This window comes from Synchiropus splendidus, chromosome 9, assembly GCF_027744825.2.
Source record: "Synchiropus splendidus isolate RoL2022-P1 chromosome 9, RoL_Sspl_1.0, whole genome shotgun sequence".
Taxonomy (NCBI): domain Eukaryota; kingdom Metazoa; phylum Chordata; class Actinopteri; order Syngnathiformes; family Callionymidae; genus Synchiropus; species Synchiropus splendidus.
In genome coordinates, this window is record NC_071342.1 from 24,451,072 (window position 1) to 24,523,160 (window position 72,089).

The following is a 72,089-nucleotide window of genomic DNA, read 5'->3' on the forward strand; positions in this document are numbered from 1 at the left end:
TGAACTCATATTTGGTCACAGCCCAGATTGGGTCACTTTAATTGGAGCTCAGTTCCCTCGTTAGCACTAATTAAGGAAGAGTGAAGGAGCTGCTGGGTCTGGCAATTAGCACCCAGTAGACGAGCCGGGGCTAATGACGGCAGGCTCATGTGCGGCACGGAAGACGGCGCCGGCACATGGCGCCACGCCCACCTCACCCGGGGAGGGCGGGGACGGCTGACAGCAGAGGTCAGAGTGGCACCTCCAGCGTGAGCTTCATCACACCACCACCAGCACAAGGCTGAAGCTCCGCCTCTCCTCGCAGGTCCACCTGCAGCCGCAAATGACACCGTCTTTGCTGCTCTTTAGGCAGAAACCTGACTCCCGAAGATCACGCTGCGCCAGCTAAATTAAATGGTGCCATCGGTTGGGTTCAAAACAAGAGTTTTCACGAGGAGGCAGAATAATGTGATGCATTTCTGTCCACTGTGGAGACTCCAGAGGACTTTCACCAAGTGAGACCTCGCTCTCACTCACACAAGCAGCAGGTTCATCGCCCTCTGACGGCCACGCGATCAACAGCTGACAAGGGAAAAATAACAAGGCAATTGAAAACCAGCGGGAATTTGCCGTTCCATTTGTTGTGTACTTCAGCTACAAAGAGACATAACTGGACATCTGAGTCACTAGAGTCAGCAAAACGTGCGTCTGCGCAAAACATTCAAGGATTCGAGTCGACAGGAAAATGAGGGAGAAACAAAGAGAAGACATGTCTATGTAGGAGAACAGCTTAACTTTGGAATCTGAGCGCGCCTCTCCAGCGTCGGAGACGGAAGGGCGACTCACCAGGAGGCATCAGCCGGCAGCAGAAAAAGCAAGGACGTTTCTAAAATGTCATCTGCCCCTCGCGCTTACAAACTAATGTGTTGTCTCCAATAATGCACTGGAACCATCTGAATCAGCCATCTCGATATGGTTCGCTTCATTACTCATTTCGTTTTCCTCACGTGCTGCTGACCGAACACGGAAAAGCTCCCGTCAGATGAGCGTCATCGCTGTCTGACGTGCCTCGGTCCGGAGCGTTTCTCTGCTCAGCAGAGGCAGATATGAGCTTCGTCCATGACCAACATCCCAGCATGCTGGCGCTCACGTGGTCAGCTGAAATGGACAAAGGCATTTTACAGCTGTGTGTGCAGTGGCTGTAAAGTCGTGAGGATCAAGAGATGAAAGACAACTGTTATTGTAATTGAATTGGGATTTAAAAAAGAGAAATCTGATTAGCGAAGTCCTAAAGGAAATTCTGCTGGCCAGAAGTCACAGTCCTCAACATCCTCCGCGGCATTTATCAGTGGTACTTTCCCAGAGAGAATATCCCCGTTTTTAAAAACCACATTTCCAACGAGCTGAAAGCCGAGGATGTGCCGAGGCGCGGGGGGAGGAGGGGGGCGGACTACACATCTACTAATGTCCTTGACCCCTGGTCCTTCCTGAGCCGGGCGAACAAGGAGCCCTCTGTTTGGGTTCGTGACACCACCGGGACGCCATGAGGACGACCGGAGCGCCGCGGCTCCATTACACCAACATTGCCGGATGAGTGGCGCTGAGTCATGAGCATGGCATGTCTCGAGTCAGTGTGTGTGTGTGTTGTGTCGTCGAGTTGTTGGGAGCTACTGGACGTGTTTGTTGGGCAGGAAGTGACTCACATGACGGCACGACAGACGAGGAGACCATCCTGTTGCTCGGTGATCGGCGGAATGCCCTCTGTGGTGTCACACGTCAGCCACACGTATCTTCAGCCACAATGTGCCTCGTGAAGAGAAAGTAGAAGTGAAGAAGAGGCTTCACTTCCAGTCATGAAAAAATGGTGCTTCAAGCATTCAAGCAGCCATATCCAGCCGCAGCCATTGGACAAAAGATCTGTGCTTCTTCACGATGCTTTGCCATCAACGCCTGATGTTCTTTGAGACATGATCGTTCCGATAATTCTGCCAGCATTTGAACACATCACCTGGGACCAGACTCCCACTAAACTTCACTCACTGTTCAGCGAACCACTGACGGCATCCATGTGATCACAGAGTGACTCTGTTCTGGGGTTTTATCCAGCCAGCGATGCAACAGACGTGGACCATCTACCATCTCCTTTTCCAGAATTCACTGCGTGTCCCAGTGTGGAGAGTTGAAGAGCGAAATTCCTCCAGCCACCATTTGTTTTCTTTCCCATTGATCAGCGAGCAGCCGCTGACTGATTCCCAACATGGCCGACACAGCCACAGTGTTTACTTAGCAGCGCAGACAGACGGGCTGAGAAAAGAGGTGAGACGCGAGCGCTGGAGTTCACCGAGGGTCCTGCTGCTGAGAACCCAGTCCCGCGGAAATGATTCCGATATGACTCTGCAGCAGCTCCACAGCCATCCACCATGACAGAAAGTCACCCTCAGCTGAGAAGCCTTTGAGCCGCCACTGATTCATAATTTAGAGAAACGCTTGCAGTATACGGCTTTGAAAAGGTCAAGGGCTGATGGTCTTGAACGCGGCGCTGGTGTGTTTAAGCGTCTCCAGGTGTGAATGCGCTTAGTCATCTGGACTTCGTCTCGCAGCATCCGTCCAAGGCCTTATCTTAAATTATGAGTCGTCTGCCCTGACACGGTCTGGTCGCCATCTTCCCGGAACCGAAGTCCTCACAGTCAGGCATTAGATACTTGTGACTGACAAAGCACAAACAACCCAGTCGGTGTCACGCGGGGACAACTCCGTGGTGCCTGTCTGGCGAGCGAGTCCTCTTCACGCCGTGCAATTCTTCACTCCACATCGAGTGAAATCTCACCAACTAGCCAGGAGACGAATTGAACAAAACATCCTCTGTGGATGTTGTCGTGCGATGGCGTCCCGCCGCAGCCATGTGAAGCAGAACCTATGACACCACAAGAGATGCTCCGTTTGGGTCCCAGCTTGGACAAGGCCGTCATCACTTGGCAAACGACTGAACAGCACGAGCTGCGGTGGGTTCCGGCTCCGCTGCTGCTCAGCACTTTGACACTGGTGGGTGGAATAAATGACCATGTCATGAAATAAGGTCCTAAAGAATTGGCCGGAGAAAAGCTCACTGAGATGAGATTAGTAGGTAAACAGGTCACAGCACTGAGACCTTTATGCTTGAACACAGAGGGTTTGCGGTTGTTACTCGGGCAGCAGACACGGGACACCCGCGGCACCCAGGGTGAAAGTCATGAAACAAAGAAGACTGTTCCAGTCAGAGGTTCCTAATGTGGTAAGGAAATATTCACTTCTCAGAAACCTTCATCCTGCGTTCCCTCAGACCCCCCCACCCTTTAACAGACGAGCGCTGCTGCTAATTGCCTGGTCTGGGACGACGTCATTACTCACTGAGATGTCCAATAAGCCGCAGCCGTCCCAACACACACACACACAAGCAGAGGCAGAATCCTGCACATGCAGATCTATATCATTGATCCTCTCCCTGCCTCCCTCCATTTTTCATATTCAGCGAGCGACCGGGAGATTTGGCCACTCGATAGCGATACGTCTCTATTAAGAGGCGGGCCAGGTTCTATATTGACATGTATGTGGGCTGACATCCCAGCTGAGCACCAATGAGGGCGGCAGTCAAAAACTCCTCGCTGACAGGCCGCAGCATGTTCCAGCTCCGTCCCCTCACCTCAACACCAGAGTGTGCTCCTCCGTCCACGACCGCCCCCCACACTGTTCCCAACACCGTTCCCTGTTGCTTCGTCACTGGCTGGTTAAAATCACGCCTGCAGGTTCCATTCACATGTCAGCTCCAGATCAAACGCCTGAGGATCTTCGGTGAGGAACTCACTGACCGTCAGTTCCTCACCTGCCGTTTTAAATACTGGAGGATTTAGAAAGAGATTACCTGTTCCATCAATAATCTACAGTCTTCTGAAGACGTCCCTAACCACTGAGGTGCACGTGCTAAAAACGTTTGGTCTTTAGATTTAGACTGAAGGTGTTCTTGGTTTGGGTGTCTGAATCCAAAGACCTCCACCTTCTGAAAGTGCCCAGGGTAAAAGCCTCACGTCTAACACGATGACAGGAACTTTATGTTGGTTCGGGCTTGAGGATGTCTTTCTGCTCAATTCCAGATTGAGAAAGAAATGAAAAAACCTCTGTAAATTACTTGTCCAGTCTGATGTTGTCTTGGGTGGAGAACTGGTCCCTCTCCCACCGCATAAAGGTCCACAACAAACACATCTAAGCAGCTCCAAAAACACCAACAGACTTTGCAGATCAGATCAGATCAGAGAGGCGGAATTGAAGCCCAACATTTACCGTCACGAGTCCGGAATGTTAGCAACCGCTTCCGTTCCATTTCTCTCTCTTCTCATCTACATCACTGTAAAATCTGAGCTGAAGATTGAAGATACAACCACCCAAAACATGCCACAACCCCTGCTCACATAGTCGCATGTATGGACTTTATCTCCAAGTTAGTTGCGTCTGGTGTGAACGTAACTCTAACCTGAGACTGGAGCCTAGGTCACGATGACACCAGACGCCTCACGGCTGGCGCAACCTCACTCGCACACGGCGGCGGACGTGAAGCCACAGCTTCTCGACGCGAATAGGTTTTCTAAACTGGAGTCTGAAGGGGCTTCAGCCAGGAGCGAGTCTCGCTGCGGTTTCCTCCCTCTCGGCTTCCCACAGCACCTGAGGGAAAACAGTGCAGCCTGGGAAAAGCCTCTGTGGGCCACGTCTGTGGGACTCCGAGTGCAGTGAGAAGCGGTCGTGAATGGAGCACTGTTCCGAGCGTGTAAGTGTTTGATTGAGATTTTCACCCTGTTAAAGGTCCTGCCGTGCGATAAGCGCCGCACTATAGCGTGAGAAGGCGTCTGCTCAGTGATATAACAAAGATAATACAAGCAAGAGTGGGGCTGTGGTAAGAGAGGAACTGGAGTCCAGACGAAAAGTCTAGAATTGGACCAGCGGACGTGTCTTTGTGCTCTGGACAAGTCTGGATTAATTCAAACCCAATAAAGGAAGGAGGCAAAACACCAACAACATTAAACACCTCAAAGAAGTGAGGTGTACTTCAGCATGAAAACACTCTCAGACTGCAGCTCTCTGCCAAGCAGCTCAGGTACATCATCATTGTCATCTCCACCGGATATTACAGCTCCACACTTATTGCATCTGTGCGGTACTGTACCACCTGAAAACAGCACCAAACTCAACAAAATATGAAAATGGATATTCGGCACATCACCATAATTCGATCTGTTCCCAGCCCCAAGGACTTGGCTGCACATTTCCTGAACTCTGTTGTCCAGTTATTTTGCTCATGTGCTCCTGGAATGTTAATCTTTTATCTGACGCCTTTGTGACACCACGACCACACTGTCATGGAAGACACAGGCTTATTTTAAAATATATATATATTCAAATTCATTATTACACTCACATAACAAAAAAACATTCTTTGAACAAATAGGTAAACAACCACGAACCATAGGTTTTTCGGGCCTTCAATTTCATTCATGCTGAGCACAAGATAAAGCAAATACAGACAACTGCCCCACACAAACAGAGCACCTTAAAATCTACACCTATGTCTGATTCAGCATCAGGGGTTACTACTGCGCAGAGGTTCTATGAGCAAACAGAGGAAAACCCTTCGATGAGGAAAGTAAGAATCCCATTGCTCCACACAAGCATGTGTGCGTGTTGTGTAACTGTGCTTCTCTGCGTCAGCCTCTGGTCTGATCCGACTAACCCCCCCGGATGAGTTATTCCTACCGGCAGACAGGGCTTTTTTTGTGCTGACACAAGGGGAATTCAGTGTCAGCCGAGTGCTAATATTAACAGCCCGTGACAGAGGAGTGTTGGAGTGCGCTGGACGGTGGTGCGGCGTGACGCTGTGCAGACACCTGCATGATATCAGCGCGCACACTCCGGGCCTCACCCCTGTCTTATATCTTTCAGCCGGATGACACAGACCATGTGCTGCGGTTCGGGAACATTTGCACCCGCCGGCCCAAAGTCCAGGTTCATGTCTCCTGGAGAGGCCAGGCAGTGTGTTCCCCCGCAGTGACAGCCACGATTAGCTTTCATGAGAACAGAGTTTTAACTGAAAAAGTGCCTTTGAGCAAAGAAGAGAGATTCTGCAGGCAAATGACGGAGTTCACAGCAGTTCGTCCCAAACCTTTCACTAGTGCTAGGTTGGGATTTCATTGCTCAGTTTGCAGATTTTCTTCAAGCCACCACTGCACACACCGACCTCGCACAGGGCTAGAATCAGGTCGCTCCAGACAGAAGCACTTCTCTAGAGTCAGGAGCAGCCAACAGTGCAGGTGCCTCATCAGTGTGTCGGCGACTGCGACCCCTGCTGGCCAGGACAAGTCAACAGTGAACATGACCTGCCGCAGAGCAAAGGTGAATGTGGACCGTCTGATCCTGGGGCCAGCACAATGAGTGGGTGCCAGTGGGGACGGGTGTCGTATACATGCCAGGCCAGTGGGTGGCGCTGTAACACTCTCGACAACAGCAAAGAAGAAGGACTTCCTTTTGCACTTCTGAAACATTGCTGACAGAAGCGAACACCCAATAGAGAAGTGCCCACCTGTGCTCCTGCGCCCCAGTACAACCCTCGCTGGAGCTTCAGTCAAAGCTAGCGGTAAGTGAGCAACCGGAACCCAGTCGAGATGCCGCGAGGTGTTGGTTAACACTTGAGCCAAGTTCCTGTTTGACAGTAGAAGCTGGCTCCTAGAACCAACTTGACACTGTTGAGGCAACACATTCTCGCAAAGTGTTCCTAAATAGGAAACCTAAAGGCATCAAAAGAGGCATGCGAACGTTCAACGTTCAAAACAGTCAGTGCTCGACGTCTTGGGAGGGAGAATGTGTAGTTATCGAATGTCTCAACTCATCTGAGCTCAGTCTAACGACAGAGATGGTAACTAAAGCTGCAAAGACTCATCCCCTGTCTGCCAGCACCAGCACCGCTCCTCTGAAAGTTCCCATCCAGAGCCCTCTCCTCTTTACATGTAGAGGCAGACCGCGATTGTACTACCGTTCCAGGGTGGAATTTTGGGCGGGGAGCGCGATGAATGGGACATCGAGTCCAAGAGTAAGGAGCTGACATGCACACAACCCTGAGTCCCAGCACAGACACTCAGCCCGGCTAATGCTAACCACTGTCAGGAGGACGTCTCATTTGAGTGAAGCCAAAGCTCCTCTCTGAAACCAGACATTGATATCTAAATATGTGCTGGTACTCTCCTCCAGCACTTCAGCAGCGTGTGATGTGTTGGTCGAGAAATCTGACTGGATGTTTAGCTTGTGTCAGCTCCGGGCTCGCCTCCGCGTAGCCGCTGTAAAAGGCTGGTCTGTACACAGACAGTCACTCTGAATAATAGGCCTGCGGGCCATAAATGTCAGCCCTTTAAATCACCCCGGGTCCGCTGCCGTGTCCCGGAGAGAGAATGCTTCATCACAGCTTAAACTACAGTCCTCCATTTATTATGTGTATGTTTATAAATCACTAAGGAGACCTTGCATTCCTGGAGCCTGTAAAGAAGACTGAGGGGGAGGATGATTGGAAAAAGAGGAAGAGCGGGGAAAGGCAGAGCCCACCGTTAAGAGTTTTGGCTCAAACACGTAAAATCTCATGTCGCTGGCAACGTTCCAAGCAGACATCAGCATGACCCCATAAACAGGCTTCTCTTCGAGGTTGTTCCCCGGTCACCAAGGTCTGGCTGGTTCCCAGTGAGCGGCAGGATTTCAGCGTCGTCAACGAGGACAAGACTTAAGTTCTGTGCTCCACTTGCACACATGAGCCAAGTTAGTGCAGAATACATACACGGAGAATACGGTCTGAGGAACATAACCAAGCATGAGACGGACCACAGACCAAGGTCTTCCAAGTGGCAGTGATGGTCTGATGTGCTTTCATGCAACAGGGGTTTCATTTTCAGAGCCCAGTGGGTGGCGCTCCAACCTCAATGTACGGTTCCTTTTAAGTCCGTGGTTATAGAGCACAGTGTGCCATCTAGTGGCCTCAGCAAAAGGATGGCGTTTCGTGAAACCTCACCAGCAGTGACAGGCTGGCGAGCTTCATGAAACAGAGCATGCTCAGTGCTGCTGTTGCTCAAAACATGACAAGAGGTTTCACGGGAAGAGGTGCCATCTCGTGGCCTCAGAAAAAGGATGGCGTTTCGTGAAACCACATCAAACATACGGTTTATGAAGACGACAGAAAATTCAAAGGAAGGAATTTACCTCCTTTCATGTAATTCACCAATCTCTTGCACGCAGAAAGTATGTCTCTATTTGATTTTATTAACACAAGGGTCATGGAGGCTGTAGTTGTGAGGAGCGCTGGGCTTTCTGGAGTCAAGACTTCTCTTCTAAACTTGTTTGGGGCTCAGTCCACATCCATGGATGCAACAAGGACAGAGAGAGTGGGGAAGGACTGGCAAGCCATCTGCAGGCTGCAGGCCTGACACTGCCACAGCACCCTGAGATGTTCTGGGATCAAACATCTGTGAGGGGCGGCTCCCGGCTGCCCCCCCTGCAGCAGGCCCGCCCGGACTGCCTCAGGTGCGACTGGCAGCAATGTCCCCCCTGCAGGTTGGCGTTAACCTGTACTTGTTCCTGTCTATTTTGATTCAACAAAGCAAAGGGTTCTGCCTCAGTCCCCCAGTTTAACAACATGGGATCAGAAATTCTCTCCATGAAAGGACAGAAGTCGAGGCTCAGCCAGCGTCCCGACAAGCTGCCGACGCGCAGCTGTGCAACACGCACTTGTTATTTAACCATGAACTGGAACCTCTGTTGTGGGCGCATCCATGCTGAGCGTTTGACTGCTGCGCCGCACACGCCAAGGCCGAACCATCCGCCCGCTGTGAACCGCACCACTTTGCTTCCACATATCCCATCACCTTGCAGCCGCCCACCGGTGATCAGTGGATTGCAATCGACGACTCAGCGACGGCCATGGCTTCCTGTCCGGGATAATAGATGACAATAATGGGAAACTGTCCCAAAGCACTCGTTTGGAGTCTTCCTGCCCATTTACTGATCCCCTTCATATTTAATTCTCCTCCTACAAGCCAGGAAAACAGACACTTTAAGTCCGTCCAGGGGGGGCACATTTACAATAAAAGGCCAACTGAATCCGCGGCTCACGTTTCCTTCTAACTGTGGCAGGACATAAACCTCCGAGCCAGACCTCATTTTCTCGGCGCCATCTCCCGGACACCGCTACAAGAAATCAATATCGCTGCACACAATCTCCTCTTAACTTTTGTCCAAATGTCTTTCACCAAAGAAAATGACAATATTTTCTTATTTTTGGAATTGCTTTTCTTCCATTCCGACATCTCCTCTAATAGCCCCTGGAGAGTTCAGGCCTTAGCTCGCCCAGCTATTAGCATTTAGCCTCTCCATTCGCTCATCTCATATTTTCTTAACTCGGGTCCTTGACGTGAGTAGTCTGTTGTTGCGCATTATGGTCACTGTAACTCGATTCCTCTGGCTCGGAGAGGAGGAATAATTCAATCTTGGAGCAAAGATGGAGATCCCTGGAGCAGCGTGAAGAAATCTACTCAGCTTGGATCAAGTTAAAGCGGAGAGTTGGGCCGCCCAGCGTGTAGCTGCTAGCTAGCTGGAGTCAGAGAGTGACGGTGATGCACCCAGTCAATAAAACATGTTATTACATCACATTGTTCACGTCGGATCAACTGTCAGGGCAGGACTTGAGCAGGTCTGTTCAGAGCTTCGGTGAGATCCAGCCTGAAGTTGTCATGTGGTCTCCAGTAATGAGCCCTGAGCTCACACCTGACATCACAACGAAGTGCAGCAGCAGCAGCAGCAGCACAGACTGACACTCGCAGGGCTCTTCAACATCTCTATCAAGGCTCCTGTGCTCCGCCATTCAGCCTGGTCTCCAGTACTAGGAACATTCCTCTCAGGTCATGTAGGAGATCCCGCGGCTGCCTCAACTACTTCACTCACAACAAGACGGATGCACAAACATCCAGCGATGCTCAACAGGAAGTGGCTCCAACTCTCCACATATACAATATATTCTGAGTGAGCGTCAGTCTCTGGGACACAGCAGCGTTGTTTTATCAGTCGAGAAAATGTTCTCCTGCCTCCACTGTCTTCAGGTTCTGCTGTCCGTCACTGTGACACCAGGGTCCGGACTGGAATGGTGAGCGGCTTCACTGACGGGCCTCACTCAGTCAGATGACTCACGCGACCTATCCGCTGGTACACTGTGACCTTCAGAAGAAGCCTGTTGCATCTGTAGCGTCTCAGGCGGTGTTCTGTCAGTTTTAATTTGAGGCTAAATTGGGCCTGAGTTGTTGTAGCTGTGTGTCGGCAGAGATGCAGAAGAGCTTGTGCTGCTCCCATCAGCAGACAACAGACAACACGTGTGTCCTGTGCTGTTTCTGTGAACCAGAACAGTGCTGTCCGAGGTCCTGAATTACAGGACGAGTACATTCGGTCATGTGCCCTCTCAGCAGATGATCCCCGTGGAGTCGGAGACATGTGGAGCCAAGAGCAGTGGTGTTCAGTTCGAACCTTCTTCTCCGGAGAGACACACCCTCCCTCCGTAACAGACCACAATGAAAGCAGGGGTGGCACATCAATTAAACTGGCTGTGATGGATGACACTGCGCATGCACACAACCATCCCAGCACACGCATGAAATACATCAGCAATCATACATGCACAGACCTACACCAACATCAATCCACCCAGCAGCGTCCTAAAACACACCCTGGAGAGCGTGTGAGATTACAGTGGACACGGTGTTTGCATTCCTCTGTGTGCGTGTGTGTGCGTGTGTGCGCGTGCGTGCGCGAGCAGGCTCGGCGTCACCCTCTCCAAATGAAGCCCATGCAATATTAAAGGATGCAAAATGAAGTGAGAATGTGCTTGGAGCTCCACCGGTGACTGACCCTCGGAGAGCACCCTGGGAAATAAGAGCCGGGCCTGCGAGGGCCGAGCAGACCTGGATATTGTTTTCCTTCCTCCATCTATCCATCAAGCTCCACTCCATGCTAATTCTGTCGCCGCCCAACCAGAAGCCTCAGCTCCATGGCCACCATTAACACATCCATTTGGGAGATTGATCTTCATGTGTATGAATGTGACCAAGTGAAGGTGAGGAATAAACGTCTGTGTGTCTGTCAACCTAGTGGGATACACACGAGGAAAAGGGCTTTTAAATGAGCTGAGGAACTATGTTTGAACAGGAAAATGTTGAGTTCAGATTTTCAGTGACTTGAGTATATTAGACACAAAAATGTTAACTTTCAGCAATGATTCCTTTTTGTCTGTGACTTGGTTCTTTGACTCCACGACTGTAAAGAATGCAGCGCGTGTTCTTCCCAGACGGACGGACGAGAGCGTGTACAGTCCAGCGTTTTCTTTCTTCTTCAATCTTTGCTTGGCCAGGGGGAGTGAACCTCTGGGTTCGACCTTCACAGCAGTCTGTAACACTGGGGAAAGGGGATCCTCGCAGGGAAAGAAGGAAAACCTCTGGAGGGGTTGGTGACTGATGATGTATGTTGGACTGGCGGGAAGTTTGTTGCAGTTTAGTGTTGCCAACATGACGGATCTGTCCAGAGACGCTGGCAAATCAGAACCATGATGGAGGAGAACTTCAACTTCCTTTCGAACAAAACTGAGCAACTTCGGCTGTGTCCCATGTCTCTCCCTAACACCAGCACTTGGTTGAGAGCGCCCTCCACTATGAAGCTCCCTCCGACCACCAAGTCAAGTGACTGACGTCCCTCAGAATTTGGACGACACTTGGTGAGGTCACGCGTGTCATTGGCTGCTGTGCTGTGTTTTGGGAATGCCAGCTCCAACGTTTCTGCAACCTCTTGCATCAGCGCTGATCATCTCACTTGGTTTGGTGAACCAATGGAGAAGAAATGGGAGGAGCCTATGTTGCGGCGATAGATGTGTCAGAGGTGTGAGGATGCTAACGTTAGCCTGGATGCTAGCCCACTGTTGTTTGTTCAGAAGAAATCCAAACCTACTGTTGAACATCCATGTTGTATTGTTCATGTTGTGGGACACGGTGGAGCATTTGGCTGGCTGACGTGTGACACCAGAGAAAGTCAACACAGGGAAGAGTGGTCCTGGCTACTGACATGTCCCTGTTGACCTGTCCAACACTGTTGTGAAATCAAGTCCTTTGGTCTCCTGGACATCTCTCCACACTTCATATTCCCACCTGGTTTCAAGTCAGCTGTGGAGCTCCTGGGTTTGAAGGGATCATTTCAAGTGGTGAACGGCCAGTGAGGAGGACTGGGACACACCACACTGACACGTGACACGTAGAGCCCAGTGTTGGGGGGAGAAATGGGACACAGCCTTACACTTGTTTGGCAGCTACATCTAGCGTGTCACAGAATTGTGTAACGGCTCAGCGCTGCTTTAAGAAGTCTGAGCCTTAAACTTATCTATTTTTGGGTTCACATTAGCAGCAAATCTCATCACACAAATGTCTCCCTACATTTGCTGTTGCATCGAAATGTATTGGCTAACAGATGGAGTTTTGTAATGAGAGAGCTGTTTGAACCGAAGCACAAATAAACTGAGTTGTGTACTTGATGTTGCATCAGTGATGTGGCGACTGGTGTTGGCTGGTGGTGACAGACACGGGGCGATGGGGGGAGGACACAGCAGAAAATGTTTTGAATTATACATTCCTGCCATCCGTGACAAATTGGGAGAGGGATTCTCCATAAATCAGCCGGCTGTGGCTCCTGCGAGAGGATTGCTTGGTGAGCAGCAGCCGGAGATTTAGGGGCGAGTTGCTGCCTCGTCTGGAGCCGCACCTTCACCTGCCGCCGTCGTAACTTACGCTCCGCATGTTTGCAGCTGACGCTTTAAAGGGAAGGGCCTTTATTGTTCTCCTGCTCCTTGTTTGTTTCCTCACACCTTTATGAAGTGACTTTATTCACAGGCAGCCCACAGGAGCGGCACCTCGACGCCATCATTATTCCACTCTATCGGAACACACCAGCTGATCCGGACCACCTGAGCCGCCTCAGGCGCATCAGAGAGGACTGCTTCACCCCCACACCTGTGTCAGGACAGCGGGTCCAGCATGGACTGGATCCTGAATCATCCTGCGTGGAAACATGCCACCAACATGCAGGACTCACTCACTGCACCGTGAAGCCACCACAGATCTCACGCTGCCTCTAGGAAAGATTTCAGTGCAGCGCACCGTTATCTAAAAAAACAATCCAATGATTTATGAGGCGTACTGCAGAATAACGTAATAGTGTGTTAGAAGATCAGCGCTTCAAGCCCTCGATGGTGAGGTGTATTTCATGTTCAGAAATACACCTCCACTACGAAGGGAAATGCCCTCTTGGCTTGCATGTGTGAAACACGAAACAATGAAAGCTCATAGTCAGAGCAGAGACGCACCCATCAGGGTTTCTGCATTTGTAATCAAAATGATGAGACCTTCTGCGTGCATGACGTGAGAACATGAACCATTAAACTTCAGACACGTTGTTTCTATACCTCTTCAAGAATTCAAAAATAGAAAAGACCTCGCTGAATGCAGCAACTCTTCTGTAAAAGGGACCAATGAAAAACATTTAATCTGACGTGAGACGTGGCAGGAAGAGAATTTGCTGTGTCCGTGAAATATTTACACACGGGCCGCTAGTAACTCTGAGACAGAGAGCACTGCATTTATCACACACAAGTGTCAGACAGTAGGGCACACAGCGCCCTCTTGTTCCCTCTGGAAATGAGGACACTGTTCCATGAAGCTTCATCAGTAGATGTAAAGGTCACAGGCCACTTGTTTAAAACTGGCTCTGAGAGACATCAGGTGCACAAAACAACAAATTTCAGCACCACAGCGTTCAGCACCACAGCGTCTGGACCTGCAGTACCAGGTAGAACCATGGTGAAGGAGAGGAGATGAGAAGCCTCCTGAGATGAGTGCGTGTTTGTCATATGACATGTCAGTGGACCATCTGAACCATCACTCTACTGACCCTGCGAGTGATAAGGGAGAAGGACGTAGACTCACCCCAGAATCTACAGTCGAGTTAGAAGAACTAGAGGATTAAATGTCGAGTCAACCAGTCCATTCCATGAGAACACCGTGATGCAACCAGTCAGTGTCGTTGATACACACTGTGGTTGACGCACCACAACCCTTTAAAGACACCAGTGGGAACAAAAAGCAGTGGAAGTGTGCAGTGCGTTTGCTTCAGGTGTGGGTGCACTAGTGCTCACGGTTACGACTCGGGCGGAGAATCCCAACTGACCTGGAGGAAACGTGGAAAAGGAAATTCAACGCACAGCCCCGACTCGGCCTCATCGACTCGATGGCTTCTGGAAAATCCGACTCGCTAACTTTGCCGAGAAAATCAAATATTTTGTTTTGTGCTTCCCTAATATCAGCACTTTTTCACACCACACGCTCTAATGGCATTTTTATTGATCGGCTTCTTAATGGCAAAGCCCATATATTTGACGCCGTTCGTTTAAAGCAGAAATGAATAATGGCCGTCTGAGGGAAGGCTGTAAAGCTTTGTGCGTGTGCGAGCGTGATTTTATCGTACCTCGTCATCGGGATGAGAGAAGAAGGGATGAAGTTTTTAATTCACTGAAGAAGAGAAAACAGAGTGAACAAGAGACTTCCTGAGGAGGAGGAGGAGGTGGTGTGGTGTGTGTGTGTGGGGGGGGGGGTAATGAAAATACAGTTTCCATACCAGACAAACTCTGCAGTCGGTATTTCTGCAAACGTTTCACCTCCACACACTCGTACATCACCGCCGCGCTCTTACAAACAAACCTCACAACCCCCTCTCTGTCCCCTCCTTCATCCCTCGCGCTCTCTCTCTCCATCCCTCTCAGGTCATCAGCCAGCCAAACCACAACAAAGGGGGGGCCGTTGCCGCGGTGACCTTGGCTGTGACATCATGTGGCGGCAGAAAGAAATGAAGCCATTAGGCCGAGGCAGCGCTCGCCCATAAATCAGACTGTTTCCAATAAGCTGCCTTAATGGTCATCCATCACCCCGCCAGCCAGCGCCCTCCGCACCCAACCGCCAGGGGAACGGCCATGGGGGAGGCGGGGCTTGGGGGGCCGAAGGGGGGCGGAGTATCCAGAGGAGAAGGAGGTAAGATGGAGGACAGACGGTAGAAGATGTAACTAGATCGAGAGGATAGAGATTTCTGAGCACAGAAAAAAGGGGAGTGAAGGACGGACGCAGCCGAAGGTGGCGGAAGGTTGAGAGGAAGTATGACGTTTCGGAGGAACACAAATGCAGCCTGATGAACCCGTCACCCTCGGTCTTCTGTCTCAAACAATCGCATCTCTTGGACGGGCTCACCAGTCCTCAGTTGGAGGTGAATGTGAAGACGCAGACTTCATCAGTCCACCACTGCACTGGAGGGCTGGGTGGAACCTGGCTGCAGCTTGAAGAACCAGCCTCTCCCTCAGGGTCCCAAACACACGTGCCCCTCCCCGCAGTACAGATGTGGCTCCCTGAAGTCTGCGTGGTGTGTCATGCACCCCACGGTCCTTTGGTGGGTTCCTGAACGCTCAGTCCTGATGAGGTCATGAGCCTCAGAAACACGGTCCATCACATCACCCTCAGATCCTCCCTCAGGGAGGTGGGCTCCACTGGTTGCTCCAAAATCTAAAGCTCTTCACAGCAAAATCTGATTCAAAGAAACTAAACTTGTTGCCCGTAAATAGCTCTCATTTTTAGACATGTTTTTATAATCTTGATGGGCCGAAGAGAAAACATTATCAGACTAAGAAAATATATGTTCTTCTTTCTCAGCAAGATTCCTACAGAAGCTCAGGCATCACAAGCTGGGGTCAAATGTCTCGTCAGAAGAAGCTGGTTTGCTTTTTATTCATTCTGAGTTAAATGAGCAGACCAAAGTGAAAAAACGCCAACGTCAGCAGCTAAACAGTGACAATCAAAGGCCCGTTTCCTTCGCCAGCGACTGAAGAATTACAGATTGGACGAGTTTCTCCACTAAACCCTTGGAATAGCAGTTGAGGTTAATCATGTCCGTCTCCATCGTCGGACCAGAAGGAGACTCACACTGAGCCACTCTCCCTTTAATGCCCCATAAATGCAGCGGCGAATGAGAAATGACCAGCGAGAGCGCTGTGATTTTCATATCAAGAAGCGTCCACATAACTTTGCAAACACTTGCTTGCAGACTGGCTGCTTCAGAGGTGGATGCTGTTAAAGAGGGACGTGGAAGGAAACGAGCAGAGACACGCGCCGAGTCTGTGATGGCAGAATTGATGGATTGAATTGGATGTCCAGATGTGAGGAAGTCCCACTCCGGCGAGCTCAAACACTTAACAGTGTTAGGCCCATCTGCCGCTCACACACCAGCCAGTCGCTGCTCCGCTTCAACTTCATTCTTCACTCTTTTGATGAGACGACCATCTATCTCCCACAATAACAGGAATTAACCCGCTACAACTTATTCAGACGTGGTTTGTAATCATTGGGAGGCCAAGTTTGCTGCTCAATTCAAGTGTTGTTAGTCAGATCTGAGCAGCCAGAGAACTCACACATGCACTCACTGCAACATCTTCTTGGAACAGAGGGGGATCATTCTCTGCCATATAGAAAGGCAGTGAGACACAGCACTAGACTCTGTAAGGTTCCCTCCCTCAGGCTGACACCTGGGCCTTGACGGGTCCGAACCACGAGGCAACGGCGGACCTGAGCTTGGCAGTACAGCCTCCAGGGCTGAGCCAAACATTAGCTATCTTCGCTAGCAACCCTGAAACTGCTGGGTGAACCGCGCATTCCGTCGCCAGAGTCTCATGAGAGCTAACATGTTTTGCTGATTATTAATGATGTTAAGTCTGGTTCTGAAGGCGCAGGGTGCGTTATTAGCCACACACGTGAACAATGACGACTTCAAAACCTTCCTCAACCAACCTGTCCATTGTCAGGGCTTCCTGAAAACGTAGCGTTAAAAATGCACTCAGAACTTTTCCAGTATTGAGAGGTGAGAATACACTTCTAATATCACCTCTGACTAGCGTTACCTCTGACCTCAGCTCCTTCGTCTTTTCTCGGCACTCATGTGTTTGACTCTCAAGTCTCAGTAAAAACACTGTTCGGGACCAAACTGCCTTCCAGCCCTTCAGATAAATGACGCCGACACGGCGTCTCGGCTCTTTTCCCCTGCACAGGCGCCAAGTTGTGTTCTCGCTACGTGGTGAGCAGAATTATCCATCACCCTGAACCAGCTCCGTAATGAGGATTACAGGGGCAAACGTGCGAAACTCACGAGGGAAGTGAGGGCTGGACAAGTGAGGCTTTCACTCCGAATGACAGGGCGACGGCGTGTTTGCTTGTGCTGCGGCTCAGGTTTGTTTTACACCGCAGGTTAAGAACAGCGCTAGCTCAGGGAGCATTACGTCATCACGAGGGTCATGACTCGGGGCTCAGAGTCATTGTTGGGATGTGGCTTTAAAGAAACAAAGTGACGGTATCAAAGGACGGGAACATCAATTCAGATGGTCACAAAACCGGGTCGTACCTGACAATGAACACGTGAAGTTCTCTGTCATGAGTTTATCAGAGGGACAGCACATGTGCTCAGGTGTTGAGGAGAGCAAATCAGAGAGGCTGGATGGAGATGGTTTGGACATGGACATGGACAGAGGAGAGAGAGAGAGAGAGAGAGAGCCAGTACATTGGTAGATGAAGATGTTGAGATGTTGGAACTGCCAGGCAGAAGGTGGAGAGGAAGGCCACAGAGGAGAGTGATGGAGGTGGTGAAGGAGGACGTGAGGTTTGGAGGTTTGAGAGAAGAGGAAGCAGAGGACAGGGGGAGATGGAGGAGGATGATCCACTGTGCTGACCCCTGAAGGGAGAAGCCCGAAGAGGAAGGAGAAGAAGATGAACAAACAGAAGAAGAAAAAGAAGAGTGTTGCATTCAGTGCTGGAACTGTTGTCAGGGACTATAAAATACAAGGTTTGGATGAAAAAAAACACAGAAATGTCACTGGAAAAGAGATTTAATTAATATTTCATATAAAAATTAATACAATTAAGTAGAATAAATCAGACCCATGTTTTATCGGTTTAATATGTTCAACACATTTGACAAAATTTGCACAATCATATTTAAAAAACAAATCATTTGCTACAAAATGTAAATGATTTCTGAAGCAAGAAGCAACACAACGTCATCACCATTTACCTGAGGCCGTCATTACTGTGAGGCTACTGCTGCAGGATATTTGACTGTCGATCCATGACGAAAACAGTGGACCCTGACTTTCAAATTCAAACCGTAAGAAAAGATTCATCTTGTGTTTTTGACTGAAGTTTCGGTGTTTCACACGTGACCAGACACACACACACAGTGGGGACCTTGTGGCCCTTCTCAGCTGGTCCAGAGCCCCATATGCTCCAACTCCTGTGGTTACTGTTGTTGTTTGGCTCCACGGCTCATTGGACGTGTGGAGCCATGACAGTGTGCAGGACCCCTTCCAAGTGCTGAGTGTCAGGCACTGTGTGTGCATTTTTGTGGGTTCTCATGATGACGGCAGAGAAAGGAATTCTGTGGAATCCCAGATACTGGGCTGAAGTTCTGTAGATGTAGGTGAATTCAAAACTCCTCCAGGGAGCATAGGAGGCGCACGGTAGCATGTGCACCCGGGCTGGCGATGGAGGTAAACAAGACGCGCCCCTTACCAAGTCGACTCTTGTATTTAGAGAACTATTCACTGCAGGGCTCCCTCCAGGACAAAGCATCACACTCACAACTTCAACCCTGCACCAGGACTCGGAACAAAACAGCAGCTAAAGAACAGCGGCGACTGACAAATATTTGGACAGTTCATGGGTCACAAACTAGCGACGAGTCGACCGGTCTACGTGCAGGTTGACAAACATGGCAACGTGTCTGACTGCAGTGTTGTAATTCATGTGAAAAGAAAGAACGCGTGTGTAGTGCTAAATGTTGTTCCTCAGCCATTTCACCTTGTGTGATGATGTCATCACTAGTCGACACTAACAACCTGTCGACGACTAAAATGTAGCAGTTGATTGGAGTCGTCTAGTGGTTGCAGCCCAAGTAGCAGCAGAAACACGAGTGTATTGAGTCAGGTTTTTCTAATATTGCTTTGACTGGGCGAGAAAGTGTTTAGGAAACCAAGCCATCTTTGGCAATGATTCCTCTCTGAGCCACTGGTCACATGACAGCAGTCAAAGATTTCATCAAGCACCTTTTCTGACCGCCCCGATACATTTGCACATGTTCTGACACACAAACCTTTGGTGAGTCTGAACCTACATCAGAATCAGAATCAAGGTTCACTGTCAGCTCCAGCAGCATCAGTGTTCATGACAGCTTCAAACAATGCTCAAATATGAATGAGTCACACTAGTGGGAAACTGATTTTAGAGCCACAGGCCGAGCACACCGTGAACTAACAGGAAATAAGAGTCTAAACAGAGTGAGAGAAGGGTCAAATAGTGGTCCTGCTCCTCCACCGACGCTCCTCTCCACCACGCAACAGTTATAAGATGGAGCTGCACACAGTCATCCTCCACCTCAGTTTTCACCAGCTGAACAGTGAAGGCTTTATAATCTGTGCTTAGAAAAGAGCTGCTGCTGTTGAACAGCTTGAACACTGCACTCTCAGCAGGACGTCATTTCCACATTTAAGTCTGCACTGAATGAAGCTGTGGGCCGCAGCCAGTGTTTGGATGTTTGGGTTTGACACACACGGTTTGAAGGGTTCCTGCCACGGCACCTTTCACAGGCTCGCCACGTAAACACCCGAGCCGTGGCTTGGGTTTCAAACTCATGATTTCTCAAAATCATATCATTTCGTCTGAGTCTTAACTCAGCATTATAACCACAGATGAGCTTTGAACTGACAAAGTCCCTTAACATGTGGTGTGCACCAGAGTTGTAGAGACTGAGACCAGAGCAGGCAGAGACCAGCTCAGTCTTGGGCCTTCAAAGTCTTGGTCTCGGACTTGGTCTCAGCCCCATCATTGGTCTGGGTCTTGACTCGGTCTTGGGTCTTCAAAGTCTCGGTCTCAGACTTGGTCTCAGCCCCATCATTGGTCCGGGTCTTGACTTGGTCTTGGACCTTCAAAGTCTCGGTCTCAGACTTGGTCTCAGCCCCATCATTGGTCTGGGTCTTGACTCGGTCTTGGGTCTTCAAAGTCTTGGTCTCGGACTTGATCTTACCCCCATCATTGGTCCGGGTCTTGACTTGGTCTTGGACCTTCAAAGTCTTGGTCTCGGACTTGATCTTACCCCCATCATTGGTCCGGGTCTTTCTGTACGCTGGTCTTGAGTCTAGTGCTCAGTAACCTCAAACACTCATTGCCCTCACGAACTCTGATTCACAGTTGTTCCCTCAAACATCCTTTCACTTTAGAAACCAGACGACTGCACAGAGCAGTGAGCTAACTACTAAAGAACTTGGGCAGGGAAGACACCAGGAACCGAGACCAGGGTGCCGGTCCATAACAAGCAACAACCAAACATTCAGTATAACCAGACTCACAACAGTGAGGAGTGAGTCCATTTTGGGGGGAGACATGTATCTGCCACTGGAGACAGTGACTCCACTGTGAAGAGTGTCGGTATAAAACAGTGACATTTACATGAACATCACCTGTATATACAGCTGTTGTTGAGGGAGGGAGGAAACCTGGACTAACAAGAGGCAAGTCAGACTGTGACTCGCTCTCTTCTGAGCGATCACAATTCATTAGGCAAAGCTTTTGGAAAGGTAACACAGGCGCAGGTGAGAGCCGCTGCTGCTGCCCACACACACAGCCTCCTTCAGGAACCCATAAAGGCTGTATAACAAAAGACCTGCTGGGTTTTAGTCCAACACTCCACGTTCATTTCCCAGAACTGACGAGTCATAATTACACCTTTCTCCTGTAGAGTCGCAGCCGTGATGATTCCCTGGTAATTACAGGAGTAAAAACTGCTTTTACATCTGAATGATTCCACTCAATATCTCTGGAGGCCAACAGAGCAGCCATGTCACGGAGGACATGGAGAAGAAAGGGAGGCGTTTTTCACTGCTACTTTTACCATGTTTTTATCACTTGACAAACTTGGAAAAAAACAAACTTGTCAGAGCCGACCCTTCTCACCCTGGACATGGACTGTTTGTTCCTCTTCCCTCTGGCAGGAGGCTACGGTCCATCCAGACCAGAACCTCCCGTCACAGGAACAGCTTCTTCCCCTCGGCCGTCAGACTGTTAAATTCGTGAACAGCCTTGTTGTTATGTTATTCTATTTATTTTATTTTTTATTTGTTTTTTTGTTGCACTTTATTCCAGGGCACTTTCCTAGTCAGTGGGCTCCCCACTGACCATGGCAATAAATTTGATTCTGATTCTGATTCTGAATGAATTGTGACACCCCAGACACTCTGTGTTGCACTGTTACTGGTTTGATTCACTTCAAATGCCTGGATGCTTTGCTGAATTACTTCTCTATAAATGAGAAGGTAGGCCAAGCCTTTGGTTGTTCCTTCCACGACACAAGTGTGTTGGTGAATTTATCATCTGCGTTACTGTTCAGCTGTTTCAGTCCAGATGTTTTTCTTTTTCATGTGTGGCTCCAGGATTAGATCAGACTGGAGACAGCGACAAAAACTGTAATTCTAATCAAGTATTTTTGTTCTTATTTCATGTCAAAATATATATATCAAAGTAAGTGTCCAGTTTGATTTCAGCAAGATGTCGTAGCTTGTTTCCAAAGAGAAAAACTTCAAAATGCCTTAGAAATAGACTTGGGTCTATAGATATTGAGTAAATCCAAGTGGACTCTTTAAATGCTGCATCTTTCCATGACGCAGTCAAGACTTGTTTCAAGACGACCCCAGACAAAGGGAGTGAAAGCTCCACTGACAGATCACCTCAGAAGCACAGCTGCTGCCTCAAGTCCGACCCGCAGTCACCTGGATGAAGCTGCAACACATCCACACTGCTGTCAGAACGGAACTGAAAGGTGTCTCTGTCGTGAAACACTGAGCTGCTCGACGCTCCAAGCAAGGTTATGTTTTCACGAAGGCTATCTTTGACATGTATTCAAATGAAGAGGGTCATGATGCGAGGTGGGGGAGAAGCATCCGCTGTTCAGTGATAAACAACACTGACACCACTTTGCATGCTGGGTTTCCAACCATCACTTTGATTACAAGCAAAATGAGTTCTAGTTTAAGATGCAGTTTTTCATTTTACACTGTCTTATCAAGAGAATCTTCGCTTGTTTTACTGCCAGATCTCTGGCTTATTACAAAACAAAACCATCTTGTTTCTGCTCTTATTTTCAGAGATCTGTTTTTTTCCAGTGAAGTGTGAGACAAGTCTACGACAAAAAAAAAAACAGTCGCCAATGACGAACCGACACTTTATAAACAAAGAACAGGATGCTACAGAAGAAAAGAACACGAGAACAGCAGATGTAAAGAGCACATCAGACGTGATTCCTGCTCTGATCCCACCACTCAAGTCGAGTATCAATGTTTTCTAAGGTGCTTTTCCGACTGAGCGTTTGAACTATTAAAGACAACCCGCACCTGAATTCACCTCCATTCATACAGCTTCAAATCTAGAACCGGGTCAGGACACCACCACCAGCACCACATCATCTGGAGTCCGAAGCACAGAGCAGGGTTCAGAAAAACACAGCCAACACCTCTTCCCCCATCTCATCCACGCTGCCCTTCATGTCCCTCTCAGGAGCCAAGATGGCGACCATAAATCAAGCGCCGAGATGTAATCTGCAGTGTCCAGGATGCGAGGGGCGAGGCTGCGGAGCATAATGCGACTGGTTCTCCATTGTCATTCAGCGGCAGGCAGCAGCGCCGAGAGCCGTGCCTGCACCTGATAAGAGTGCGCTCAGAGTGAGCCATAAATCACCGCCGGTGCCAACGGTTACACCACTGATTTCACACACCCTGCCTGCGTGCATGCGTGCGTGTGAGCGTGCGCGTGCGGGGCCGGGGAACGGAGCACAAAGAGCGTGCGGATCAGAATGGGAGATGAGGGTGTCGAGATGAAGCATTGGGAAGAGGAGGAAATGCCAGGACAGCACAGACAGAGGTGGAATATGGGGCTGGAGAAGGAGGCAGGCTATTCACTTCCCTATTGTGTCAAGTTTCTCCACACAGAAGGCCTGACCTTCAGCAGACAGACACCTCACACTCCAGAAGCATATCAGTGTACACCGTCCTCAATTTAATCACTCCACCTCTGTCTCACTGTCACAATTGGGGGCGGGGCAACGAGGAGTTGACCAATAAGAAAGGTTGTGACTGGTCCGTGGTGCTGGTCGATGGCCTTCTGTGATTGGTCGGCCCATCATGAATGGTGTGCCATGCGCGAGTTTCTGTCCACGCAGCAGCACCACATGGAGCAGCAGCGCTCAAACACAAACTCGGCAGAACAGTCTCTAAAACAGAAGCGTCCAGACGGCCAGCTCTTAGACGTCGAGCCAAAGGGGAAAAATATATTTTCACACTCGGTATCATCGTGTGTGACCAGAAGTTATTGTTGACTTTCAAACACATCATTGTGCTTTAAAATCGTAGCTGTCTGTAGTCGTCGTAAAAAAGTCCGATTTTATAGAAGCTAGATTCGATTCATATCAAAGACATCAGACACATAAACAAGATATCATGACTAAGTAATAAAATACAACTAAATAGACAATACATAGGTAATAACAATTTATATACATAAATAAATGATCAACACCAGGTTTCTCCATCTAAGCCCTTCAAGGAATCGCCACATTTCAAAAGTTCACGACAAATCCAGTCGTCTCTCATCAGCTTTTCTTTTCTTTCACTTCAGATGTTGCCGAATCCAAAGTGATGCTGAACCATAACACGGTTCACCAGTTCAACACACTTGAAGCACTGCGGCAGCAGAAGCACCTCCGCACCCCTCGAAGCAATGCTCCCCTAAAACCCAAGACGGCAGAGATGGCTTTATCTATGCCACAGATATTCAAGTCTTTGTGTCTGGTCCTAATCACTGGATTCCCATCGCCGCACCACGAGAGGCAGCGCTCACTCTCGCCATGGCCTCCATTCACTCATCCCCTTATTCCTTATTCATATGCTAAACCCCTGTAGCAGAGCCCCTTTGGCCAGACACACTGAGAGCTGGATGTTAACATGTGTAATCCCCCATTAACACGTACGAGACAACGTATCCTCAGTAAACGCCCACTCTCCCTCCGGGATTAGCCCACTGGGAGCAGAGGGGCGGCTGGTTCAAAGACGCTCCGCTTGGTTTCTAAAGGCCTCCTCACATCCCCGGAGTTTGCCCGAAGGACTTGAGCCATTCTGAACCCTGATTGCATTTGTATGATTTCTCTCTACACATAACAAGGTTTAACTCTTCAATGGGCGCTTGACATTTCACTCCAGATCTTGAATCCAGATGTGAAGAGGAAGTAGTTTGCGTCTCTACCACTTGACCTATATTAACCCCATCCCAGATTCCCCTCAAAACCTCTGAAACATACTGTAACTTAAAGGCAAATCTTTCACGGATGTTGAAGTGAAAAACAACGTTCAATTTCACACATTTGATTTGGCCTCATTGTAATACAACAATAACATCTTGTTCACACTGAAAGCTCTATTATCGAGGACCTGATATCATGCATCCTGAAATTCCAGAGTGGAGTAAAAATATGTAGCTATGGTTTCGCATTGCAGCATCAGCTATCTTGTCTGGCAGGAGAGTTGACACAAAGGGTTTCCAGATGGCACTTAGTCGACACTTTGACTGCTTCCTTTAGCGTCTCTGTCTGTAATTATATCCAAAAGTGTTCATGTGAAGACATAATTGTATAAAGACTCCAGCTCTTCCTGCAAATATGTCATTAACAGTCCCCGGAGACAAAGCATTTTTGCCCGACAAGTGAAAGGCAATAAGTTGTAGTTCTTGTTTAATGCTGTGCCAGATCCTTCACACATGAAAGACAGCACATCATCTGCATAGAGGGACGCTTACGTCATGTCTGTGGGACGTTGTTTTCCGTGGTTCTGTCTGCAATCAGGCCTCATTGAGTTTCAGGTGGTGAGTTCTGATGTGGACGGAAGTTTGGAGAGGAAATACAAGCTCAAAGACCTTGAGAATAATCTGTTGCCGGTTTCAAATCACCGCACCGTTGAGGACAACAGAATGTCTCTTTATTGCATTTACCAACGAACCACGACTCACTTCTTTTGCGGCCTGTTTTAGACGTCAACGTATTCTCAATGACAGTGCGCACAAATACAACAAAGCGATAGCAATACTTGCTGTATAGAAGATACAAGAGCCATCACACTATTAATGCAGCCGGTGTTTAGGCAGCATCCTCCTTCCAAACCACAGTTATGATTTCATCTCATTCTCGCCTCTTCCCCGAGATGTCGGCAAACAAAAGAAGGACAGGAATTGACACTCCAGGGTACAAATGGAAAGGGCTATGTATGTGACAGTGAGTAGTCTAGATAACTGGCATGCCAGTCACTCTGGCAACCATTGGTCTAAAAACCAAGAGCGAAGCAACGGCAGCATATGTTAGGGTGCTTCAGAGACACAGTGCCACGTGCCTGGTGGGAACACTCAGGTGGACATTGATAGAAGAGAGCCACTCAAGTTCCTGAAAATGTGCCGACAACAGGCAATTTCGTTTGACCCACTGTGTTAGTATTGCTGTTCATGTCTGGTGATACTATATCTGGCGCCGGAGAGACACTGTGCCACGGACTTAGGTCACCAAGGGATCATTTACCCAAATTTGACCATCATGCTAAAGCCGCTGATGAACAAATACTTGGCATCAATACCAGTCAAATCAGCACTGGTCATGAAGTAGTGTCAACTTTTACAGTCACCTAAACTCGACCTTGCTTAGAGCACAAGTCAAATGGAGCCCACAACCCCCTCCTTCCTTCCATCACTTTCAATACAAACACTGGGTCAAGAACAGCCCACAAACTCCATTTCTGATGTAAGGTTTAATGAGAGCACAAGGTTGAAATGAAAACCATTCAAAGACCGTCACCTTCGACCTTTGACTTCCAAGATGGCTATTTCCCCGAAGCCTCTGCGTCTCTTGCACGGCTTCTCTCTGGAAATGTGAAATTAGCTGAAAGACGAGGACAATTACACGAAGGCTTTACGTGAAGACTGGGGAGGGGGGGGGCACTGGGAAAACAAAGTGATCACAGAGCAAATCTGCTTGACTTTACGAAGCCTGGTCTGAACTGCTGCCAGCGGTTGCCCTGCTTGGATGATTCCTCCCTGAGCAGTTTCATGTTTACACCTTGGAAAACGCCGAATGATCAAGAGGGAAGCCACTCCGACACATTCCCCTCTTTTGTTCCGGCCCAGGACGCTCGGCTGAGCATCGCACCTCCACAGTAACATTAGAAACATCTAATTGACTCAAAATATGCAGGTCATGCTTTTGAAGTTCTCCTCCCTTTGTGCTCTCATGCTTCCATTTACAGTAAATCAGCAGGAAAAAAAACCCATCTTCAGTGTCTCTCCTTATGAACTGGATCTAGTTTTCCTCGTTTTTTTTGTTTTTTTTCCCTCTCCTTCTGGCAGCAAAAGCCGGCGAGGCGTTTTATAGCTTTTCTCATTACCTGCTTCTCCAAACAGTGAGTGAGGGGCAGCGGAGCATGGCTGAATTATTCAGGTGCAGCGATGTTAGCGCTCCTGCGAGGGACATCAGCGCGCAGCCACGTCAGGATATAAACTTTTATAACGGCCAGGAATATGGAGGGGAAACAATGAAGCGGTCCGGGGGAAAGTTTTATTTACTAAATCAGGAGTGAGCTGGAGCAGGTCGATAGAAACTGAAGAGCCATCACTGCACTCCCATTGATTAAGTGAGTTATGGAGGGAAAGTGACCGGCAAACTTCATCAATACACGCTTCCGTTCTGCTAACGCACCGAGCAGAGCGGATGAGAGCGACTTCATATTTGTGATATCAACAGTTCCACCACTGCGGACACAGCAGGGAGCGTGGGTATGAAAAGAAGGAGAGGGGACCAGGACCTGCAGGGAGACTGGTGCACCACTGGAGAGCTGAGACGCTGAGATAGTGGCTTTATAGGTGTCTACACGATGGCAGCGCCACAGGCGGGCAGGAGGAGGAAGTTGTACTGCCTGTTTTTGGTATGTTGTCCAGCTTGGCAACAAAGACGTGTTGGTGGGCAGGCAAGGAAAGTGCGTGCCCATGGAGAGGAACGGTGAGTTATTTTTGTGAAAAGAGAACAGACCGGTGTGGATAAGGAGGTGGAGCTGGCACAGGTGAGGAGCAAAGATGTGTTGTGTGTGTGATGGGCAGGGCAGGTTTCACGAAACAGTGGGCCTCTTCATTGTAATCCATGGGTTTGAAAAACCTCATATCACTGACAGCGCCACCTATTGAGCTCCAGAACACTTGGCACTACGAATGATCAGTGACAGTCCCTGGTCAATAGAGGGTGATGAGGTGACCCCCGTCATCAGAGTGTTTAGAATGAAGTGAAATGCACAAAGCACTTCCTCAGTAACACTTCCTGCCTGCCCTTCAGCACAGCATCTCAGTCAATGACAGATATGCCTTGGACTCACAGGTAATCAATCATGCAGCATTGAGGACTCTGAGGCGGAGGATCAACTCCCCACAAGTTCCGTGAGACGGCAGAGAAGAGCTGGGCCAAAGCAACGTTAAAATCACTCCCCCAAAAAAAGTCAAAAAATTCAGATGCTGCAGTGACTGATGGAAAAATACTGAGGAGAAGAGGATGTTATAGATATTATTGACTTGTATCTGAGTAACTAGGATCAATTCCCACACTCATTGAAGCGATGCATGCACACCCAACTGTCCTGTAGTCATCGCACAGCTAGTTGTTCGATTGTGACGAAATGGTTGGGAAGTGGTTGTTGAGGTTTTTCCCCGCTGTGGTAAAATGTGGGTCTGTAACTTAAAAACACAAGACAGGAAGTTCCCGTGTGGCCTACTTGAAACACTGTGCTAGAGTGACTGGGTGAGGATGCTCTGTTTAGGGCCGAGGAACAGGGTTTTCAAGGCCACCAGGTGACGGAGGAGGATTTTTATAGGACAGATGCTAAATCAATAAAGCTGTCATGTGGGTGCATTCTTGGCCCGTGGTTTGTTTACAGAACTCCATCCTGACCAGCTGCATTTTTTTTCACACCTCCGCTCCTTTCATTTTGATGCTAGCATGAGCTAGCCACCCAGCGCGGCGGCCGCCACCTTCCCAATGAGGCTGGCACGACGTGGCTCTGGGCTATTAATACCCCACAATGCCACGGCCGCAGTGGTGGCATCTGTCTTCTCAGGCCTCCCCCTTTCTCCTGCAGCCCTCCCCCTGGCTCATCCACCTCACCTCTCTTGCTCTTCCTCCTCCTCTCCTCTCGTTATTTTCGCCCTTCTCGCTGGCGCTCAGATGGAGGCGCAGATCCCGCCGCGTGCTGAAAGGAAGCTGAGCAGCTGCCAGCAGCCACACGCTGGTTGCTGAGGAGAAAATTGACAGAAATTGTAGAACATCCATTAAATCTCTTTAAAGTGGAGGCAGCAGGAACAAATCAGTCAATGTTAACGAAAGGAACGCAGCCAAGAAATTGTGTGTACTATCATTCAAATAATATCTCAGGCGTTGCTGAGATCAATACGACAAAAATTTCAGGAGGAAACTCTGAGAACACAGTTACCGTAATTTGATGTGACTGAAAGAGATAGCTGAGAACCATAACAAGCCTGGTCAGTTTAAACATTAGGGACGCTCCTCATCCTCTTAAACATCGGGAACATTGAAAATGAAAACTAAAACCAACTACGTCTATAGCAAAGAGAAGACTTAGACAGGCAATGGCCAAACTCAGCTCCGTATACAAAAAGCAATGTTCGCGATGAATGTATCGTCCATTTAGTGGGATTAAAAAAATGTTAAAAAAAAGAATGGTCAGTAGATTAAATTAAATACAAAGTGAAAAAAGAGATTATAGAGTTTAGGTGTCAAACAAATATAAAGGTGTCTGTATCGTTCCCTCTAAGCACTGGAGAGAAACGATCTGGTCTCCTATAGCCAGAACCACCGAAATCTACCACTAACATGGTGTTTTGGCACAAAACTGTGAATATTAAAAGGATCCCAACCTTGGCAAAGCTCATGCTCACTTTGGAAAACAGTAAACTGAGAAAAAAAATATAACAAAATATAAAGTTCTCTGGATAAAGACGACTTGCTAAATTGACTTGCGTTCTTTCGACCTTGAATTCTGCTTTGTGAGATTGTAAATATTTGCTAAATTTGTTCAAGTTGAATGTTTCTTGTCCTATCAGTTGCCTTCAGGCTTTAATGTCTCATGATAGTATAGAAGCTTTGTTTGTCATGTTATGCAGGCCGTCACATGGCCCTCATCTTTGTTGTCTGAAAAAGAAGGAGCTTCTTCATGAGGTCTCTACCACACCTTACAACTAAGTGAAGACGATACAAAGCAAGTTATTGTCATGTCATGAACTGGATCTTTGACTTGGTAAACAATAGACATGAATCAAATATCTTTTGAAAGGCACACAGTCGTTTAAAAATGGCTTCCTACACAGCAACAGAAGAGAACTGTCAGGCAACTGTACGTGACAACCAAAAGCAGACGTGAAGGAAGTTACAGCCCCCTACTGTTTAATATCCTGACTTGCTGCCAAGTGCCTGCACACAGATCCCACTTCAGGTGTGCGGAGCTTGGCAGCTCCTCATCTTTCAAACAGCGAACCGTCGCTAACTTTAGTTTGCAGACATGCGCTGTCCCAGCTAGACGCACGGCTTAGCGACATCACTTTATGGCTACAGATTCAAAGCAACAAAAACACTATCAAGTGTTGATGTTCTTTCTGAACATGTCCCTCTCAGATCATTAGCTCTGCTGGAGCTTTAATTGATCTTTATTTCCCCTGATTACGACCATAATTAAACACCAAAAAGCTGCCGGAGCTCGCGGCCATCTGCCAGTGGATGGGCACCATCAGTGAGACGCAGGGCAGCCAACCTGACACTGATTCAGCTGAAGGTGACGCTGAAGGCACTTCGGCCCCTTTTGTCCAGTCCCCCGGTCACATGTCAGGCCGGCAGCTGACACGCCGCGCCTGCTGCTGCTGCTGCTGCTGCTGAACACTACCAGCCACGCGCCAGGCTTTTGTGACGGCAGCACTCCACAAGATCAGGCAGCCCTCAAGGTGGCACACTGAGGAAGGTTGAACTCATCCGCTCCAGAAACAAGACTCTCCATCAAGTGGTGAGTTTCCTGCTGGAAATCTTATAAAAGAATAAAAATATAAAGACCTTGTTATCCAAACTGAACATGGAGTTGAGTGACTTAACAGAACAGACTTCAGTGAAATATTTCCCTCCGTTTTATTAAGTGCCTGGAACATTAATCTATATGGTTTTTAATCAAATGTTTTCTTTGTTTTAAAACACCCTCCTGTTTAAAATACAAATAGTTTGTTGTTTCATCCTAATATGGATTTTCAATAGTTCCCTTGTCCTTCTCGGTCCTGAGTGCAGACCAGCTTATCAGACGACTCCGGTTACTTTTAAACTTCAAACAGGAATGTGAAGTGGCCAAAGCAGACGTAATGAGCGCTGAAAACAGCCGCCATTAACTTCTGACATCTTTAATTGAATCAGGTAGTTGCAGGTTAGCGAGGCCTATTTTCCAGCTACCCCGCTCACATGTGGCTCGGATCCAACTGATCAACTTCCACCCCCTGGAAGCCCAAACAACCCCTGCTGAGCAGATCTGACCATGTGATAAGACGGAGTCATGTGATCTGCAGGTCAAACTCAGTAGCTCGGACGAAGACGGCCGCTGCCTCAGCCGATCAAAGATATCACACATGAAAAAAAGCTGCCATTAAAACTTCTTCACATGATGTCCTCGCATTAGATTTACACCCATTCCCACTTTTATAGTCGGCTCAAATCGAGTTATGAACTTAATCAATCCGCGCCGGCTCGCAGTGACTGTTTTATGATTGTCCGAGGTCAGCAGGTTTTATTGACCCGACGACCTCCATGCGTTTGAGTGGAGCTGAAGCAGAAACATGGACGTCTGAATCCACCTCCTCCCTGTGCAGCCAGTCCTTGAGAGGGACTCCTTCTGATTTAGTCAGAGAGGATGAGGAGGACAAACCTGCGCCAGGAGTGATGGATGACGTGGGAATTCCAGTCTGGATCTCTGTGGCCTCTTCCATCTCCTTCCACTGGGATTATGAGAGACGTGCGTGAGTTCCTGACCTCGGCGAGGAAACAAGGTGATGTTTCTTCAGCTGCACGCTGAGCCGGATCTCACCCTGGGGAAGATCACGGCGCTGGGCGGCAGGTTAAGGGAGTCAGTCTATCGCCCGACACATCATCGCGAGTTGGAATGCAGAGGTGAGGAGCTGGAGGTTAGCACAGGCCTCGGCGCCTGCGACGACACAACAAATCAGTTGACAAGTTAATGGGGGGAAAAGGAGATTAATCTGCCCCAGAACAGACTTTGGATGCAATCACCTGAGGAGAAAACGTGCAGAGACAGAGGCACATGAATCACTCCTGCTCCACAGAAGCAACGAAAACTGTGAAACACATGACTTGATTGTGACGACCCTGAAATGTAGCGAGATGTTTTCACTGGCTCGGACAAAAGTCGAAAAATGTTTCATAAAAATGTCCAGTGGTTTCCTTTTCCGCCTCTGGATCCCCACTGTGGGTTTCCATCTCTGCACGAGTGCATTGTGAAGACGTCACGTGGAGGGAAAACACAGCAATGAGGGGACTGTAACAAATTCAAATGGCCAAACGGGGAACCATCTGTGCGTGTGGGCACTCGCTGCTGGGGGTCACTTCAGTGGTGTCTCTCTGGGGACAACACAGCCACCTCACACGCCAGTCACATGAAGCATGAGTAGCACACGAGTCCAACTCAAGGCTCAAGATACCATGACCCCAGGTGCCCTATTGTTCCAATGAAAGTTCTTTGGAAGGAATGATCAACTGAAAATATGAATTTGCACAAACACCAATTACCTGCTAAAATGAGCCTCCAATGGTTTCAATGGACCCACTTCCCACTTAAGGACACATGGATGGTCTTCTTGAGTGATCATGTTTGACAAGGTTAGGAGCAGGATCATGGAAAAACTACCTCTCACACACAACTGTTGGCCCTGAGCAGAAGTGTACGTTGATGGAACGGCCAGTGGCCATGTGACACCAACATAGGAAAGTCCCTGGTTGACCTGGGCTTTTTATTTTGGCGTCAGCTACTCTAAACATATATTTCAGAATTATTAATTCAAAGTATTCTGTAGGGTTCAACAGGTCTGTAACATTCAGACCAATGCTGAGGGTGGTGGACAGGAGGTCATGGCGGCCCAGACCTTCCAGTGACATAACACCACACATGAACATAAACCGTCCACTTTCACGAGCCCTCAACCCCTTCTGCTGGGTCCAGAAACGTACAGGCCACGACTCTAGTGTTAAGCCACTGGTGTTGAATAAATCTAAATGATGCCATCAACACGCAACATAGTTTCCAGGACGGATTGATTTCACCTGGATTAAAAATGGTAAAACTTGCTTTGAAACCCTTCATTTGAAATGAAAGTGCACAGCAATGGCATCCAAAGGTGACAGCTGGGACACACACTGTTGTTGTTGTCCAGCTCTGTGCGTTAAATACATGCTGCAGTGTATTGTGTCAATGTAGAAAGCAGTTTTCATCTTTCTTTAATGATGAAATTGAAACACTTGTGTCCATAATTGTGTACTTTAAGTGAGGACTTAACACAGTGTAGCTAGGGGTCGCTCTAAAGTTTCTTCAGTTGATTTTTTGTGTTGAAGGGTTTTCCTTGTCCAAGTCAGTTTGCTGCCATGGTTTCCTGTAGGAGATGGCTGCCTCCTCTTCGGGGGCACCTCTCTCTCCATGATGCCACCTGCTGCCAGGCAGCCAATAGAATGTCCAGAAGCAAACAGCGCTGACGCAGGAGTGGCTGATCTCACCGTGCCGCCTGACTGGCCCAGCAGCATGGACACATGTGGCTTTCCTTAGATCATTACCTCCATTAAGTCATTAGGCCGCTCTGAGCGAGGCCTGTTAAAGAGTTAACACTTGGTGTCTGCCCGACCCTGATGGGGCCGACACGTCGGCCGCAACAACTGACACATCGCTCCATCGCCATAATTAGGAAAATTGCTCTTAACAGGTCCGCCGTTTAGTAATGGTCTCATTCCTTCCAGCTCGCTCTGACGCGAGCAAACTGCAAGAAGATGTCCCCATTAACTCCTCGCACCACAAGGCCAAACTCCTCCAGTGTCCCTTCCACACACACACACACACACTCTCTGCTGGCTAATGGTGGTAATGAGCCGCGGTCTGGTGCTCCGACAGATCCTTCTCTTATTTTGACCGGACAGCCATTATTTGAAACTTTTTTAAGGGCTAATGCTATATGCAAGAAAAGAGGAGGCAATTTGGGAAGAATGAAGGATGGTGAGACAATTCGGCGGTGAGCAGCATACCGGGCTTTCATCTTGTCCCCCCCCCGTCCCTCCACCACCATCAGCACCCCCTCCTCCCCTCCATCCTCTGACCAAATTAAATTGAAACCAGATGGAGCAGGGCCTGGACTGTGCGTTGTGTCAGATTGTCATGGCGCATTAACCATGACTTCACATTGAGACAGTCTGCTTGGACCGAAAAAAAAAAAGTGCCTCACAAAGAAGAGAGGCAAAGGGGACAGAGACAGAGAGTAATGGTTCTTAAAAGATGGAGGGAGATGAAAAAGGGGAAGGGAGGGGTGGGGGGGGGGTTAAGAGAGAGGAAGGTAACAAGACAGGAAGAGGATTGATGAATATGGTCCTGCTGCCAACAGATCAATCCCACTGATCGCACAGCTGGCAGCGGCCGATGATATGAAGGCCATATGACACGGAGACGGGCCGGCATCAGGAGGGCTCAGGATGGTGCCATACCTTTACAGATCAGATTTAACATCCTGCATAAATCTGAATGCTAATCCAATAATCATTTCATTAACATCTGCATATCGCCCCGGCAGTAAATCCCCCACCGACTCAAGCTTCTCTTCTTCATCGGCTTTAGCCCACTCAACCTAGGAGTGCCGTCTCCTGCCGTCAAGACTGGCAGGACGTTCGTTTGAAAGCTTCATCGCCGGTGTAGTTCAGGAATGAAATTTGCCGTTTTTCATGTCAGTTAATCAGAAACATATATGTTTTCCTCTAAAATGATCCACGCTGCCGGACGACGGCGGCTGTTCTCCTATAGTCCACCGTCTTAATGTCGTCGTGACAGTGTGTCATGCCATGCACTGCCACACATCAGCCGGCACTCGCTACTGCAAAATAAAGTCAAAGGAGCTGAGGTGCAGCACCAGGGAGGATGCACTTGTGGGTGGAAAATATGGCGAGCAACAAGTGAGGTGGACAAAGAGCGCTACAGTCTCAGAGTGTAAAGTACGAGACATGTCTGTTATGAGTTATGAGTGAACTGTAGGTAATCACAGTCGTCCATGGATCATTTGATGTAAATGCTTTTATTCATTTGTTTGATCAAATTTAATTGTATTTGTTTTCCTTTTGTGTCTTAATTTTCCTCTAGTGAACGCTGAGTCTAAACTTAAAGATATGTCGTCCACCTACTACAAAGTTGATCTGATTTGAAAAGTAGAGCAACCCTTCTTCTGCCACCTCCTTCTCACCAGGTGTCGCTTGACCCTGGAAAACAGGATAAGTGTCAGAAAAACGGATGGAAAACTGTACCTACTTCACCCCAGAAAAGTAAGAAAGTATGCTAAAGTGCATTGTTACAAGATGAAACATTCTAAGACACTTAAAGATTCTAAGATAATTTATTAAGTTGTGTTGGAACAAAACGCAAGCAATTAAATGTTTAATGTATCTTACATTTTAAAATGTATCTCGACTCAGAATCTTCTGTTCACTTCTTCGTAACTCAAAATAAATAAACAAAAATAAATGTCCATTTTTCCTCAGCTGGTTTGGTGGGTGCACTCGCTTCTCTTTACAGCAAAATGACTGCTAGGACGCAGAATTTCCAGAGCAGCCACGCGCTGAAGATTTGAATCCTCAAACTCCTTCGACTCTAACTGACATTAAAATGACATTACAGATGTACTTATCTCTGCCACACTGATCGATAGCTGTCATTGTTCTCGCTCGCACGACACAGTTTTGGGACAGACCTAAAAATGATAGAACAACTAGTCGCCAGGTGAATGATTTGGAACTAGTTGAACGGCCTGGTGCTGAGGTGTCTTGAAGACTTACAAGTGTAATTTTACAACAAATTAAGGGAGGGGCCCCAAAGTGATATGGACGAGGTGCAAATGTCCTGGCTCCACTTCCCGAGAGGGTCGAGTCCCAAACAGCCAGATCTTAAACACCCATCGCTCATCTTTCCCTCCCTGCACTTCAGAGATAAAAAAGCTCGCCACTCACATGAAAGTTTAATTCCGCGGCATAACTTTCCGCCAACTATTAGGCGATACGTTCAAGCGAAGGCAAGCATTCATCTTGCGTCGCTGCCTGGGGATCAATGCTCCACTTAACCTCGTGCAGGAGGAAATTACAGGTTTGACTTCAACCAGCGATATCATCTCATCGCAGGTGTCATTAGCCCAGCTTATAATTGACAGAAGCATTAACATGTCATTAACACATAAGCTCAGACTTATATTTGAACCTTTTAATGAGGCCATCATTCAAAATTAATAGATTAGTTATCATAGCTAATGTGTGAGGTGTCTTTGCTTGTCCCCACAGGTCGCCGTTTTCGGGGAGGGGGGGCTCCCTCAGGAAAGGCGGTGGTTCAGGTCGAACACGGGGAGACAAGAGTGAGTACTGTGGGACACCTCGAGGTGAGGGGGGTGATGAATGAGCAACGCCATCTGGGCGCACAGATTCCACCATAAATATCAATGAAACTTTTGTCCTTGAGCTGCTTTGACTTTTGACCTTGACAGACAGGCAAACATCATTTATTTTTCCACCACATGTTCACTGGATGTTTCTTCAGTCACTACATGTGTTTACCTGAAACCGCTCTGACCCGCCAGCCATCATTTACGCGTTGCTTGTTTTTGATCGCGTTCCTTACCAACACAGTTTCAGTGTTAGACACAGGAGATGATCCAAAGTGTGTCTCCGTTGGAAATAGATGCACCAGAGGAGTACAACCAGATCGAGTTACACTTAACTCTGGACGGTCCATGTTGGTGTCTGGCTGTCTCCCACACACTGCTGTGAGGGGCAGTCCAGCCAAAGGACAATACAATACATCAAATGTAATAATAATACTTATTATTATTAATTAAATTGGATGAATTAGATTAAAAATAAAAGGAACATGAAATCAATGAGTAGAAATGAAAAGTGAACAGAGGTTACTTTATTTTATTATATTGAAGAATAAGGACAATAAAGATCACAAATATGTGAGTATTCTCCGTTTGAGAGGTGAATTCCCTGGTTCACAATGAACTTATTTTTTCTTTATTTAGTTTACATTTTTTTAATTGACATAAAAAGCTGAACAAAAGTATCTAATCGAATTAACATTTAATATGAATGTTGAGAACCAAAGCAGCCCATGCAGTCACCCCATTGAATGGGTGCTTTTCAGAGTGCAAACTATATCGTATCGTATGAGCCAGTGACCAGTGGTTGGTACCAAATCACCCATTCTCCTAGTGCGTGGGTTCAAATGATGATTGACGTCCCTTTCCATGAGTCCACGGTTGGGGTGGGGAGGGGGGCGGTGGGGTAGCTCCCCAGCTTGCTTAGGCTTCAGTGGTGGAGGAGCTGGTCAGAGACGGGTTAACTTTGAAGAGATCTGATTTTGGCAATGTCTTGTCAGTTCTTTTGGATTTAAGGACATTCTTAAACTTCCCCCATTCCTTGGTGGGATTGCTCTTCCAGTCACATGATCAGCTCCAGTGAAAACCAGCAGAAACGGACTCATTCCATTGGGAATATTCTAAACATGAATGATATGGACACGACATGTGTCGGGCAACAATCTCTGGTGAATGAAACCCCAGGGTGGCAGGACCCAGGGAGTGGCTCTCGTATGGAAGGAGATGAAACCACTTGGAGTTTCGCCGCTGGTCTTGAAGCGTGTGGGCCTCAGAGGCTCCACTAATCCTTCCAAGACCCTGATGTGAAAACCAGGTAGCCCTGAACCCCCACCTGAGTCTCCAGCCTCCTGCTCGTCCTCCCATTCCCGGGTCCTAACAGACCCAGTGATGGATTACATGTTACTCCTCTGTAGCACATTGTTTTCTTTAGCACAGCAGGGTATTCTATTTGTAGAAGGTCCGGCCAGCGGAGCATTGAGGAAATCTATCACTGCACTGCTGCTTCTGCTGAACTGGTTCCTGTCTGCGAGGGGAAGAGCAATGATATCTGGAGCTGTCCGCTCCCGGCAGGGTTCCGTCTACAGACCCAGATCCCAAACGTCCTTCTGTCACAATGAGACACTGTTTTAAAGAACCCAAGTGGAGCAAAATAAAGAGTTGGTTTGTGTCTGTGGAGGAAGCTGCTGATTCAAAACATGACAAACAAAGACTTATGACTGTTTGGGTGAACAGGCTGTTTGCCATTTTAGAGATTTGTTGTGTAGCGATTGCCATTTAACGGTACTTCTGTAATGATCATTGAGCCTGTGACTGTCACTGGATTAGGATTTAATTATGTATCATTGTGATTGGTCTGAACAAAATGACTTAAGGGGTGCGACATCAGCTCCTTCAGACTGCTAGGTTTTTCCAGTGTTGGTAACTGAAATGTCACCCTCGTGCTTTGACAAGAAAAGAGGCCATTTTGAAGTCCCAGACAGAAGAAAGTGGACACAGTAATGAAAGGCCTTGCTCATCAACGCAGGGGAAAAGTGACGCTGCCAAAGTGCTAATGAGAGTTTGGAGCAAATGGAATCGTTTTTGCAGACTGCAACTTCAAGCAGATTCCAGGAAAAGACCAGTTGAGTGAAGGAGAAAGACATCCAGGCCAACGACGGTGCTGATCAAGCTGCTCAGTGTGAGATGGACCGTCACCTTCCTGATCGCTCACTGATGGCCGAGAGGGTTTGCAGAGTTGGTGTCAAGTACACACCCCATGTCCCCTTGCAGTCTTAGTAAAACAGTTGGTTTTCTATGGAACCTTTTGGGAAAAATGTGTAGAACTTACAGAAAGGCCAGAACTTCATCATCATCAAAATCAAAACGTCTTTTGGAAGAGAGTCTACAGACCCAGATCCCAAACGTCCTTCTGTCACAATGAGACACTGTTTTAAAGAACCCAAGTGGAGCAAAATAAAGAGTTGGTTTGTGTCTGTGGAGGAAGCTGCTGATTCAAAACATGACAAACAAAGACTTATGACTGTTTGGGTGAACAGGCTGTTTGCCATTTTAGAGATTTGTTGTGTAGCGATTGCCATTTAACGGTACTTCTGTAATGATCATTGAGCCTGTGACTGTCACTGGATTAGGATTTAATTATGTATCATTGTGATTGGTCTGAACAAAATGACTTAAGGGGTGCGACATCAGCTCCTTCAGACTGCTAGGTTTTTCCAGTGTTGGTAACTGAAATGTCACCCTCGTGCTTTGACAAGAAAAGAGGCCATTTTGAAGTCCCAGACAGAAGAAAGTGGACACAGTAATGAAAGGCCTTGCTCATCAACGCAGGGGAAAAGTGACGCTGCCAAAGTGCTAATGAGAGTTTGGAGCAAATGGAATCGTTTTTGCAGACTGCAACTTCAAGCAGATTCCAGGAAAAGACCAGTTGAGTGAAGGAGAAAGACATCCAGGCCAACGACGGTGCTGATCAAGCTGCTCAGTGTGAGATGGACCGTCACCTTCCTGATCGCTCACTGATGGCCGAGAGGGTTTGCAGAGTTGGTGTCAAGTACACACCCCATGTCCCCTTGCAGTCTTAGTAAAACAGTTGGTTTTCTATGGAACCTTTTGGGAAAAATGTGTAGAACTTACAGAAAGGCCAGAACTTCATCATCATCAAAATCAAAACGTCTTTTGGAAGAGTCACAATATTACAGACCAACCGCAAGTTCATGTGTATTAGTGAACAAGCTGACAGACACCGGCACTCACAGGAAACCGTATAGGATGATCTGTATCTATAGTTGTTGCCACTCTGAGGGCACAGAGCCAATGTGCAGTGGTGAAGTTCTAACAGGATCGAGAGATGAAAAGTGAAAATGAAAAACGTCCCTCAACCTTAAGAAGGAATGCTCATCAAATCCAAATGTAAAAACCTTTCTCCACCACATATTGCTGACCTAGTTTTTTTACCATCTTAATCCAGAACAAAAACAACCCAGTTAAGTCAGACTGATGGGTCCCAACATGTTCCCAAACTAGAGTGGGGATGGGGAACCCCGGTTCACAAGGTTTTGTTTCCAACAAAACTCTTTCTTTCCATGTGAATGTGGAATGACTTTGGAAAGTATTCCGTGTATCTAGCATGTGTTTACCAGAGTATAAATACTCTGTCCAGTTTCTGGCCTGCAGAGTTGCACTGGTCCTGAAACGCAGACTACAACACACGACACAGTAACAGACCAACAGCGTCACAATGAAGCCGCCAGAAAAATGACACCATCACTCAATCAAGAGGGCAAAGGAGCAACAAGTTTCCCCCGAAACTCGAGCACGTTGTGCTTCTATCAGATTACAAAATCACAGTTACACAAATGGAGGCTTTAAAAGGAGGGATTACGGCCTAAATCTCCTTTTAACACCGCAGATTGTTGCGCTGTGGTGTTTCACAGACGCTCGAGCGCTGGACGGGAGGATGTGATGAAGAATAAGCTGCACATTCTGCCTCAGAGAAGAGGGAGGATCTTTTTTTCTTACTTGCATGTGTTGCAAACATCAGTATTACATCTGTAAGACAAAATGCACAGCCTTCAAATGGATTAAAAATAATTATGAGAGTTTGAAACACCAAGTTTTTAGGGGTGGAAGTCACATTCTCACTGATCCACCACCTACTTGTTGTCAATCAATTATGTAAAGAAAATTGCAGTGGTTTTGGACATTATGGGAGGTTGGAAAGAAGCGCTTCTCCGACATCTGTGTGCTTGTTGGGAAGGTCATGTGAGGCAACTTCCCCGGGGCGCTGCTCGGTGGTCGCCTGCAGGGGGTGCGGAGTCTGAGCAGAGAAATGCATTTTCAGCTGAAGTGAACTCAGACCGTCACCACCCGTAGAAAACGGCGTTCGGCCAAGACACGGAAAAGATCCCAGAGGACGTGGCTTAAGTTAGTCCAGTCCATCGTACAGAAGATCAACCAAACCTGGTAAAACCAACAGCATCCACACTCACGTGGGGAAAAATACTAAACCTGAAATACACTCTGCCAGTGACTGATCCCAGTGATCCAGGTGCTGATGTTTAACCAGAAAATCCCATTATTCAACAACAAATTGATGATGAGATTTTGTCTGAATTGATGAAGAAGAAATTCCTGAATTTCCCTCACTGAGTCGATATTCATCTACTTGACAGACACTGTGCTGAAATAGAAATGCTGTGGAGTGAGGTCCGCTCATAATGGGTTGGAAATATTGAAGTGCTTATGCTAACGTGCTAAAAGGACTGGAAATGCTCAACGACGGGTCGCCTATTGACGGATGGAAAATCACACAATGTTTCTGGACAGTGATGAAGTGCTTGTCCTCAAACGCTAATCAAGAGCTATTTTTTTCTTTTTTATGCTGATGACACAATCATCCAGGATTGATCCACAAATGCACATTAGAAAATTGATGTTAACTACAGACGACGAGACCTTTGTATGCACCAATAATACGACGTCCTAAAGAGGAGACGCCTCGGCGGTAAACCTGAACCCCACTGGTTCCAGCGGAGCTAAAACACGAGCCCAGCTTCAGACCCAGGGTCCTCACGCTCACACACGCTGACAAAGAACACAAACAGGCCAGCGACACCACCAACACCAGTGTTTAGAATGCTCATTATAGATTTATGAGCCCAATTACATCGCAGAAGTGTTTCGGTAATCCAATATGTGACTGTGTTGTGTATTCCCCGCTGAATCGTTTTTTTTGTTATTACTAGCTGGTCACACACTCGCCCGCTGAAACACACACACACACACACACAGTCTGACGAGAGGAGGCCAAGTGTGTCTTTGTGACCAGCAGATGAGGGAGGTGAACTTGTGACCCTTCCCTGGGGGTGTGAGGCCCTGGGGGCTGCGGTATCACAGAGCTGATCCACTCCAGCCCGCCTGGTTCTGTCCCGCAGCTGGCACGTCGTGCACAGCACTCGGTGTGCGGCGCCGCCGCGTGAGCTCAGGCGCTGCCGTGAAACTTGCACTTTTAGGGACTCGCACGGGAAATAAAGAAGTCAATCTTGAAATATTATTGTCAAACATTTGCTGTGGTTTTATTGCACCTTAAAAAGCACTGATATAATAAATGGTAATCACATGTTGCAGTGAGTAATTCACATCCTTAAATGAGCCCAGATTAGCTCATAAATCTTTTATATTGTTATTAATAGATTAATTGATAGAGCGCACACGGCTGAAAATGACCTCTGATATTAATGATGACATTTTCATACATGACTCTGGCTCATTAAACAACAGAAATCATTTATTCAGCGAGGAGCTCCAGTTTCACTCCGAGATTATTGATTTAAATGTACACACCAGACTCTTTATAACAATGCATGAGATGAAATAATACAATTAACAAAAAAACTTTCACTAGTTACTACTATTTGTGCCATTGTTAGTATAATTTATCGAAGTGAAAATAACAGTATATATATATATATATATAAAATAATACTGATCAAAATAATACTAATTATATATATATATATATATATATATATATATATATATATATATATATATATATATATATATATATATATATATATATATATATATATATAAACTGGTTATGAAAAGATATAAAATATATAATTATTTGCAGAAAATCCAAACTAATCATTTCTTGTTTTCTAAATTTATATCATGAATCAAGATAAATGTTTAGGCACATACAGATACATATTACTTACATTAGAATAATAAAAATTATTGACTGTATTGATCAATTTGGATTAACATTAACATCTACTCAAACGAAAGTAGCGACTGTGCCGCCAGACGTTTGAAAAAGAACAGGAGTCGACAGACATCTGCGGGTCAGCAACAGGATAGACGCTGAATGACTCTGAATAAAATATTTGTTTCATAACTAATGCTCACATTTGAATTATTCATTTCAGAGTGACCTCAGCGAGTTTCAGGTTGTAATCTATAATTGTGCTTGAGCTGCAGAAACTCCCACAGCCGAGAGAGAAGCAGCGGATGGGGAAATGAGAGGCGCACGAGGCGGAGGTTCGAGTCGGTTGTCAGGGTGTCAGCACCCCCTGCTGGTTCACACTGTTTGGCCGCGCTCCTGCCAAAGCCCTCAACCGCCGACACAGCCCCCAAGCGCTGATCCAGGAAAAAAATATATATGGCTGAAATGTGACTTCAAATCTATCACAATAATCTGCGGTTCAAATATTCTCAACATATATAGATAGAAATGATACAAATGTTGATGTCCATACGACTGTTTCCTTGTATTTCCTCATATTATATTTGCTTGTTTACTGTGTCAACTCTTTTGGTATTAAAACATATGAATAAATACATTTGCAAATGGCCTTTTAAAATGCATTTCCTGCTCCCCTCATGTCTAAAACAGAACATTGCTTCAAGTGGGAGTGTTGAAAGATTATTTTGTGATAGCACACACACACAAATATGGTAAATTATTTATATTATTATGAGAGTGAGGAGGAAAGGAATCATTTTGAGGGAAAAGTGTAATTCATTATCAGTTGTTGTTATGATTATATACAATACTCCCTGTAATCTAATTCCATCCGTTGCCGGGTCGCGGGGGCAGCAGCTTCAGGAGGTCAGGCCAAACGCCCTTCTCCCGAGCGACATCCACCAGCTCCAACTGGAGGATCCCGAGACGCTCCCAAGTCAGTGTAGAGGTATAACCTCTCCACCTGGTCCTGGGTCGAGCCCTCGGTCTCCTGCCAGCTGGACGTGTCTGGAACACCTCCAGAGGGAGGCGTCCAGCGGGCATCCTGATGAGATGCCCCAACCACCTCAGCTGACTCCTGTCAATGTGGAGAAGCAGCGGCTCTACTCCGAGCCTCTCCCGAATGACAGACCTTCTAATTAATCTAATTCTGATTCTCTTTTTTTCTTTGTCAGTGTTAATATCATAAAGCTTGGCCTAATTCTGAAATAGGATGACCACAAGTGAAGATCAAATCTGGTCAAGCCACTCATGTTGACTTAGTGACTGAAGTGACGCACCACTGTTCTCCAGGGACTCACTCAGATCAACACTATTCTGAATGAAGTGGTTAAATTGGAAATGTGAAAACCACTTACAGTTGACCGCGACTGTTAATATGAATGAAAAAACTCCCTTCTCTGTTCCAGGGCGCCTCCTAGTGGACCCCAACATCATAACATACATTATGTTTAAAAGAAACATCCAATTCACCCAGAACAACGTTCAATTCAAGACTCACGTGTTAATTGACAAATTCTACCAAGAGTTAGCTTGGCGCGACTCAGAACCGTCCTTGCAGAGCGGCCGCCCGCACCTTCGCAGCCTCTAACTTTAACAGCTCAGACACTCGGCAACAGCTAAAGGTTAAGTGGTAAATGAGGCCCAGCTCCAAATGTGTTTCCCTTTCATTTGCATATAAACTTCAGCACTCCTCCATCGACTCATCGCCCTCAATTGGAAGATCCAGCAATTTCGGAATATCAAGGTCTGGGATCAAAGCCGGTAATGTAAAAAAGGAGACGGGGCGACACATTAGCATGAAAGCGCCGTCTCCCATGTGGATGTGAGGGAACAGGGTGACGCTGCAGGGGGCTGCGGGTCGTTGTTGTTAGCCAGTAAAGGGCTGCTCTCTCTGGGTTAGCAGCCCCCTTCTGTGACCCCCCGGTGCAGCAGCAGGGCTCTTCTGTTGTTTCATTATCACAGGGGTTCACGTACGATATCGAGGCGCCATCATTATCCATCAGGCTTAATGAGACTATCTCGCTGCCGCAAAGGTCAGGCAATTACTGCTGGTGCAGTTTTCAGCAGAGAGGTGGGAGAGGGATGAAGCCAGCAGCGCAGCTACACACCAAACGCACACATACCACATACACCACAAGAAGCCAGTGCAAATAAATCCTTCCAAAGCCTCTGCAAGTTGCATCTTTCAAGCCGCTCAAAAAGCGAGCGACAAATTGAGTCTGCGAACGGCAGCGCTGTTGACATCAACACTTTGCTTGGGCTTCACCAGAAAATATGCTGAAGGAACATCCCGGCGACACGGTGAAGCACTGGACAGTCAGGGCGACCAGACACGCCGTCACTAAGCACAGAAGCTGTGTCACTCCCTGTCATACTGTACCAGTGAAAATCTGCATCAGAGGAAGACTAGTCCTCTTCAGAATTGGAGTCTGAATTTTTGCTTCTGGCTCTGCTCCGCCCCTACTACTTAACCTAAGGAGGCGGTTTTCAATCTCCACTCCAAATCTTTGACAGAAACACGCCCACAAATGAAGTTACAGGTGCCCGACCCCCACTTATGTACAGTCGAAACTACGTCAGGCTCCATATTTGCAGCTGGGCTTGTTTAAATGCCGCCATGTTGCTTGTCACAATTTTAAGGGTTAAAACACTTACTTGTAGCTAAAGGGAAAATACAGCTGAAATCTAGCCATAGCGCTAATGAAAGCTAATATGATGACTGCATCTTAAACAGTTAAACTCTTCAATTGCTTATGTAAAGGCGCATAATATCTCATTTGAGCATTTTGCACAGCGATTATTTCATGTTTTAAATTATTCAAATGCTGTGCTTACTGAGATCCAGGGCGTCTAGTCTGGCCACAAATGACTCTGGACACGCTCAAATTCAAATGCTCAGTTGAAGAGCAGACGGCAGCGGTGTTGCACAACCCAGTAGAAACATTTCACGCGACTAAGCATCATCAGGATCAGGACCTAACCACCTGTTCCTCATCCCATGATCAACAGCTCCACAACAGCTTGCTGGAACCAATTTTTGCCTACAGACACTGAAGCGTGGCACTGAACGGTCAGGCGACCATGCTGCTGCTGCACTTTAACTATCACCAAACCTTCTTAACTCACAGTCCAGGCGTCACAACACCATCACAACTGAAAAGCATTTCGGGCAGGCGATATGTGAACAGCGGCGGCGCCTCTGAAAGGAGAACCCAAGAGTGCGGACTTCACAGTGCTCTGGATCATGTGCAGTATATGACAGGCCTGTAATTGGATCAGACTTGGGACCTTTGACCTGCGGCATATGACATCACCGTCAGGCTGCTATATGTGGCTCGCACCATTAGCAGCCAGAATTGCAAACAAGCCAGTGTTGAAACATAAAAACAAGGAGTTGAGACCAGCGTGACTTTCACCAACCTAATTAATGTGCTTTTGACAAATGCATGCTCCTCTCATCATCTGCACAATAACGCGCTGCATCTTCATCAGCCCTGCACTGAAAGAAGACTCTCGATCTACCTGCATTATTAGCTAATAGGGCTTGATATTTCACCAGCTATTAATGGAGCCGGGCTGGTCATTAGTCATGTGACGGGGAAGTGCAGGCATGCGTCTTCATTAGGCTTCACAGCGACTCTTTCTGTCTTCATTACGGCCGCTCTGCGCCATTTTTCTCTCCCTCATCATGCTTTTGTTTTCGTCATGTGGTTTTGCTCATTACGGGACAGCAGCAGAAAAACATGCTCATCTTTTAGAGACGTCAAATTAGCTCCGGAGCTCAAACAGCCCTAATCTTGAGACCCATTTGCACCCCACTCTTCCGGCTCCAGCCAGGTGCGCAGTGGTCAGTGCCCACTGAGACTATTCTAGTCCATCGTCCATTTATCAAAACTTTGAAATATTTATTTTTACACAATCCCTGAGCCTGTTGAACTCAGGACAGTGGATACAGTTAATACACTGGATGGTTGTTTCCTTCTCCTAACAAAACCAATCATTTTGTAACATATAACATGAAATTATTGTTTCATCTATGAAATAAAAAAGACATTTTTGTTATGTTAAAATATTTCCTTGTGACGTGGTATCAATGTCATGAAATTCAAAAAGACTCCTCTGATGTTACATGTAATTTCACTCTCTACTACAAACTAATTTCCTGGTCCCAGGTATCCCTCTAGCTCAGCTCACTTTGTGCCATGACCACCCCCACTGCTCACTGTCGGACCAGTCTCCCCTCACTAGTGAATAAAAGAGGCCAAGATATGGAAATTGTATATCAATACAATTAAAGTAAAAAACAGCTAAATACTTCATTTTATTTAGCTGTTATGATGGAAGTTATTTACAGGACATTAGAAACAATCCCGGTTTGTCATGTGATCTCCAAAACACACTTTTCCAAGATCAATATTAAACAAACATTTGCCGGACTCTATTAAAGTACTTCAACTTTACGATGGCTGGAACACCTCAATCAGGCCTGAGAGGAGGAGACAGTGATATTTAGCAAATTGAGTTTGGATCGCGGAGCTCATGAGCATTTCATCTCAATAACACAGACCCACAGTTAATGAGCGACAGGACCAGTGACATTTGGAGCCCCCTCTCACCATGTTAGTGTTTGAAATGTCAAAGCTGCTGGTAATAAAGCAGGACGGCAGATGAGGTTTCCACACATCACTCCCGGGCCCACAGCTTCGATGATATATTCCTGCTCAAGTTTCGTCAAGGAAGTGATGGCGAGGCAACTTTGATATGTTTAACGTTCAACGCTCGTCTCAGGTGATTCATTCATTCCATTCAAAACCCAACAATCGTCAGCCCTCAAGGGCGAGCGGCGCTGAAAGGCGGCCATCACTCTTTACCGCAGCGATTCATGGAGCCACAGTTTCCAGTTGTATTATCTTAATTGTCTCGGCAAGTATGTTCAACGGTTATATTATCAATTTATGAGCCCTTTTGCCACCCCATTAATCCAGCCGTTAAAACACTGTAACCGCCGGCTCAAACTGTCTGGAGCATAAACCGGATCCGACATCGCCGGTGGCTGGCGAGGCAAGATGGTGCTCTAATCAGGGAGGGATGGCTGCTTTTTCTGCCATTTTCCCAGGTATTAGAGGCGCCATTGAAGTGAAATTATGGAACATCTTCAAGCTGCATCGCTCAGTTCTGCTTCTTTAACTGCCCGCGACCTTCAACTGTCGTTTTTCCCAGGATAAAAATCGCAACCCCGTCTGCGGTCAGCTGTTTAAGATGAAGCAACCAGTGGTGAGAATGCTAATGTCACGGCATTTCCAACATTAACAGAGCTGAAGGAAAGATATAACTTTTTGATTCTGGTGGATTCTGGTTTTTGTTGCGATACAACAGAGCATTACAAATTTATAACTTTACTTCCAGCCTCTCCGTACAAACAACACAACTTTAGCTTCAATTGTCCTCAAAAGTTGAGAAAGGAAATTAGCCGTGAAAGTTTTAGTTTTTTATGAACTCCTCACAAAGTCAGGTTAGGTAGTAGATGGATAACAGTGGGGTGATATGTGCAACGAAAGCTGGCATTCAGTAGAACATAGAGACACACTCACACACTGTGGGACGACTCCACACAAACGGGGTTCGCTCAAACCTCAACAGCAAACTTCATGCAGTCATTACTTAACATTGGATTTCCATGAGCCGAAGTCACGCGTCAAGATAACTGTCTCATTGAAAGCTCACAGCCAGTGAGGCAAAAAAGGTTTGACAATGATTGCTTGAGCAACATTGGCCTTGAATGCATCATGAGGAAAGTCCCATCCATTCTTCTCCAGACCTTCAGGTTTTTAGCTTCATACAACATCAACAAAGCAGGGGTGACAAAACGCCGTTATTAAATCCATCCATTGATCTCTCATCTGTGATAATGTCGCTGCACTCCGCTCAGAACACAAAAGAAATGAAGGAAGAATCACAGGATTCATCATTAACGCTTGGCAAGTAATGATCTTGGCACTATTGGTAAATTATAATGAATGATCATGCAGCCCCGGCTCATTCAGCTCCAAGGCTTCTTCAAATGAGAGTGGAAAAGACCCGAAGCCTGCGACGACGGGCAGCCCTGCCAAGCAGCCGATTGATTTTCTTAGTTTTGTGCCGGCAGCGCGGCTCTGAGGAACGGGCTTTAATTCAGGGGCTGCATGATTAAGTTTGCTCCGGCTTCATGTCCGCCTGCTCGGCTGGAAAAGTGGATGTGCTAAGAAAAACAGGAGAGTTGTGCGAGGGGGAAATGTGTGAGTGGGCGAGCGAGCGTGTGTGTGTGTGTGCGATTGTTCCGAGGGTCTGAATGGCACCTGTCAGGCTCTTGATTTACGAGGCCCTCTGCCCTTCAATTCCCCGGCCTGTCACTCAGGGAGGACGCATTAATCTTCATCGCCCGCTTGTCAGGTCAGGGCCGGTTCAAGACACCCACCAGTGCGTGTCCATATGTTTGCGCATTTGATGCTCGTCTTCATGCGGACGTTGTGGACGCGATTTTGCACGTGTACGCAAATTTGTGTCCTTGCTTGTTGAGGAGTTCAGAGGCCTGTGTGTTACCGGGCAGAAGACGAGAACGCGATTCAGGAGGAGGAGCGAGCACCGAATCGGACTGGTCAGAACTGTGGCAAGGGCGAACAACGTTGTCATGGGAAACCCTCGCTGACTGTCCGTGTTCTAGATAAGCTACAGCTGACAGTGCACAGAACGTCAGTGTCGTGTTGAAGAAACGAAGGTTGGACGACGTAAAATAGTATCAGAGGATACAAATGTGGAAACAACAAGGAAATAAGCCGATTCAGACGCCACTAATATTTTCTCCTTTTATTTAGTTCTATTTCAATGTAATAAATAAATGCTCTACAGTAATTTCACACACGTTGCAATCAACTTTTCCCTGAGACAAACTAACTTTTTTCTATCAAGTCTTTGGCCTGTAGCGTCCATGTCAAAAACCCATGGAATCCAACTAGTTATTGTTTCAATATTACCACTCAGTTTTAATACGTTTGATCATGTGAGATTTTAAAAAGCACCACGATGGTTTCCATGAAGCGGAAACCTGGTGGTCATGTGAGTAGAATAGCCACAAGTGAGGCAATGCTATCAGGCTAAGAGAGTTTGAATATTTTCAGAAAGGGTCGCTGGTGAACAGCAAAAAGTTCAACTAAAATTCTGTACCGTTCCTTTCTCTACGTTCATGACAATAGTTGGACTGTAATAACCATCAGTATCATATATCCATCAAAACATTTGTGTTCAGTTGTGAGCAAAGTTAACCCAAAAAAGCATACAATTACTATTTGGCCTCTTAGCAGCATTTGCATAATGTATTAGGATTTTCACGCGCACACCAACACACTCACACCCACATCGTCCCCTTGTGAGGTGAGAAGGAAGGTTGGGTGGAGGGGAGGGAGTGAGGAGGGGGGGGCAGTGTGTTGCTGTGTGTGTTACAGGACAGATGGAGAGTGGAGCTGACGCTGCTGCCAGGAGCCCCCGCGCCCCCAAAACCCCAACACCTTTCAGCCAATTGGAGCCTCACAACTACGTTGAATTCAGCCAATCAACGAGCCAGCTGTTCAATTAGAGAATAATAAAGGAACATTCGTCATTCAATTAGGCGTCTGTCAGCGACCCACCAGGAAGGGGGAAAAAACGTCTGAAAGAAAAGAAGAGCGTGGATCTGCGTACGGAAAAAAGGTGGCAAATAAACAGATGTTTGGGAAATGGGACGATGAGAACTGAAAGACAGAGTGTGAGGACGGAAAACAACAGCGAAATATTCATGGCGTTAATTACAGTGCCACGGCAGAGACATTGTTATGACTAACAGCCAGCGTGTCTGTAATTAGGAGCAGAACAAAACATCAGGACATTAGAGGCAGATCAGGGAGATCATCTGCTGCAGCTACAACACAAAGGAACGCTGGTCCATCAATATTCTCAGAAGTTTGGCCATCAAAAGTGATGGCTTTACTAAGTTTCACGGGGGAAACTTCATCAACACTACGACAACAGCTTGCCGTTTTCACACACCGTTCAAGATCAGGCATCAGAGGCCTCCAGCACTGAACCCTCCACGTCACTGAAAGCAGCAGCAGACCTTTGCACCCGCCGTAAAACCGATCAATCAAGTAAGGCTGAATTAGCCAGCCACATCTCTTGTCTTTCATATCCAATATGTCACATACTCTATATATTGATCAGATGTTGTACTGCTTTGTCAATAAGCGGTCAAGGGACCTGTGCGAGCCATAAACAGCAGTCATGCATGTTGGCAGCTTATTAGACCATCTGAATCAGATGTAGTCTCATGACTCCACGCTGGGAAAACACGGCTTTGTTCCTCAGACATCCACCTCAAATTCACAGCCGCTCACATTTCCAGGAGACTCAAGAGTTTGAGTGAATGTGACCAAACAGGTGGTTCTACACAAGCTTGGTTCAGGTGAGCCATGTGTTTTGGATGGTTGGGTCAAGGGTGAGAGGCTGGGGAAAGGGTTAAGTCATTAAGAGGTCCTCACAAAACTAGCAAAACAAGCGAGAGTCTGTCTGTGTTCAAGCATATCTCTCCTAGTGAGGTCCAACTTCAGGGAAAACACTTCCTTGTGGGGCCTTCATGTCTTCATGGGCCCCTTTTGCCGGACCCCACAAACTTAAGACTTCAAAATGACTAGGTGATTCTAACTGAGTTCCAGTTTGGTTCAGAGTCCTGGTTCAGGTGAGCCATGTGTTTTGGAGGGTTAGGTTCAGGCGGAGAGGCTGGGGAAAGGGTGATGGCATTGAGCGGACCACAAAATGATGGGGATGGGTGTGTTTAAGCTTATCTATCCTAGTGAGGACCAATTTTCCTTGTGGGGCCCTTTTGCCGGACCCTGCAAGGTTAAGCGTTGATTTTGAGGATGAAGTGTGCTAAACCACAAGGTCATTTTTATTCCCGGTTAAGGTGAGCCATGTTTTGGATGGGGGAGAGGCTGGGGAAAGGGCTATGGCAATGAGAGGCCCCCACAAAGATGGTGCAACAAACCTGTGCGTGTGAAAGACTTTCATCTCAATGGTAGAGATCAAAACTGAAGTGAATGGCGGACACTGTGGATACGAGTCACTCAGAGTGTACCGTGACAATAAAAAGCAGGTCTGCAGCACAGCAGACTGAGAAACATTTTGTCTGAAATTGTTTACAGTAAGTTCATGCAGAATGAGCGTCAATGTTTCATGTCAAACAGACGAGTCATTCACCAGTATTTTGTTTGTAGTGCTGAAGGTCCAAAGCAAGCTGATCCAGCCCATTGTTTTCTCCATCACCTCCCGTCTGCCTCGGCTTCCCTCACCTTGACTCGCTCTACTCTCACATCCTGACTCGGCGCCAGCTGTCACCAACCTCTTCCTTGCCCTCCCCCGTGTCTCTCACCCCCGGCCCCCAACCAAGCAGGAAAATGATCCCTTGTAAATAATATATCAAGATAAATGATAATTGCTGCGTTTTTTTATGTGTTCCGCGTCGGTTAATGAGCGCCATAAATTAGCAATGAATACAGCTGACAGCGTTTGTCAGAACACGCGTGATGAAAATGAGATTTGGCACCAGCCAAACTTGAGGTCTCCTGTTAACGAGTCTTTTGATTCAGAGTGCGGCGAGAACCTTGGATAAAGAGAACAACTGATATTTCATCAGCACCAGTTACAGAATTCAAATAAATACAACAAGATAAAGAACAGAGGTGGTCTGACATACAGCACGATATTGTGGTTGTCTGCTTTCGTTGGGTTTTGTTGGTTGTACCTGGTCGCAGGGGTCAGTACCCATTAAAACAGTCCACCCAATAACACATGGATGGAGGAAAACAAACAAATAAAACCTACATCAATATTGCTGCATCTTCAAAGAGCTTTATTGGAAGTATCACCACCGAACCTGGAGGATCCAGAAGGTTTCCACAACCAGTTCAACTGCAAACATCGCTGCAGATCACCATCACTTCACTCAGATGTCGGCAAAACAAGGCTCCAAATTTCAGTCGTGCTGTCACTAGAGATTATTTTTAGAGATACAAATTTCACCAATACCAACCTTTTTTATGTGCCACACTTGATGCACCTGATTGCATCATATGCTTATGACAGAATGGAACTGATCCTTCACTACGACACAAATAACCATACGATGAAGCTCATTGAGTCCATGTGCCGTAGTTAGAGACACGTACCCTGCTGATCCCACATTGCAAGCCTTTAATTCAACATGACAATGAGAATGAAAAACTAACACGTTCCTCCCTTGAAATGTGTTCATGGAGGGGATTTGAAGTTGAGCTGTTCGAGGGCGGTCACTTCCAAAATGAAAGGCATCTTTTTAAGCTGGGCACTTGAATATGATTTCTCTCAAGCATCACCACAAACACAGATCCAGTACAGTGACGGCGTGTTGGCTGAGCGAGTCTTGTCCCTCCATCCCCATCAGACATCAAACAGGGGGCCTTGGCCACAGATCGCACACGCAGGCCTCCCCTGAGAGCGCCTGATTGAAACCTGGCACCAGGACCAAACAGCTGCTTCAAACAAAAGACATCTGCATATTTCAGATTTGTTTTTCATAAATTAACACTGCAACCTGCCAAAAATCCGGGCAAGGGACTCTGTCGACTCGAGTATAATTAGATAAAGTTTACAAGCTTTGAAAGTTAGAAAATTAGCAGGAGGTGAAGGGGAGCTCGCCGGGGGGGGGGGGGAACGGGACGCAGCTCACGGGTTTGTTTTCTGCCTGCTGGGGTTGTGTTGCTGCTCAGATTACAGGAAAACATACAAACGTGACTCCTCTTGTGAGGTTGGGAGCCACTCGACAAGTGCAGCGTGTTGCGCAGCCAATTAAAAACCCACTGTGTTTTCTCTGGCTACGCCTCTGACCCACTGACACCTGCTGGCTGTTTATACCTCCGTTTAGCTCTCATGGCATCCTGCGTGTGCTCTTTCACAGATCACAAGCTCCTCTTCTCCTTCTTTAATAATTCAATGAAGTCAACTCTTCCCTGTTATTTCCCAGTTGCCTCTCGTGTGTTTGGGGACAACAAGGAAACGGAGAAGGCAGCGGTGAGGGGTTGGAGGCTGGAGAGATGGATGGATGGACGGGCAGGGAGTTGGTGTCTCCTCAAAAAGATTGCAGCCTAATTACAAGCTCATTTAGATCAGAAAGCGCCGTTATAAATAACCCAACAGCTGGTGTGATGGAAACAGACGACACCAAACGTGGAGCACAGCATCACAGTCCGCTGGAAAAGCAGGAGGATAATGGAGTCTGAGGTTTCGCGAGCTGTCTGATGTCTCTCAACACGGCAGTGGTGTTTGTGATCTCAAACAACTCAAAGACGCCAGTGTCAGAGTCAGGTTCAATGACAGAAACAGATCTTGAAAGTGAAATAATTCTCCCTCCCACACCAGTCACTTTTCCAGAGGGCAACGTTTAAGAAACTGATATCATCAGGCGATGTCCCCTTTATTTACGTGAGCAGACCTGGTCATGTTCACGTTAGTACTGTCCAAAATCTCTCCATCAGTTGGCTAACCACTAACCAACACCATCATCATCAGCCCACCAACTTCAGGGCTAATATAAGAATGACATGCTATGAGCTAAATCAGGGGTCTCATACTGGCATTGACGGTTTGTGGCCCGCCCCTCGGAGCCCCATTATAGCATGGGTTTGTCCAAAGTAAGATGCATTGCATGAGGGAATTCAAACAGATGCCATGTAGGCTTTATCTTGGCATCCTGTACTTAAATTCAAGGCGCAGACACCCCGCTAATATATGTAGAATTTTGTTACGTATGTATGTAGCCAGCAGGTTTGCTCATGGGTCCGCGATTACGTTTTTATGGTAACCATACCTTTTATGCCAGGGGGCGATGGCGATCGAACACAATTTGCTTTTCATCCTGCGAGGTCGTAAGCACCTTCCTTCCAGTGCAAAACCATGTGATGCACATTAGTGGTGATGACTTGTTATCATGAAAGTCAACATGCTATCTTCTTAACATTGAACATAATCTGGTGCTGATGGTCTTTTTTAAAACAGACTTCTCCACGTATCTTTATGAGGCTCACATTAACAATAAGTGGATTTACCAACAAGTAATCAAGGCCAATAAATAACACCAGATGAAGCCAAATGAACAATGATGAGCGGCAAAAACTCCTTAAAAAGCCTTTTACACTGAAGTCATTGGTGCTTGAGGCCCCTTTTCTAAATAGAGCATTTTGTCAAGTTATTTTTCGTGGTTCTGAACGGAGCAGATAGAAGCTATACAAGTGATTGAAATGTGTTCCTTCCCCATGTTTGAGTTATTTTGCCACCAAACAGACAGCCGGACAGATAAATACTAGTCTCCTTTGATCATCAAATTGAATTCATTCATTCACCTATATAGCATGACAACTCGATAGACACGCGCAGGTGAAGCCTACTGAATAAACCTCCACAAACCTAGACTCTGGACCTCAGAGATGGCTACTGAAACACAGCATTGTTGAAGTGAATGTGACTCTGGAAAAACAACGAAAGATGTCAGTGTGATGTAACTAGTCAGGTCAACTTTCAACTAAGTAGAAAACAATCACCAACATTTCTCGCCAAGCATTATACAGGACCAAGCAACTTCAAATTGAACTCAATGCTGCTGTGCTTCCTTCCAAGCCAAGTCTCCATCCAACTTCTGTTCTGTCGTTGAATGTTCACCTCCTGTTGTTTCAAATTTCAAGAAATACAGCAGTGTATTGTGTCATCAACGTCTCTTATCTAATCTTCAGCTGGTCATAATTATAAGACAAATCTGCACTAATATGGGCCACAGCCTAAATAAGCTTCTGACTCCCCTCAAAAGACAAAGAGGACTGACACCAATCGTATCTGCTCTCTAATAAAGGCAGAGCTTCTTCCTCCATTAAGTGATCACACACACACACACACACACACACACACACACACACACACACACACACACACACACACACACACACACACACACACACACACACACACACACACACACACACACACACACACACACACACACACACACACACACACACACACACACACACACACACACACAACTTGGGAGAGATATAATTACCTCAAAAGCAGCAGCCTGAGTCGCTGGATCTTGTGGAGGTGATAATATATGGTAATTACCAGTTTTCTCGGGCTACGCAATCTGGAGACGATGTATTTAAGATAAAAGCGTGCAAACATGGCCGGCAGCTCGCCGACGTGCGCGGCGTGTGTTTGCGCTGCCTGCTCAGACAATGGCTGTAAACACTTAAGAGATGGTAATCAGATAAACGCAGCAGCACCTTCCGGCGCACACGTGCAGCGTCGTTGGAGGAGTTTAGCGGCAAGAGCGCGCACAAGGAACAGATGAGGTGATGAAGAGATTCAATTCTCTCACCCCAGAAGCCAAATAAATAAAATCTGTTTTAATGGTGGTTAATTGCCGACTGTTGCAGCTGGATATAGAGTGGATCATAATTGTTGTATTTTATACAGACTGTTCCTGTAACAACATAACACTGCAGTGCCATACTTCTTTGTTATGTACAGTAAAAGCCCTTTTGTCTAGAATTTGATTTCATTCTGACTTTTATTTCTCATCAAATACAACATATTGATTTCTCCAAGGCTTTAATAATAAAAATATTTGTAAAGCAATTTATAAGAAGTAAAAAAAATACAGAAGAAACAACTATGGATAGAAGAAGTAAAAGTGTGTGAAAGAATATATTTTAAGTTTGCAGTTTTAAGTTTGAGTTTTAAGGATAAAGTTCAAATAAATACACTTCAAATAATAACCGATACAAAATAATAAGGATGCAAAGTGCGACACTTGACATCACAAACAAACAAAACAGCAACCTTGATGTTATTTTTAGAAGGTGCACATAAACCCACATCAGCAAAAAGGTATTTAATGCCTTAATGTTCAGAGTAAAACAAGAATGACTGAAAAAGTAAACTAGAGAAACATGGTCATTCATATGGGTCAAATGATCTATATTCAAAAACGGTTAAAGAAATGCAGCAAGTATTTTCGTGCCTCATCAAGGGAAATAAAAGGATTCACAAGTCAGTCACTGTAGAATAACAACACGATATTGCAGGGTTTTCTGGTAAAATGAAAGTGATGCGACAGAGATGAGTTGAAACGAACAAGCGCACAAGGGAACGCTGTACTTTTATCTCCTCACAGCTCTGCTAGCAAGCCAGCGATACGGGACCTGCTCAGTCTGTTGTCTCATGACGGACATTTTGGCAGCGGCCGGCGGCACTGCGGTTCGAGATGAAGAAACCAAATGACTGCAGCTCTGTGTTAAGCAATAATGGAGCGGTGTGTGTTTCAGCAGGGTGAAAGAGCAGCGCAGCCAAAAGGAGATCCCTGCATCCCGCTGGAGACTGGTGAAAGGAGAAAATATGACTGATTTCCCACCAGATATTTTAGAATGAAGTATTTGATTCTGCTTGTCATCTGGAAGCTTTTTTTCAGGGCTGACAACTGTTCACAAAATGAAAACTTCTCTTTGTGATGGTAAGTGATAAAAGCTTAGCTCAGTATTAGGTTCAAACCACTACCTTCAAAAGGAGGTTGCTTCGCCCTCGAGCACTGGTGTGAGGTGGTGTTCCTGTATCAGCTTTTTGTACACAAACACTTGTGCTGAACGTATAACTTACACAATCCCTTGTTATTTATGTAGCTGGTTACGTGCTCGGTTGTCATGGTGACCCTGCTGTGTTTTTAAAATATAAAAAGCTTGTTGTTTGTAAATCAAGATTAGATATCTTTTGGTCACAAAAGAATTTCAACTGTATTCATATTACTTTAGCTGAATGTCATTTCATGTGAAGCTCGTTGTTGTTATGCCAGATTTATCATGAGTATCAAAGCGCAGAAGAAGAAACCCCACCCTGGCGATGTCTCTGTATCACCTGGAGATGGAGAGAGGAGGATGTTCTGCAGTGTGGGAAACAGGGGATCTGCGTCTAAAGTGGGCAGATTTACGTCCCTGCATTCTTCTAAATGAAGGTCCAAGCACCATGAAAACATGAAGCAGTGCCTACCTCGCCGACTCCAGGGCTACTTGAGCTCAACAGGTTCGCTCCTGAAACACATATATGAAGACACGTCAGCTGCCTGAAAACAAGAAGTCACTCTTTGTGTTTTGATTTGCCCATGTGGATATTTAAAAGCCTCTTGAGTCACATAAAGTAAACTTTGCCTCATTAGTCTCACAGCTTCACAAGTGAAAATCATTTTCTAACATCTCCACAGTGATGGAGCACTCAGGGAATAGGAGCTGCTGAAAAGTGGGCGGGCCCCGCCGATGTAGGAAGCTCTGGTGGGGAATGTTTGCCATATGCTGGCTGGGTTTCTGAGGGAAAGGGAGCCTGGAGGATAAAAGTGAGTGCAGCAATGACGGGCCCTCCATCAAAGCCTCCATATGAAAATGACTGTGCACAAGCTGTTGCCAAATTTAGATCAAAGACAAGCCGGGGCCGGGGCTGCAGACGGAGGGCGGGTGCAGATAGTACGGACGCAGCGTGCATGAAATGGAAGTTTGTGCAAATCTCTGCGAGCTGGGCGACGTTTAATAATGGTGGAGAAATTTGTAAACGCATCCCCCTCCTCTGTAGTATCAATACCAAATTGGAGCGGGAAACTTGTGATGTGGTTTCCAGCTGAGAGAAGTTTTTTTCCAGGTCAGTGAACCAGCACATTGACTGCGCTCACTTCAACTCTTTCAGGAATGAGTTGTAGAATGCAAATTCAAATTAGCGTTTGATGTTTTGAGACGAGGAACATTTGTTAACGGAGTTTGTTTCCTAACTGAACGGGCCACACAGGGCCACATGCTGTGGTGGTGCGTGTGTGCGGCGTGTTTCCGTTTCTCCAACAGGACTGGACCGTAGAGACACGTAAGGTGTGGATGAGCTCGACTGGTCTGCACCGCCACCTCGGAGAGACGACGGGTTTCAGTGAGAGGCCTGGTGAATGGTCACAAAATGAGTTGTGCGGACACCAGATCCAGGCATTTCATGTCAGAATAACAGTTGAATGTATCATGATTGATTTCATTTCTTCTTTCTTTCTTCATTTCTTCTCTTACACAGTAGAGTTTTCATTTTGTGATGGAGATTTTCTGACTCCCTCTGAAGAGCCACATATACATTTTCAGTCTGCAAATGATGGTAGAATATTTCCTGACCGGCTGTTGCATGGCTGAAATGACAGTCTAAGTCACAGCTGAATGGGTCCAGGATTCTCTGTGTTGTTGGAGGTCAACTCTGTTTCCTCACTTACGATGGAGGCCTCCACATGTTTGGTGGGGAGGATTGTGAAGGCCTTTCAACAGACCCATGAATAACTGATCGGTTTGAAGAGAAAAAATATTTGAGTAATTGAGAAGTGGATTAGAATAAAACATCCAACCATAAATCACAATCTTAAAGCTCCTGATTTCTCGAGTGGAACAAATGCTAACACTGATATATGAGAGGATCAGTTGGCTGCGCTCCTCACATCTTTCTTCTATCTCCCAACCTCCTTTGCTTAATCTCACTCACCCCCTCCTCTTTCTCCTCCTCTCTCCTCCCGCCTCTCCTCCTCTTCTCTCCAGAGACGAGGTCACATGCTGCAGACCTTCACCGTGCCATCTGGCTGACTTCCTGTCATCCCTACCCCAGGAGAGAAGGACTCTGTGGGGCATCCGACTAGAGGAATCCCCCCCCCGCCACTCCCCTCCTCCAGGCTGACGCACACCTGAGCAGGACAAAAACAGAGAGAGGAGAAGGATTCAAGGGGAGGAAAACAAAGAGAGAAGGCAGCAACAGAAAAAACAGACAAAAGGCTGTACATTTCAAACGTAGTGAACCGAAGTATGACCTGCACGCAAATGACACCTGGTTCTTGGACCAACTGAACGACCAGAATTAGCGTGTTGTGAGTACCAAGACATGACAAGGTTTCGAGGGTTAAAGCATCAGTAAAAATAGTTTATTACAGTTGGGTTTAAACTTGGTTCAGAGCCCTGGTTAAGGTTAGCCATGTGTTTTGGATCGCTAGGTTGAGGGTGTGAGGCTAGGGAAAAGAGAGGTCCCCACAAAATATAAATACAAACGTGTGGCGAGTGAAGGTATATGTTTGAGCTTATGCATCCTGGTGAGGACCAATTTCAGGGAAAGAGTGTGTGCGTGTTTAACCATATGGTTTTGAAGCAATATAACGTTATCATGTGGGCTCCAACACGCTCAGACCTTGAGCCACAATGACAAGATATGGTAACACAACCAAGCAGTGTCTGCCATGCTGTTAGCATACGAGTCAAGTGACCAGAAAACGATTTGGTTAATAGATAGAGGCATGAAGGAAATGATCAGTGTCGTGTCGACATCATACTCTGATTGGATCATATCACATTTAGTTGAGCTGCACACAAATCGACTGAAATCAAGATTCAGTTTGAGAAAGTGTGGCAGTGTTTCCATTTGTATAATTTTGTCCATTTCAATCTGCACCATGGAAGCCTACGAACAATAGCCCAAACAAGACCGAGTCTCCACCTTCCTCTCAGACGACGAAGTTCACAACTGGTTTTAAAAGCAGACATACGTGTCAGATTAATCTTAATGTCCCACCCATGGTCTTGCATATTCATATAAATATAATATGACTGGCGCTCCCTCTGAATTTATTGGTTTTCCTCCTCTGCAAATTAGGGGGGCTCCAATTGATGAATATTTTAGCACATGTGCACTCTGTGGGACATTTATCATCAGCTTCGCTATTATAAACAGAATAAATGAGCAGTCTGCGGATGTGCGGCTAACACACACACACACAAACACACGGTTCAGCATTTCTTTACGGACCATTCTACATCTTTAAAACGACATTCCCTTTGCCCTTCACATAGCAACTTCATTCAGTTCACAAGAACTGCAGTTAAGCAGTTTTTTTTTCCATCCAATACCAAAAGAGAAAGGTCCTGCACTGTCATATTTGGACCTTAAGGAGCGGCAGCTGCAAACCTCTGCTGGATCTATGTTAAGCACAGCCCTCGGGGGGTCGAGACAGAGGTTAATTGAATATACTAAAATTATGTTATTTCATTACAGATGTCAAGGTTTTGGAGGTTAGCCTAATGAAAATGGTGATTTGTTCAGAGTGAAAGGTGCTGATTGTTTAAAATATCCATCTCCTTCCCTGCAGCTTTGATTGTCTTTCCTTGGCTCAAAGGTTTTTCACAGTTTTTCGTGAAAAACTGAAGCCATAAGTAGAGCAAAGAGAAACATGGATAGGTCAAGACATGTAAAGGTGTCAAACTAGACGGGAGTGAGGAGCGCGATGGACTGCCAAGTGTCTGCTCCGGAGGACTGAGGCTTGAAAGTGCAGGTTTGAAGACTGCCACAACAGCCGAAGTAAACGGCTGAAGGAAAACGTTGCATGAAGGAGCACTCAAAGGCTGACACACTGCTTTCAATGTAAACTCTGCTTCTTCCTGGCATGCACAAACACACGATGAGAAATTTGCTGCAATTGTTGTGTATTACTTAATGCAACTGCATGGGTAAAGGCAAGTTCATCAGTCTGTTAGTCAAGGCCCCATTTTAGTTGCAGCTGTTTTTGTAAGGAATGCACTTCAGACAGGGCATAGTTGAGGAAGGGGAGGTCATTCAACATCAGGTGGGAAAAAGTTGCCATTGAAGGCAAAGGTTAGAGGTCATAGCAAACTCCAAGCATGAGACACACTTCATTACTCACTTCTCCTGCTTCACACTCACCAACACTTGCAGACAGCACCTTTTGTTCCTTTTTTGATTACAGTGGTCACACCAATCCATATCAAAACTCACCATGGTCAACAGTTGAGAGAGCAGCTCTGACATGAAGACAAGAAGCTCAGTTGGAAAAGATCAAGATGAAGATACTGAGTTGTCACTGGGAGTGAATAGGAAGGACAAGCTGAAAATAAAGGGTTTGAGAGGGACATCTCATGTGCAAGTTTGGAGGCAAAGACAGTTTGAACACGTGGAGAGGAGAGACTGTATGGATGTTGGAGATGAAGGAAGACAGCCACTGAGGTCAAGGAGGAGGGCCAGTGTGACCAGGGAGGAAGATTCAGCTAGGTCAAGGTGAAGGATGCTGACTAGCATCAGCAACCCCTGAAAAAAATGAGAAATGGGAGGAGAAGAAGGACAAAGCTCCGAGCTTAAATCAACTGTCTAGCTTCCACTCCTCTATTCTGTTCCTCGTGATGGTTCTACTTATGGCCTTGAGCTAGCTGAAAAACCCCTTAGCACTTTCACTTCATGCCACGCAACTGAGCAGCTTCTGGGTGTCTGTCACTAGCTCGGCCAAGCCACCACCAGCTGGAAGTGCTGTTAAGATGTGACGCGGAGTCGGGCCTTGTTTCCAAACGCTTTGATTCACAGTTGCACCCGTCGGCAAACACTGTGAAACGGGTGGAATCTCAGCCTGGTGAAGCTGGCACAGACTGCTGGCATCCTGGTTCCTCTCCACTTCAGAGAGCTGCGCCACATGCTAACCGTCATGCGCGAGACACTTGCACGCCCACAGGCTGGCGGGAGAAGCGGTGGTGTGGAGGAGGACTGGAGTGCGCAGTCACAGGCTCTTTTATGGACGTGGATATGGTCCACCACGACACCCCAGCAGAGGTGATTATTATTCATGCCAAAACTATCCACAGAGGAGCCTCATATTCCCGTTCAGTAACCTGGCATCTGCCCAGCGTCACACATTGACAGGAGCCACACATGATGAGATCCCCTCCCAACACAACACCACCACAAACACCTCACTGTTGTCTGCGCCGGGTCGATCCCTTGGCATCCCGCTCCGACTTCATAAACACTAGCAGCTGCTTGGGCAATTAGCCATTAGCTCTTTACTTTTACTATAATACCCAGTCCACCCAAATCTCCACAATTAGAGGCTTAATTGCTTCTTAACAACCCAGGCGTAACCAATAAAGGGAAGACAGCAGCGGCTTCTCTGGAGCACTGAGAGTTTCAGCCAGAATAAACCGATCTTCTCACTTTCCACGGCAGCAGTGCTAGTGAAAAGCACAGCGCAGGGAAAATACAAACTACTGGAGACAACAACAAAAAAATACCTTCACCATTCCGCGTTTTTGGACAGAGTGAAACTTTTCTATCTGATGGACCAAATAACTTCTACATAACAGCTAAGGATTTTTTTTGGACAATATTTATAATAATATAATAATAAAACAAAGAAAATTATGTCAACAGTTTTAATATTATTCTCTTATATTATTTGCAATAGCGTATTCATCTATGTATTTCCTAAAAATAAAAGTAAGTTAAGTCACGGAACAAAGAAATATTGCATGTCATTTAATGTCAGAAAACGTGAAAGTCTGAAGTAGATGCTGTGGTCTAAGACAGTAGTGAGAATATCTTTTTTATTTAAATTGTACTAAAAAAACAAAAAAAAAAGAGGTTTCTAACACTGTACTGCTGGTGTAAGGTTTATTTATCGATTATACAGCACGGGGAATATTAAAAAAATCATAAAACACATCAAATATTGTGAACAAATAATTACCAATTATTTAAAAATGTAATTGTCATTTCTGGTGTTAATATAACTACAAGTTAAACTAATAATTACAAAGATTGTTTATAAAAAGGTACAGTATATTAATATCAAACACAATATAATTGAAATTTATTGACTGATAAGCTACTTTACACTGATCCTACCAAATGAGTCCATTGATTCCTTTACATAGACCCACACATGAAAACCTACGGAAGTATACAAGCACCATCTAGTGCTTTATAGTGGAAATTGCTTTAATACAGTTCAACTATCTCAGTGGACTGACGGTTTCTCATTACACTCCTGGAGATTTTTACCCGACTTTGTGAAAGGACGTGAATGCAGCGGGAGCCAGATGATTCTGAAAACACTTCAGTAATATATGTTGATGTAAAATATTGGACCATACACTCTATGTTAGGTAGGTAACTTTGTTGTGTTATTGTCTGTGACTGCACAACAGCAACTGACTGCACCCATAGTTGATATAAAATACATACTCCTAGTTTATGCCTGCATCTGCATGAATCAAACTCACAACTTGTGTAGTGTGTCGTAATGCTGTCAAAATAGATTCACATCTATGTGACACGTTTAATATACGCTCCTCCTCATACTGGTGGGATGATGAAACGCGCAGGAGTTTAAACACACTTCCCTCTAAATCATCTGACATGTCACAAACCTGGTTTAACCCGAATCATCATTCATTCCGTACACATGTGCGAAAGCCACATTTCTAAGGGTTCACGATGGAAAATGCCAAATATAGTCTTAGGGAGTTACATTTTGCAGGTCGAGTCCAAACTCTGACTCATTTTGAGATGAAACGGAGCACCAAAATAGGAAGTCAAGAAGGTTTGAACATTCCAACAAGTGGCTTTTACAGACGGAGCAGAGACAGACACACATAGTTTTTCAGGTTCTGAGGATAAAATCTGAGATGTACGACTCACTTAATCATTTTAATGACTTTGAAAAACAAAACAATACGTACGAAGTCGTAAGACTAGACGTAGACGTAGAATTTGATCAGTAAGAGTAATACTCCACAGATGTCCCCATTTTACCAAGAGTTGTAATGCTGTAAAAGTGGGCGAGAGCAAAGCAGCGGGTATTTCCTTCAGATTCCTGTAAGATCCTCGGAACTCTAGTTTCACATGAGTCAGACTAAGCTAATGACTCGTGCAGTAGTTGACACGCACTAGTGAACACCAAATATAATAAAAATCTATATAAATTGTTGCAAACACTTGCATAGCGTTAAATGGTGTTTTGAAGCCGTTTGCTCAAAAGTCGGTTCCCTGTGCTCAGAGAAATGGTGGCAACATTTCCATGTTTTAGGTCACATCGCCTCAGCCATTTCTCCTCTTACTGTTGGTGTTAAGAGAACGATGACATCACAACTAGTCCACTCATGATTAGTAGCAGATTATAGTCCATAGTCAATAGTATGTCTCGTTCAGGAAAATAACTTGTGTTTTGACTGTTGGGACGTAGTGTCAGGGTGACTTGAAAATGTTTAAATCTATACGGCTATATTTATTATGGGAAAAAAAAACTTGAAAGTGAAGGTGAAAAATCCATGTTGATGTAGTGGAGAATAATTTCACTAACAAGGCGTGGTGGTGGAACTGGGTTCTACATGGGATTGGGGCATCCTCATGTAGCAATAAAGGTGAGTTTGGACTTGATGCACATGACAGACAGCAACATGGTCGAGTCTGCTTTGAATCACAAGCTAAATTGCTACTATCTCCCAACAAAATCACACCTTTGACCCAAATGCCAAACACACACATGACCTACCTGAAGCTGTGAGGTGGTCCTTTTTCCACCACTCCACCTGCAACGACATTTACAGCCGCTCAACTTGTTCTTAAACGACGGTAAACGACAGGAAAGGGTGACAGTGAACGTGACGCCTCCTCTTCCGCCCACGCTAATGTGCGGTAAAAGAGCTCATTTAGCTCATTAAACTGGTTCTGAGCTGATAAATGGATATTCCCTATGCCTATACGAGATTATCCTGAACTACTATAGCACTGTATTTTGGTGGAACGTCTTCCCAAAATGTTTTTGACACGTTAAAACCAGGGATTTATACTTACGTTGCTTGGAAAGCGACTGCAGAATAGCTCTTCTCGGCTTCCGTAGTTGGTGACGTCAGTAGAGAACATGGCGGCAGATTTGGAATGCAAACACACACTGCCATGATCGAACGATTTAAAACCTCAAAACGGTGACGACCTGTCGTGGTGCTGGTGATGTAAACGCTTCGTGGGGTTGTAGACATGTCCGATGAAGCGTTTGTTAGGAATGGAAGTTTCACGACTCTGTGGCGGAACTTCACCAGTGTTTGCGATAACAACAACAACAACAACACAACAGCGGGCAGAATGAGAAGTGAGACACGGACTCCAGACAGGCGGAAAGGTGAGCGCGTGATTCGTGTGGACACGTTCGAGTAAAGCGGTGTTTGAGAACCACTTCAGTCACTGCGGTAGATGTGTTTTCGCACAGTGCAGTCAAAAGTCAACATGCTGTTTTATTCATCTAATAATATGTCAAGTTTTTGGTATTTATTTGAATTACACGGTGCTTGAACTTTAAACTCAATCACCAGGTTTTTCTTCACTAGAATGACTGGACAGTCATTTAGAGTCAAACATCCCGTGAAAAAAATTGATTGTTTTTTCCAGACCTGCAGAGTCCTCAACGTCGAGACTACTGCAAATATGCTGGACTGAATTATGGAGACTCTCCAAGTGATGTGGAGCCTACACAGGACATCATCTGGGATGCTACGTCGCCGACTCACTCAGGTAAACGTATATATACGAAGGTTTGTGAAAACGTGAAATGCTTTATTGGACTCTTTTGTTGAGTTTATCTCTACCCGTCTTGCTTTTAGCTAAATCCTTGCGGGCCAACAGAGTTGTCGAGGTAGCGGACATCGTCAACCGCATTGCACCGACGGTCAGTGACTGGCTTTGATATGGCCTCTCTGATCAGCAACTTTATATAGTGTGTTGTCACATTGGAAGTGTTGTGTGTGGCAGGATGTGAAGCCGAAAGGCGACTCTCCACTCCTGCAGTGGATCGGTGACAGTGCTATTCCATGCACTCCCGAGGTTCAAAAGCCAAGAAGCAGGAAGAAGTCCTCACGGTCTGTTTGATCTTTGTTTTCTTTTTTAGAATTAAGCCGCCCACAGACTGGAGAAACACAGCCGGGATGCCATTAACTAATCTGGCCTACTACCTACCCTGAACTACTTATTCTTTCACGACAGTCTCAATTTAAAAATAGGTTTGGGTCACGTCTGACGTTTACCAAGTGGCATGTCGCCACGCTACTGTCCTTCGCAGCTGCACCAGCTTGACTACTAGAAACTAGAGATGCTCTGATCAGGACTTTTGCCACCACCAATCATGCTGATGTCGGCCGATCATGATCGGAGCGTCCCTACTTGAAACATTTTGTTATTTTATCAGGACATGTGAAACGAATTGATATTTTCAGCGTTTAACACAGACATGCCTCCATTTTTCCCTCTCCCAGACAGAGCAGTGTGGACCTTATGGTCCTGGCCCGACAGTTTGACCAGAACATGCAACAGGAAATCCACACCTCAGAGCAGCAGAACCTGACCAACTTGGAGCTGGTGAGGAGCTGTCACGGCCGAGCAGCTGACGGCACGCCGACTCTCCAGTGTTCGTCAGCCTCTGATAAGACGGAGGCAGAGTTGCATGCGCTCTTCGATTGCTCCGCACAGTGCGACCATTTGAGTCAGGGCACATCCACATCAGGCTACTCTCAGGAAGTGAGAAAACAACCGGTGGAAAAGTCAAATTCCGAATCACATCCTGCTCAGGATGGAGCACTGCAGAACTATGATGACGACTGGGAGAATGACGACATACTCAACGACTCTTTTGTTCTGGAGATGACGCAGGATCCAGAGAAACACTACACCAAGCTGAAAGACCCTGCACACTCTCATCTCCAAGATTCTGAGTCAGAACTGAGCCTTCAGGAACTTTGCCCCAAAACCAGGACAAGCACGCGGAGCACCTTCAGGTTACAGTCCAACCCAGACTTCCAGCATGCTGTCAAGAATCAGAACTCCACTCACGGACCAAGCTCAGCTGCAGGACGGACCAAGAGTGACAAGCAACCTGCTGCTGGATCTGATGTTCTGGACAGTGTGTGGGACGACGATGACAAGCTGCTTTGTCAGGCGTGTGACAGTGTGGAGCAGAACATTCAGCCTCAGCAGCAAAAACCAGCCAACTTTAAAACCACCCCTCCTTTACCAATCGACAGGCCAAACACTGCCAGAGCAACACCTTTTGTCCGGTCCAACTCCTACCCTGAGACTCACTGTGACACCATAAGCTTCCAGGGATGGGACGCCCCCATGAGAGGAGCTGGCCCGAGCAGCACCATGTCTCAAAGTCTCCCTGCCGCTCAGTGCGATGCCACCTTCATCCAGCAAGGATGCTCTCCTGGAAGCTACAGGCTCGTTGACCTTGGAGGGAAGCTACATGAAGTGACAACCAGACCGACTCTCAACGCCAAACCACATTCGTTCAAGAGGAATCTCTCAGACTCGGCCGTGAGTGGCAACAAAGGTGGGTACCAGCTCTTGTGAACAAAGTGTCACAGAAATGATGGTCGAGCAAGGAAGTACTTCAACATCTCTTCTCTTCCAGTGTTCATTACGAGCCAGAGAGGAGAGTGTTCTGCTGCTGAGATCGAGAAGAAGAAGCAGGATGCTCAGGCCCGGAGGAGGCTGCGGATGCAGAACCACACAAAACCATAAATGGAGAGCTTTTCTGAAGGGATGTTTGCTGCTATGAGTGAGATGTGTTGGGAAGAATTTCATTTAAAATCATCCTTTGAAGACTCTGGGTCAGGTACTGTCCAAATGTTTCAACACATTTTAATAATTCCCCAGTCTACATCATCATACGGAGAAAGAAGTTTTTAGCATCCAGACTTCAGCTGCTGTTCACGTAGAAAGTTCGTCAATCAGCAACCTCGTGTCTGAGTCGCGTCCTTGGAAACGTCGTGCCTTTCTTTTCATCTGTGCCTGCTGCTTCTGTGACCATTGCTGTTTCAGTGTTACTGTCTGCCGTCAGACAAGGGAATAAAAGAACATGAGAAACTGTGTGAGGTGCGTTTTGTCCTTCACTGTTGAACCAGCTGCGTCATCTAGAGAAGCAAGATGGAAACGTTGGTGCTGAGACCCATACACAACTAGGGCAGCACTCTGACAGTGCAGACCTCCGCCAAGCAGCTTCAGACCACCCCCAACACACCTCCCAACTGATTGCCGGGATCACACCAGGCACCTACAGATCTTCAGCCTAACGCTCTCCCAGCTGAGCTATTTCAGCGTTCGCACTCATGCTGTCATTCCACGCACACGTAGTCTATAGACCAGACCAGACAGTCGGCCAGACCACTCCCAAAACTGAATCATTTGTTCCTTGCCCCATTTCACACACTTCCTGAAAGAGTCCATCCAAATCCCTCCATCATTTTTTAAATTATTTAGAACAAAGACAAACCAGCACTGTTGAAAACATGAGCCAGAGAGTCCTGAAAGCTGAAGACCCTGATACACCAGATCAGTTCCGTTTCAGCTAACCAGGCTTATTGTTGTTGCTGTTCCAGGTGAGCTGACGGGCAGCCATGTCTGTAGTTCTTTAGTGTCAGTAAATACAGTTCATTTGTTGTCTGGTGTGTGGCGAAGTGTGCTGTTGGTTATTGAAAAGAAAGACACAGTTTGTTGCAAACACACTCCAACTCTCGATCAAACATCCAGACCGCGACAGATGGGGCAAACACAGTGGACTGAAAGGTTTGGGACCACAATGGTGTGTTTTCAAGATTCACCACATGTAGGGTGCAACAAAGGGTGAATTCCTTGGTCCTGACGAGGTCCCAGGTGTGTGTGGGACGGGGGGTCTGCAGGTGTGTGTGTGTCCCGCGGCGGGCTGGTCTGGCAGCAGCTCAAAGCCCTGCGCTCTCCAGTGTTGCACAACTGTGCTCATGACGATGAGCAGTATTTACTGCAACTATCTGATGAAGCACAGCCAACAGGTGTCGGGAGGTACAATATCGCCGCCGCTGAAGGATCCCCAGCCCATCTCAGGCCCGCAGAAGAATGGGCTGTTTCACGCTGAGCCATTTCTGATGACTGGACTTGAGCGAAGCCACAACGTGGCCTTTGTGGAGGCGGAATGATTTATGGCTGTTAGTCGGGCAGAAGGCAGTAATGGCTGCGCTGATGATTATGTTACCATGGCACCTGTTTAAACTGTCCCTTCTTATGAGAATGTTTTCATTTGGAGAGAATTTCGCCGCTTGAAAGTGATGCTTGGAGACGTTAATGGAGGTTTGGGAAATGATCCGAGGTGGTAGCAATTAAGGGGAAGATGGGGATGATGATGATGATGTTTGTGTTTTGTCATGTGATACATGAGGGAAAGTTGGTTTTTCAAGCCGAAAACGACTCCAAATATTTTCTTGAATTAGGCAGCAGAAGGACATAATTCCATAAAAACAACAGGAGTCCAAGAGTAATTGCACTTTGGAATTTCACATTCAGGCCGCATTATGTAAGTTATTTATGCAAAATTCACAGCTCTATAACCATCTTTCTTTCATGGTCATTTTGACGTAACTAATGGCGCGTTCACGAGAGCTGTTTCTTTTAACCCAGCCACTTTGTTTACTTTGTTTGAAAGTATAACTGTCAAATGTTGGAGCATGATAACAAGTGTCATGTGACATCATGGTGCTGCAGAATTTTCTCTGGAAGTTCAAAAAACTGCTATCAAAATAAGACGACAAACAGTGCGTGGCTACAATCCTTTGCAGAGTTGTAGCGACTCTGTGATGGTTTGAACTGGTCGGAAGTATCACTCATCATTCAGAGCAGCTCAAACGAACCTTGTTAATAAAAGCAAAGTGACTCACGCGTCGTCTCAGCGAGGCGTCTTGCTGCATTCCAGCTGTCGAGCTGGAAACCATGAGACGTCAGAGCCACAGAGTGGCTGATCGGAGGAGCTTCCCTGGAGATGGTCTTTGATGTGAGCACATTGTGGTGTGTCATCAATCCCATGATCCTCTGAGGCCTCACAAACACTCGGGGTGCGTTCACAGTTGTGCTCCAACTCCCAGTCACTCCAGGGCGTGTAAACAGGAAGTTGGCGTTTTGAAGAAATGAAATGTGTGTTTCCTCTTCATCCAGTGGGTTTTCTAGTCACAAATGCAGCGTAGTTACCAAGAAGCTGCTTCTAGCCACCATCTTGTTTTCTGGCTCCAGTGACAGGAACGATGTGAACGCAGCTATGATGTTATTCCCAGCTCCAACTTCCAAAGACAGCACCAGTCCTGATGACGTCATGAACCTCTGTAGAATCAGGTCCAACCATCGCATCGGCGTTTGGTTGAAACCAAGTGACTGCTACATGATGCGCGTGGTTCTTTGACAGGGTTCATCTTACTAGCGCTGAAGCTAACTCTGAGTGCAAGCGCAACAGTGCCCCCCTAAGCAGCTCCACGCCCACTGAAGCGTAAGAATTCCACCAACCCTGCCGGGATTTTCCTGTTGCCAAGGATGACGCTAACAGCTAAGGTATCGTGAGCTTCACTGCAAACACTTAGTAGTTCTATCGGCTGAAGGCCTTCAGCTGTTGCCTGACATCTTACAAGAGTCGAGGCTTCAACAAGAAAAACGGCTTTGGCTGGAAGAAGAGGGGAGGCAAAGTCGGTGAAGGGATGAGCCTTTCTCAGAGAGCGCAACACCGTGGTCAGATGGAGACAGCTCACCTCGTCCTCTCCTCTGGTCCAACCAGATCGCACTCACTCATCTGACGCACTAACTGCAGACAAGCTTTTCCATCGCTGACCTTCACCGTGGGGTTAACATGCACGGTCGCCGTCCAGTTTCATGACGAGCTGTGCTGAAGGCTTTTATTCCCGGACAAAGAACATCGCGCAGCCCAGACTGCAGCGACAGAGCTGAGGTTCATCACGCTCATGAACCAGAGTGGCTGCGTGCTCCGTCGTCCCTGAGCTCTCGGTGCTCTGGACCAACGACATATTTACAGTTGCGGCTGCTGACGAGTCAGAATTTTCCAAGGCCAAAAGAAAAACACTTTCCAAGAGCAGCGCACATAAATTCAGAGTGTGTGGAAATTGGATGTGAGGTAGCGCAGAGATAGCATCTAATCGCTTCCCCATGCTGCGAAAACACAAGTCACACCAACATGGCTGCCTTATCAGGCACACACACACACACACACACACACACACACACAGGTGGTGAGCAGCGCCTGTCAGCAGCGTAAATGACCTGTAAAGAGTTTCACGGTGCGTGTCATTAGGCAGCTTTACATTTGTTTCAACAGCGCTTTACCTGAGGGCTCCATTCAGGGCCCCCGAGGTATGAGGCCCTCCCTCACAGCCCTCCTCTCCAGGGGGAGTTGCCAAATTCCTCGGTGGAGGGCAGTGATGGAGCCAGTGAGGGTGCTGAGAAATGTGTGTCCAATCTCTCAGTCTTTCAGTGTTGCTGCAAGTGTTGCCATGAATCTCAACGCTGTGTTGACAGTGGAGCCAGTTTCATGACAACTCACTTTGGCTTTGGTATTGAATTTATAGTCTCCCGAAATTCTTTCCTTTTCACTACTCTTCATCTTCAACTGCACTTGTCCTTCGTGCCATTTAAGCTGTAATGTCTTTCACTTTGAATTCAGAGGAAGGGACGACTCCATCCATCTTCCTCCAGTTAACCGAGGACAGGTCACGGGGGCAGCAGTAACTGCACAGAAGCCCAGGCGTCGTCGGGGCTAGACCAGCCCAGACTCCCTCAGCAGACATCCAGGAGGAGCTGCATCAACTGCGGAGGTCTCTTCTGGGATAAGTGAGCCCCTCGGTAGGGGGCGCCATCCCGCAAAAACTAATTTCAACCACTTGTATCTTGTTCTTTTGGTCACTACTACTACGACTACTCCTACAACTCCCCAAAATTCATGAGCACAGGCGAGAGTGTTTATTCACCTCCACAGAGCAACACATGACTCATGCACTGCCTGTCCCTCACTTGTGAACTCAACCACATGTTACTGCAACCTCGAGAAGCGCAATGAGACGTATGTAAAGACACACAACAGAACCAGGGTCCAATCTTCATCT

At 46.7% G+C, this 72,089-nt stretch overlaps 1 protein-coding gene and 1 long non-coding RNA gene across 2 annotated transcripts; one reads left to right on the forward strand and one right to left on the reverse strand.

Annotated features, from left to right (window-relative positions):
* Positions 1–26,274: 26,274 nt before the first annotated feature.
* Positions 26,275–58,995, reverse strand: LOC128764981 (uncharacterized). The gene is made up of 5 exons (XR_008415811.1): positions 58,858–58,995; positions 57,355–57,395; positions 31,385–31,501; positions 31,226–31,295; positions 26,275–28,547 (listed from the first exon to the last, which is right to left on the reverse strand). It is a non-coding gene; the product is annotated as an uncharacterized LOC128764981 (long non-coding RNA).
* Positions 58,996–65,055: 6,060 nt separating this feature from the next.
* On the forward strand, positions 65,056–68,040 carry LOC128765081 (uncharacterized). Its single transcript, XM_053875499.1, has 6 exons — positions 65,056–65,314; positions 65,581–65,703; positions 65,793–65,857; positions 65,941–66,047; positions 66,441–67,513; positions 67,595–68,040. The coding sequence occupies exons 1-6, from the start codon at positions 65,173–65,175 to the stop codon at positions 67,702–67,704; spliced, it is 1,620 nt and encodes a 539-aa protein (XP_053731474.1). The 5' UTR covers positions 65,056–65,172; the 3' UTR covers positions 67,705–68,040.
* Positions 68,041–72,089: the final 4,049 nt, after the last annotated feature.

Coding starts and splice junctions, on each gene's coding strand:
- LOC128765081 (XM_053875499.1), top strand. CDS start 65,173: ATGTCCGATGAAGCGTTTGTTAGGAATGGAAGTTTCACGACTCTGTGG. Junction 65,858..65,940: donor TCAACCGCATTGCACCGACG/GTCAGTGACTGG, acceptor TGTGTGTGGCAG/GATGTGAAGCCGAAAGGCGA. Junction 66,048..66,440: donor AGCAGGAAGAAGTCCTCACG/GTCTGTTTGATC, acceptor TCCCTCTCCCAG/ACAGAGCAGTGTGGACCTTA.